The 60,948-nt window shown below is 36.9% G+C and overlaps 1 protein-coding gene across 1 annotated transcript; it reads right to left on the bottom strand.

Annotated features, from left to right (window-relative positions):
• Positions 1–15,033: 15,033 nt before the first annotated feature.
• Positions 15,034–29,740, bottom strand: TMEM106B (transmembrane protein 106B). The gene is made up of 8 exons (XM_037167358.2): positions 29,539–29,740; positions 26,077–26,298; positions 24,038–24,101; positions 22,599–22,758; positions 21,561–21,701; positions 21,248–21,297; positions 20,220–20,273; positions 15,034–18,901 (listed from the first exon to the last, which is right to left on the bottom strand). Exons 2-8 carry the CDS (start codon positions 26,294–26,296, stop codon positions 18,763–18,765), a joined length of 828 nt encoding a protein of 275 aa, XP_037023253.1. The 5' UTR covers positions 26,297–26,298; positions 29,539–29,740; the 3' UTR covers positions 15,034–18,762.
• Positions 29,741–60,948: the final 31,208 nt, after the last annotated feature.

Genomic DNA, 60,948 nt, shown 5'->3' with positions numbered 1-60,948 from the left:
GATATAAGGTCACCCACCTCTTTGCTACTAAACCTCCAGCTGTGGTTGCCACCTGGGCATCTTGGATTCCTGCTACCAAAAGACAAATGGGTAAAAAAAGAGTTACTATGCAGGGAGGGATAATGGAATCTGATTTTCATGAAGAGATAAGGTCGCTGCTAGTAACAGAGGCAGGAAAGAATATGTCTGCAATTTAGATGGTTCCATTAGCTGTCTCTTGATGCTTTGTTACCCCCAGTGATAACCTTGAATAGACAATAAACTATACATAATCAGTTATCACACTGATAAGGGAAAAACTCAGCGTTGTAATGCTAGATTGATGTAAAGGATTTTTAAGAAACAGAAAAAAGAAGTTTCTAAATGTGCTCAAAATTTAAAGAAATTTAACTATTATCCTTATTATTTTTCAGCATCCTTTGTCATCATGAAATATGATTTTTAAATTAGGAAATGCATAGGGGATAATGTACAATTAAAAAGATAAAAGTTGCATATATGAATCCACTTTTCTTTAACACCAAAATGCATTGGGAAAGCTGCTGTGTAATAAAACCTCAGTGAAAATTGAGACGATTACTCTTTTTGTCAGAGAACATCTATTTCTTATTTCAAAGATTATTAAAATCAATTGAGAAACTCTCTTTTGCCATATCTTTCCATTCCAATTCGAGCACTTCTGTTGAACCCCACAGGGCTAGAACAATCGTGCCAATCTGGTTATCATTTTAAAGTCTGTTGGCATATAATGCAGTCATTTAGAAGATTGATTTTTTTCTAAATTTTGTTTTTCTGATTAAACCTTTCCATAGATTTATCTCTAAAGTTATGGGACACATTCAGACATGCATGACAAAGTAAATTAAGCCCAAGTTGAAACCTCATTTAAACCACTACTGTATATGTTAACACATTTAACTAATTCGCTCCTGTGAGGGAGTGATCTTTTCTGAGATACTCGTTTATGTTTTGTTTCCATTGCCATGCTGTCTACCCTCTGCATGCAAATACCTTCTCCCTGTTCTACCCCCAACCTCATCCGTGCCCCGATTCTGCATCAAGGAGGCATCAGTGATTCCCTGGCCCCCAGGCTTTGGCCAATGGGACACAACCAGGAGTTCAGAGACAGTGAGGAGATTCATCCTCTCATATTGTCCATGTGACATCACCTCTGGTGGTCTCTGGTCTGCTGACAGACCACCTTCTCTAGAGGTTTCTTCTCCTGGGAGAACACTCTCCCGATTCAGAAATTTCCTCTTAATGCTATGCCAAGAATGGTACCCAGGAAAGCCGTGACTGCCGTTACATAGTCTGGTCAAGCCTGGTCAAGACAAGTGTGGACATAAGGACATCCAAACCTGTAGAAAAACCATATAAGAGTTTGAGAGAGCCAAACAGAGGGTACAGCCAGAGGCAAGATCTCACTGTGAAAAATGCTTCTGAAGACGACAGTTTTCCATTTATTTTAAAGCACTTGGAATTAAGATAAGATTGTAAGGAATATTCCAAGAAGGTGGGAAGAAGTAAGGTGAAGACTGGGTTACAGGCCAGTGAACAAGATCATGTGCTCTAATGAGGGCCTCTTTTGGGGGGTCGGAAAGGGAGGCATTTCAAAGGTGTCAGCCTAGATGCACGGAAACAATGGACAGGGCTGGCTTAAGGCAGAAATAAACCTTTTACTAAAAATGGTATGTGCCTGGGCTGTTACTGCTCATCCTGATCTGTCCGGCTAGGAATTTGTGATGGGGTCACTTTGGGAAGTTACTCTTGGTTATATTTACCACGGCACCCCTTTCTCATTTACAAAAGACACACGGTGAGGGTAGGTAGAGGAGGGCAAAGGAGGGCACAATGCAGTGTGCAGATGATGTTTTATTGAGTTGGGTCCTTGAAACCTGCATGGTTTTATTAACTAACATCTCCCCAATAAATTCCACTTAAAAACACACAATAAATAAGACAGCAAATTGCTAAATAAAACATTTTCTACATTGTAAAAACAAATACAGCTTTAAAACGATATTTTTTCAAAATGTAGGTAAGGGAACAATGAGATGGATGGCACAATTTCAAAATTAATTTTGTTTTTTTGCCAAAAACATGAGGCAAGGCAGCCTTGGCAGGGAAGCAGAATGTGTCTTGAGGCTTCAAGGTTTCTCTTTACTCAACCTGGTCCGTACCTGGAATCCTCTGTCCACATGGTAATCCAGGACTCCACCTTGATAGAGACTTGAGGCTGGAAGGCCAGGCTGTAACAGAACGTCTCAGAATTTTCTTTGTTCTACAACTGTATGTGGGGGTAGCAGGATTTTGTCCCTACCTCCTGCTCTCTTCACATCACCTGCCATACCTCCTCCCTGTTCCTTCCTACTCCAACATCACTTTGCCTCGAGGGTCTCCAGCACCCACAAGACATCCTTATGGCCAATATCCATGGGTCTAGGGGTGTTGATGCCCACTGCAAGCAGGCCTGTGGGAAGAACGACTCTAGAAAAGAACCCCACAGACTGAAAAGTGGCCTTGGGCTTATGGAACAGACAATCCAGAGCCTCAGCTACCCATGGCCTGGTCTAAAATGTGGAACACAGTCTATAGGTGGCCACATGCCCTTGGCCTTGTGGAGAGTGACCTGGTGAAGGGCAGCTCCAGCACCTGCTGAGGTGGTGGCTCCTGCTGTCCAAGTCTGAGTTACATTGATCATGATGCTACTGGAATGACAAAATTTGCGATGTTCAACCTATAAAATATGATTAACTGTGTTCAAAACAATGCTGTAAATAAAAAGCAGAATGCTGGCAATCAGTCAGTGAATGGAAAATACGAGCAGGGGCCTCTGACTCGGATGCTTATTAGCAATCCCTTCTGGCTCTCACAGACCACAAAGCATGTGGGGTGTGTACCAATGTCCTCACCTCACACTTCCCTATGACTCCGCTGCCCTCTCTCAGGAAGAGGAACCTGCTCAAAGCTGGGTATGGAGTTGTCCCACCCAGAATTTCTCTCCTCATGAAGAAGAGGTGACCTTATTATTTTTCCTTTTCTTCTCACCTTGAGAAACTCTCCTTGTCTTGAGGAAGGTAATGTCAGCTAGATAGAAGGAAAAAAGCAAAGAACAGGAGAAGCCATTTCCTCAGCAGAATTCTCTCAGGAGATTTTTTTCATTTTAAAGGACAATACTCACCGGCAGAAATGTGTCTTCCATTGGTGGGACTCAGGTATTACAACCAAGTTTGTCGAGATTGTTTGGGCCAGTGGATCCATCTTTAGCCACCTCAGCTGAAATGAGGGATAATATTATAATCGCAGTTTTGCAGTTTGGAAAAATAAAATGAAGGTATAAATGGGTGTAAAATTTTTTATGAAGAAAGAGAATCTTTATTTTATTATTTTACATAGACTTCTAGTACATCAATAAAACTATTATATTTGGTACATTTTTATATGTGGTTATATTACTAAACTCTCTTATTCATTCTAAAAGTATTTAATTTGATTCTCTCCATTTGCATCTAGGCCACAGACAGGTTAGAGTAGATTCTAGAAGTGAAAATGTGAAGATTTTGTTTTAACCTGGGACCATTAGAAGTACTGCCCTATCACACATATAATGTCAGTATTGGAGGGAAGGATGAGAAGGCAGGATCAAAGATATATAAAAATAATGTACCTAGTTTCCATTAAGCAATAAACAGAGCAAATGTTGTTTTAATTTCTTCAGTGTGAAAAAAGAAACTCTACCATAAAAAATTTTAGCAAGTGTTTTCTCAAACTCTTTAGAGACAGTTATTTATATCTTAAGTGTCTATTCCAGATTTTTATTGTTTTTTTACTTTACAATCCAAGAATGACATTATAGGGGTACGACTAATGACTCCCCTCTCTTTCACTGACATGAAAGTGTAATTAGTTCATGGGGAATTGCTACTACATTTTATACTTTATTCCTTCTATAACTTCAGTCTCCTGCAGTGCTTACCTTAGAAGACATTATAAGAAATTATCAGAAGAAATTTAATACAGAATAACAATGGTATAAGGGTGTCCCTACTTATTCATTTATGCTTACAAAATTTTAGAGGTTCCACTAATATTGAGTCATCAAATCTTAGTACCCCTGTGAGGTGGACTTGGCTATTATCATTATAGCTTATTTTAACTCAGACAGATCAAGTTTTCCCTGGAGCTCTGAATGGCTCTTGCAGAAAGTGTTGGCTTTTTAATATCCTGCATCTGAGAATCACTTTTCACATTTATAAAATCAGCTCATTTTTCCTAAGATTGTCTCTTGTGAGTTACTAGCCGTAATCTGCTCTGCACAGCAGAATCAGGGCTCACTCAGCTTTTAGAAAGCTTCAAATTGAAAGACCATTTTGTTTCCTTCGAGAGATATGGAGAAGAGGCAAAATAGTTGAGGGACAGAAAATAGTCCGTGGGTGGTTTGCTTTCCAATACCACCAAACAATGCTCCAGTTCTGAACAGCACTGACTGGGTATCCTATAAATTTAACTCACTTCTGACACTGTCTACCTGGGGATAGCATCGGATCCCACAGTTTGAGACCTTAGTCCCACAAGACTGTCCCCAGTCAAGTCCCCAATTGCAAGTTCATGTTTTCACCTGCGCTTCTGGGCCACTGGCTAAAACTACGATCCCCACGGCCTCTTCTGTGGATTCAATAATGGCCCACAGAGCTCATTTACTTGGATTTATCAGCTTGTTACAGAGGATATTACAAAGGATACAGATGAACGGCCTGTTAAGTTGGTACATTGGGTGAGGTCCAGAGGGTGCTAAGCGCAGGTACTTCTGTGCCCACAGAACTGAGGTTTACCGCCCTCCCAGCCTGTGGAGACACTCATCCACCCGAACGCTGTCCAAACCGTATATTCCTGGGTTTTTAGAGAGGCTTCCTTACGTAGGCATGATTGATTGGATCAGCAGCCACTGGTGGCTGAACTCAATCTCTAGTCCCTCCCCTCTCTGCAGTGGTTTTAGGGATGGAGTTGAAATCCTTGGTCACTACTGGTGACCCTACAGTGTCCCAGTGGAAATTCCGGTCTCTTCCTTTTGCTGAATGGCAGCACTGTTACAGCGATCCTGTACGTCCCTTGTGTGGGGAGAAAACTTCAGTTCATTTTAGCATATAGGTCACAAAAAATGAGAAGCTACTGAAGGAAAAGACTCCTTATCCCCTGAAGATTCCCGATTCACAGCTGTAGGCCGGAGCTTAATGAGGCTCAGGAGCTGCCTGCAGTTTATTTGGTTTTATTCTCCTTTCTTCTTTGAGTAACTGCATAATATTCGTAATCCTTTATATACTTTTTGTCACACAGGATTTCTTGTGATTCTAAGTGATTTTTGGCCTCCAGTGCTTTTTTTTTCACCACCCTAACCATGTATTTAAAAATATTTGTGCAGTGTTTTTAGGGTTTCTGTACAGGGAAGGTCTCTCTGGATACCTAACTCACCCAGGCCTGGAAAGAGAAGGCCTGGTTTTTGAAAACCATTTTCAATAATTTCTGATTTATGATTGTGGCCTTTGCTGTGTCATCATAGATTTTTTTTCTCCTTCTGTTTTCTTTGGGGTATTTTGTTACTTTTGTGAGTTGGAGATACACTTATTTTTGGTCTATTTTATTTTCTGATACATGCCCTTTAAGATATACTTTTTCCTGTCATTTTGTATGTATCCAAAAGATGCAGTAGTCTCCATTCCGTTCTAGGTGTCTTCCATTTTATTTTCTGTGTCTTGTGTTTTATACTTTTTAACTTTCCAGCTTTAGGCATTTTTATTTTTCATTTTATTGATTCCTAGTTGTACTGCATTTCAAGTAAGAGAAAGTTACCTATGGTCTACCCATATGGCAATGTTCTGACAAAACTGTATGTGTTCAAAAAGAATATACTTTCTGATTTAGAGTACTTATCTCCATTATTTACCTAAATCTTTAATATCCTTAACTTTCGGTTTCAAGGAGAGAAATGTTAACTTACATATCCCTTTAATGTTGTCTTCTTACCAGTTTCTCCGTGTCCAGTGTCACTTTTGGCTTTCTGTGTGTTGGAGTTGTTTGGTTTGGTACGACTCCCATGTCGGGAGAAGATGACACGTGAGGTTCCCCTGGGCCTTTCTGCTCCCCTTTCTGCCCTTTCTGGGACTGTCTTGTACAACGGTGTCATCACATGGACTGTATTCTCCCTTTAATATAATCCTCTTTTTCTTGAACTTTTTGTTTCTTCTCACAGAGCTTTCTTCAGTTACTAGTCAATTGTAAGTTCCTGTTCTTGAGTAGAGCTATTCCTTTTCTTAAAAATATAACTTGGATTAGGAAGAGCATACTATAGTATTTATGTCTAAACTGCCAACTTAAAATTTGAAGTCCGTACTTTTATTTTTTAAATATATTTTATTGCTTATACTATTACAGTTGTTCCATTTTTCCCCTTCATTCCCCTCCACCCTGCACACCCCCTTCCCCCACATTCTCCACCATTACTTAATGTCCGTGTGTCATAAGTTCTTTGGCTTCTACATTTCCCATACTATTCTTGCCCTCCCCCTATTTTCTACCTACCATCTGTGCTACTTATTCTCTGTACCTTTTCCCCCCTTCTGCTCCTCCCACTCCCCTGTTGCTAACCCTCCATGTGATCTGCATTTCTGTGGTTCTGTTCCTGTTCTACTTGTTTGTTAGCTTGTTTCTGTTTTTGCTTTAGGTGTGGTTGTTAGTAATTGTGAGTTTGCTGTCTTTTTAATATACATGTTTTTATCTTCTTTTTCTTAGGTAAGTCCCTTTAACATTCCATGTAATAAGGGCTTGGTGATGATGAACTCCTTGAATTTGACCTTATCTGAGAAGCACTTTATCTGTCCTTCCATTCTAAATGAAAGCTTTGCTGGATAGAGCAATCTTGGTTGTAGGTCTTTGGATTTCATGACTTGGAATACTTCTTTCCAGCCCCTTCTTGCCTGCAAGGTCTTTTTTGAGAAATCAGCTGACAGTCTTATGGGAACTCCTTTGTAGGTCACTGTCTTTTTATCTCTTGCTGCTTCTAGAATTCTCTCCTTTGTTTTCATCTTGGCTAATGTAATGATGATGTGCCTTGGTGTGTTACTCCTTGGGTCCAACTTATTTGGGACTCTCTGAGCTTACTGGACTTCCTGGAAGTCTATTTCCTTTACCAGATTGGGGAAGTTCTCCTTCATTATTTGTTCAAATAAGTGTTCCACTTATTGCTCTTCCTCTTCCCCTTCTGGTGCTCCTATAATTTGGATGTTTGGAACGTTTAAAGATGTCCTGGAGGTTTCTAAGCCTTTCCTCATTTTTTAATTTTTATTTCTTCATTCTTTTCTGTTTGGTTGTTTCTTCCTTCTGGTCCACTTCCTTGATTTGAATCCTAGTTTTCTTTCCATCACTATTGGTTCCCTGTGTGTTTTCCTTCATTTCACTTAGCATAGCCTTCATTTTTTAAAATCTAATTTGCAACCAAATTCCACCTATTCTGTAAGCATCCTGATCACCAGTGCTTTGAACTGTGTATCTGATAGGTTGGCTATCTCTTTGTCGCTTAGTCGTATTTGCTGTGGAGCTTTGATCTGTTCTTCCATTTGGGCCATTTTTTGTCTTGTTGTGCTTGTTACATATGAGTGGCAGAGCCTTAGGTGTTCACCAGGGTGGGGCAACCCAGTAGCTGTGTTGTGATGCTGTGTGTGAAGGCAGGGGTCAGAGAGGGAACCATGGCACTTGCTCTGCTCTCTGTTGGATCTCAGTCCCTTCTGCTGCTTCCCACAGGCAAACTGGGCCCTTCCAGTGCTGGTTCCCAGGTGGGTGGGCTTGTCTGCATTCTAGGACCCTGTGGGTCTGTCCAGAAAACTCTTTTGTGAGGCTGGGAGTCTCTCCCCGTGCCTCAACACCAACAGGTGTTTTCAATCAGTGTTTTGAGGCTTTATTTCCCAGCACCGGAGCCCTGAATTGCAAGGTCTGTCTTGCTTCCCAACTTCTCCTGGTTTATTTGTGCGCAAATGTGGGATCTCCTGGTCAGCGGCCTTGCAGACAGTGCCTCGCTTCACAGTCACCGCCTCGCTGGGTCTGCCCATGGGTTCTGCCTGCTGCTGTCTTGTGCAGCTGAGGTGCCTTTTGTGCCCAGAGCCACTGCTTTTTGTGCCTCGACCCCTCTCTGCCTGGCTGCCCAACTCTGCCCCACTTATGGGTCTGGATGAATATGTCTATTTTATCTCCTTGGTTGTCCAACTTTCATACAATTCAATTTCTGTCAATTCTGGTTGTTACTTTGTTTCTAAATTGTTGTTGTCCTTATTTTAGTTGTGCAAGAAGGCATGGTGTATCTACCTACACCTCCATCTTGGCCGGAAGTCCTGAAATCCATACTTTTATATATACTTGCATAAATATTCGAGAGAGAGAAAAATTTCTGAAAGCAGAATTGTTGAATCCAGACAACTGTACATTTTAATTGAGAGATAATGACAAATTGCTCTCTATTAAAGCTACATAACATCCAGCCTTCTGCCAAGAGTGCACAATAAAGATCATTTCCATACTTTTCCCACCAGTGGTTAATATAAGTTTTTACACTTTTTCAGTCTGAAAGGAACAAAATGACATTTTATTTGCATTTCTTTATTTGTGAGTTCAAATGTAAATTTCAGCCTAGTCACTTTGGTTAGCATTGATTCCTGAAATAAATGAATTTGAATTACAGAGGATGGGCTTGCATTAGCCTCATCTTTCCTTTTCAAATTTATCAAGAGACATAACAATTTATCAGTGGGCTGAAAATCAGTCCCAAATAATGTCATCGAATTACCTATGACATGAAATAGGCAACAATGCCCATAGAGTCAGACAAGCATGGTGACTAGGCTGCTGTGATGTCCCAACTTTTCAGCCACAAAATAACATCCTTGAAAAATAACACAGGTGACTGCATCTAGAATTCCAATTAATTCTGGATACAGCCAAGTGGTCAGGCTAAATACCTGCAGCTCAACTGGAATCCTATTAGAGTGAACTCGCCAAAACTTTAAATAGGGAGATTGTAAAGCAATTTACAGTGACCACTTGCTGCTAGGATTTGGTCTACAGCTCTAGATAAACTAAATAAAAATGCTTACCACTGAGAGCAAGTGTTCTTGAATACTGTATTTCTATAATTGGAAAGCGAAGAGGATTTGAATAAAGCTACTAGTGTTTAAAATCATGTTTCCAAAAGAATGTTGTGACTCATTTCATGTAGCATTTTGACCCAGAATTGGTATAGAATACAATTGTCCTCAGAATTAAGAATATATATGCAGTCATGCGCTGCTTAATAACAGGGATACCTTCTGAGAAATGTGCCATTAGGTGATTTCTTTACTGTGTGAACATCATGGGGTGTACTTAACACAAGTCTAGAGGTACGCACTCTACTACACACCGAGGCTTTGCGGTGAACCACCTCGTGTGTGGTCCCTCACTGGCTGAAACATTGTTATGTGCACAATACAGGGTCTGGCAGAAGTAACGCCTGCTTCGGTGGGGTTGGTAGGTTGCTAAATAATATGGGGGTAATAATTTATAGTTTTAATTGGAACATTTCACCAAAATGTCATATGGCATGCTTGAGTGTTACATTGTTAATTGACAGAATTACATAGTTATAATTTTATAATAAAAGGTTTTCTAATAAAAAAGTGGTGTAATTTATGCTGGACCCAGTAATATGCTTCTCTGCCTTCAATAAATAAAAAAATGATAAAAGCAAATCTAAGTTAAAACCCAGAGTTGACTTAAGGGAAGACATTAATAAATACTACAGTTTATTCTTTTTTAAGATTCTTTATTTTTAGAGAGGGGAAGGAAGAGAAGGAAACATCAATGTATGGTTGCTCCTCCCACACCCCTTACTGGGGACCTGGCCCACAACCCAGGCCTGTGTCCTAGACTGGGAATCAAACTGGCAACACTTTGTTTCCCAGGCTGGTGCTCAATCCACTGAGCCACACCAGCCAGGGCACTACAGTGTATTCTAATGCAAGTTGGGAAATATGTAACATATTTCCTTATGTGACAGTGTTATTAACAAATAGAAATTATTTTGTTCATCATCTCCTTAAAGTAAAGGGTTTCTGAACCCTTCCCCTCTATAGCATTCATAGAAAATATTTGTTCAGCCAATTAGGACAAACCAACAAGGGTGCTTACTGCTTGAGAGGACCCTGTATCCTTCTCCTTGCCCCCCCAAAACTACATTGTGCACCAGCTTTTCCCCACCATTGCGCTGAGATGAACACTGATGGAGGGTAAAGTGCCCAAGAGATAGTGGTGGGAGCCCATTTGAGTCATAGCCACTAACCTGTCTTTTCTGAGGTTGGGACTGTATTATTTTCCTCTTTGTATCCCCCACAGGGTCAAATACAGTGCCCTATATTTACTGATATAACTTGTAATATTGTGGGTTTTAGATCACCGCAAAAAAGTAAATATCACAATAAAGTTGCACAAATTACTTGGTTTCCCACTGTATATAAAAGTCATGTTTACACTATACTGCAGTCTATTAAGTGTGCATTATGTCTTAAAGTACAATGTACATCACACACCTCAATTTTTAAATATTACTAAAAATTTCTGAACAATGTTTTTATATTGACTATGACAAATAAAAGATCTCGAATATAGTAAAGCATTTAAAAATTCTATATAAATCTAAATGTTATTGAATGTTTTCTTTCATTGAGACATGTACATAAGTAATTGAGTGCTGAAGCAGTAAATAGACAAGAATCTCTGTTCTCATGTTTATTATATTCTAGTATAGTCATACAGACAGTAAATAAATGGGTATCTATAATATTTTACATGGTAATAGGTGCTATGGAAAAAAATAAAAGGCATGAAAAGAAAAATGAAAATTCCATGGTGTTTGTAGGGGTGTTGAAAGCATTCTTGCTTTTTTCCTTGTTTTTTGTTTTTTAATCAGGCACAGACTTATAAAATAGTCAGCTAGTATTACAGGAAGAAAAGATACTGGTTGGAGAAGATGATGTTTTTAAAGTAAGTATAATTTACTAATAATATTTTAGGAAATTATATATTGCTTAACTTAAAAAACACAAAAGTTATGTGGTAAGGATACAATTGAAAATAGTATATAATTAAGTAAGGGTTTAATTAAAAAATAATTTATATGTGAACAAATAACTTTTGGGATAAAAGGCATTTTACTCAAATTACACAATTTCAGGTACGAACTTGAGATTTGAGAAAATACCAGGAAAAAGTCTGCCTTTAACCTTATTCTTAAATTTACATGATACCACTGATGTATCCATTTGTGTTTATTCACAGTAGAAATAATTGTTCAAAATTACCAAGAAGGCAGAAAATTCAGTTTTGCTTGGGAAGTATATTCTTTCAAATTTAAGAATTAAATATCTGACACATATTAGGGATCAGTATTCTTTGTAGTTTAAGTAATTTTTAAAAAATCAGTACATTCATGAATCTAGAATTAATGAAGATAACTGTTGGAATCTTCTTCATAAACTCATTTTAAGATGCCACACATTGATCAAAATCTCAAAACCTTAAAATGATTACTTTGAATACTCACCATTTGAAACATGTAAAAACCAGGAGTAATCAGAAAATTCCAAGTCACGTTTTTCCTTGTCATTTTCAAAGCTATTTATAACATACAGGTAAATATAAATTGAAGCTTGTTTCCTTCTGCATAGGATCTATGTTTCACTTATAAACCAAAGGGGTTTTGCTGAATCGCTCTAAGGTGTCACTAAAGCGGTGGCTCACATCACACTCCAGGCCAATGGCTTCGAGGGCCTTGGGAAGATGCGAAGTCAGAACTACAGGTCTTCTGCTTCCAATTAAATCCAACCAGCTATGTTTTGTCATATATCGGGGTTCTATGGAAGTTTTAAAAAGTAGCTTTTATAACTTAAAGATAATCTGAAAACCACTGATCAGAGGAACCAAAATCTACCAGAAAAAAACAAACCCTTGTGAATTTGCTCTTGATCCTTCTTCCTCCCTTGATTAATTGACTAGGGAGAGTACACCCAGGTAATCTTATTTTTCCCATTATCCTACCAGGATTTGTTTCTTTTTTGTCACAACTTCAGATCATGCTACTTGATGTAAGATGTTTAAAACTGCAATTAAAACACTAACTCAAGATGGAAAAAAGTGTTTCCATTTAAAACAAAAACTTTTTTGATTTTAAATACCAAAGCAAGCCCTGGCCAGTGTTTCTCGGTGTATTGAGCACCTGCCTGTGTGCAATCTGAAAGGTTGTGGATTCTAATCCCAGACAGGGTACATGCCTGGGTTGCTGGCCAAGTCCCCAGTTGGGGGCACAGGAAAGGCAACCGATGGATGTCTCTCGCACATCGATGTTTCTCTCCCTCTCTGTCTCCCTCCCTTCCCCTTTCTCTAGAGGTACATAAATAAAATGTTTTTTTTAAAAAAGAAAATCTTTGTGATTGGGCAATTCTTTTAAAAGTATACATTCTGGGGCAAAGGTCACCAATTGTTTTGCTAAATTTGGAGGGAGAGGGGATGGGAAACTCAAGCTGGGCATTCAAAGAGGTAAAATCTGAGGATTAATAATATGGCCAAATAATTTTCTAGGGAAAAAAATTTCAAGTGTGAGACAGATTCCAGAGAAATTAGAGAGGCTGAACGGATAGAATTCAGCAGTGGATCAGAAGCAAAGTGAATGAAATAGAAAGAAATCGAAGATGACGCTAACATGGAGTTTGGCCGAAGACTGTAAGGATCGAAGAGCCTTCAGTGAAAGGATTTTCAATATCTACACTGATTTGTTTCTATAAAGAGAATCTCAAAAGCATAACCAAGACACTTTACTGTTACAAATTTTATTTTTCCATGCTAAAATTTTTACAAATTTTATTGTGTCATACAGAATTACAAGAATAACAGTTACAAGTGAATTAAAAATAGCATTTTGGGGCACTTCTATTCATTTAACTATCATAAGCATATTTTGTTACATGATTAGCAACAATAGTTATAATTACAGAACTGGACACAGAAACTCAGTGTTATGATGAGGTTAATACATAACATAAACAAAGATAAGTGCCCAAACATAGTCTCACATTCTATATTATTCTTTATTCCACAATTAGAATCATGGATTAGAATCTACCCAATAATGCCATAATCAAATATCTGACCAAGCAAGTCAGCAAGGATTTCATTTTCTAAAATCTTATTTTAGTTCTACATGGAAATATAAGACAAAATACACAAGGCATGTCTTGCTGATATTATATGCCTAAAACAAACCATCACATAATGAAATTATGCATGTTTTGCAAGTTGGCATATGTTCCATGTCACACGATAGTTAAAAGATGACGAGTACCTAAACAGTACTTAGAATCACCCAATACAGCTGATACAGTGTCTCCCAGACTTCGGAAAGTGAAACACTTTGAATTTGAACAGTCTACATGGTAGTAATATTAACTCTTGGCCATTGGCCTGATACTACTAATCCTTTTTGTTTTTTAGTATACAAAATATGCTGAAAACATTTCTCTTAAATCCATTTCATTTAATGTAATTAAGCAGAAGGCAGCAACTTCCTTTTGGAAGAGCTACATTTAGCTATGAAAAACTTGACAGATGTATGTTAAATTAATTTGTGAAATACTTTAGGGTCAATACAGACCACAATATATATTTTTTAATTTAGAGCCTGTGCTAAACACATGTAAAAAGAACTACAAACATAACCAATCATATTAGTAGTTTTGAAAAAATGAAATAACCATTTTCCCCAATAATAACTTTACAAATATATATATATATATCACTTGCTTTCATCCAAATTAAGAATAAATTTCAAAAATCCATTGTGGAATTTACATTCTAAGCACAAAAATACATAAATATTAGTACTTCTAATCAGAAATTTCAGCTGAGAAGTGAAAATTTTTACTTTGAAATAAGTCAATCTGGGACAGAGAAGTGAAATATTTGATTATAGCACATTTAAATATATTTTGTTTTCATGTAAAAATAAACTTTTTAAAGAAATAATGGTTAGCAGTCTTTTTACTCTATCTTCACAAACACATTTTTCCTTAAAAGTTTAAGATAAACATCTAATTTAAAATGGTTTTACAAAATAAGTCAAATTAATTACTCTTAGAGATAGTTAAGCCCAGTATTTGCTGCTTCCACATATTGAGTTAAATGTCATGACATTATGGTAAGCAACTTTTGGCTTACAACCTAATGATTTGAAATTCAATTTATACTGCTTGTCAAAGATTGGCATGTATTTGTAAATTTAAAATGTTTCATCTTTTAAAAGAAAAAACCCTAACATATGAATATTTTAAAAACCAATGGTAAACATTTTAATATACCAAAGATCTACAAAATAGTAGAATATCCTAATAGTATTTTTGAAAATAGTTGATCCTTCAACAACATGGGTTTGAACTGCAGGGGCCAATTTGCACACGAACGGCCCAGTGCCATTCAAACCAACATCGCTCATCAACTCTGTGGCTGGAAGCCCCACATGCAGATGACCCACTGTATTCACACGCTAACTCTCCACTGGGTGGGACGTTGGTTTCCCTAACTTCCCCTCCTTGTTCAAGGATCAGGGTTCTCTCAAACCCCTCAAAGTCTTATATGTACTAAGTGCAACAACCAATGTATTTTTATAAATAAGACATTTTCAGAGATTAGAAAGAAAATATGCTACCTGTAAGAGCAGTAATGCTTGAGTCAAACAGCGTTTGTTGTGAACCTGAATCTGCCACTTACCCATATTTCTTAATTTCCCCAAAACTCAGTTTTCTCAGGTATGAAATGGGAAGCAACCACAGGATCTACCTTAGAGTGCTCTTCTAAGGAGTTACATAAAGCACATACAAGATTTAAATAGTATGTGACACAGTAAGGAACCATTAATATTAGCTACACTAAGCAGTGACTTATTTTGGGGATCAAGTACCTAAAAAATTATTTTCTTAAATAAGATGTAATCATCATATAAAGGATTATTTAAGAACTTAAAAAAAAGACAAATAGCATGGGAGAGTTGGAAACATGCCCTCCAATGAAATATCCAGAATTTTACTGCATAACAATAAGGCTAAGAACCACAAAGTCTTCATTAGACTAACATTTGAAGCCTTCTGGGTTACTTTTATTGTGTTTTGGTAGTCACTTCCTATACATTTCAGCAATGCACTGCGTCATTTCCAAACTACAATTCAGAGGATCTAAAGTGAGTTTTATTTTCTTGTCATGAATTTTTAGAGAATCACTTCATTGGTCTAAAAAAACAAAGAAGGCATAGAAAAACCGTACACAAACAAAACCAGTCATTTACATGTTATGTACAATAAAGTGACCATTTTAGCAATTTCACACAATTTATCTGGTATCTAATTTTCATACTGTTCGTATTTCAAATCTCAAAAATCTGTATTATTTGTAAATAGTTTCTGATGATGTATCAGTCATATTTTTATTGGAATGACCAAGTACTAAATTTTACAGAAATATTAAGCTATAGATTATGTTCCAAAATATTTTACTTGTGTTCACTTCCCATTTGAAATATTTCAGGTACCAACTTAAAGTTACCCACCAACATGATTTTGATTGTTACTATTAAGCATGTGAACAGTTTTTCTAGTTTGTGATCATACTAAGCTGAATCAACAGACTTTCCGATGGATATTTTGAATAGAGCACAAATGTGGGAGAGAAAAAGACTAGGTTTGGCCTGTCAAACTACTTAATAACTTCAGCAAGTCCCTCAACTTCTCCACACCTCTCCCTCCCTCTCTAAAAGACGAGAATCCCACCACCCTACCTCCCCTGACTCATAGGGCTATAAGAAATCACATGAGAAAAACACATAAAAGAGCTCTGAGAAGGACACAGTGCTATATATACATGTAATATCAACACACGAGGCTTGTTGCAGTATGATGCTTGGTTAGAATGATCAGTCTATTAAAAGTGTAATTTGAGAGGAAGTTATTCTTGGAAGTATCGGAAAAAATTTGTAACATCTGTACCATGTCCTTCAGATAAAGTCTGAGAGCAGTTTTAAAAAATGCATTGATAGCTATCCTATTACCATGTAAGAAACTAAATAGGACAATGACCTAAGAAAAGATGAACTTCACTCATTCTTTCCAGATTTTTTAAAAAGTGGTTGTAAGTCGAATTTACCTGAATGTGTTTCTATAGTTTCATTACTTCACAGCCTACTGTTTTAAGCTAATTGTGGTACTTAGTTAATGCTCTCTGAAAGTAGTCATAGATGATCTTTATTTCTCTACCACTGGTTTTTTACTTATTTTAAATTCTAGTTTTTTTCTGACTTAAAACTCACAGAAAATAGGTGTAAGTTTTTAATTTAGAGGATGAAGGAAAAAAACCACTCAAACCAAGTCATGGAAAGAAAAGGTTCCCTCACTTTCCTGCCTCTTCAGTAGATACTATGAATTTATTCTAAAAGAATATTAGAAGCACAAACAGAAAAATCCATTTAATTTATCCTATATAATTTTCTAAGATTAAAAGATAATAAAGCAAGAAAATAAATCAGGACTGATTTTTGTAAAAGACCTGTCTGAAGGATCATTCTGAAGAAATAAATGTTATTTTCAAGTAAATAAGCATGAGAAGAAATTGTGAACAAAACCAAAAAATGATAAAAACATTTTTTGGTTTTACACTTACTCACTGAATTACTATTGTCTCTAAGTCACTAGCTAAATGAAAAACTAGATGAGGGATCAGTCCAGTATGTAGAAACAGATTTGGAAGCCCTAATATAGATGATTGTTGAAGACATGGCAGTAGAAATTCTGAGGCAAAAGAGGGTCTACATAATACTGGTTAAAAGACATCAAAAGATAGTGAAGGAAAATGAAATGAGAATGACAAAACACAAATAGAGTCAATACACTAGAGAAGTGTGCAGTTTCAAGAATGACAGTGGTCCAAATAAAGGAAAAATTAAAAGAAAGAGTGGGTTTGACTATGAAGTCCATAATATATGTAAAGGGGTGACATTTAGTTAACAACAAGAATGAGTGAATTAGGAATGAATTAAGGGAAGACAGAGTAGTTTAAAAAAAAGGCAGAGCATTCTACCTATGTATTTAAATGTTTTTCTGGGAAAACTTGGGAGAAAATAATATGGAAACAAAAGGGAGACCAGAGTGTGTCTAAAGGCAGAAGGAGGGCTTCATAATAAATAATTACTAAATAACTATCAACTACTGGTAATTACTAATTATTAAATAATTGACTATTAATAATTAAATAATTAAATACAGTATATGTTTAAAGTTGAGCGTCAGACTGATGAAGAGTAAGTTTTGGACCTAAGTTAGGCACTTATGAGGAGAAGGTTAGGGGGAACCTGATTTCTGTTACTGGGGAACATAAAGAAACTAATCTGAAATCACCCCCCTTTTTTGGTATCACACTCAGCCCCTACACTCAGCAGTATGCCTTTAAAAGGTACTTAGACCTTAGTAAGTGAAAAGGCAAAAAGCCCAACTGGTAAATGGTACTGAAAGTATAAAACAACACAGTGAATAAGTCAATAATTTACACTTGAAAAAACTTTTTAAATAAAATTTAAACCTAAAGTAAAAACTTTAAAAATGTAACTGCTAGGCACATGATATCCATATGATGTACAAAGCAACTGAATTTTTAAAATCATAATACAGGTTTTATTTTCATATAGCCACCATCATTTAATAATATGATTTCTTGAATAATTTCAACCAAAGAAATAATTTCCACCCCTAAAGCATTCATAAAATTGGTAACTTGGGTACCGAATAGTTGTGAAGTATCTTCACAATTTCTAGTATGAAAAGCAACATTAAAAAGAAGTGGAGCATCAAAATAATTTATTCCAAAAAGTCTACCTTATGCCTGATCTAGTATGTAAATGGAAACATTCACATTCCATAGGTTTCTGAATTCCATTTCCTGTTTTATATTTATGAGCTACTTACTTTACTTTGAATCTGTGTCACTTTATTTGATATTTATTAAAGTTGTATAAAAGCCATGCAGTTTATCTACAATATTGTACATTAACTGTGTTTGAAGACTACACAAAATTTTCACAAAACTATAAAATGGAAAGACATGTGAAACATTATTTAGAGACTTTAGGACAAAAAAAACGCAATTGAGTAGAATTTCAACAAATGAAAAACTAAAAACATTTAGCTAAAAGGTAAAATACCATATAGTTGAAATACTGCCTTGCAGCAATGGAAATTTATAAGAGGGAAAAAAAGGTTATTCCTTAAAAGTCTTTCATAAAGAACAGGCTACCAGGTAATAGTCTATAAAATCTTTCAGAAATAAAGTTCCTCAAATTATGTGCATCACCAAACTTATGTTTTCAGTAGTGACTGGAGCTGTGAATTTTAAATACTTAGGTGTCCTGTAGCGAAAGTCTCAGTTTCCCCCTTGGAGGAGTGGGGGCAGAGAGAAGAAAACCAATCAGTAAAGTTAGATTTGGGATCCTGTTACAAATGTCATGAACACAGAGTGAAGAGCTGCAGGAACCTGCAAGTCCACAGACTTTTAGCTCTATTTTAGGTTTGTTCAATTTAAGATCAATCAGGGAGTAAGTACCTCAGCGTTTAAAAAATATCAATAGGGATTTCTCCTGTAGCTGCATCTCTTTCGATTCTACTGCTGTGGCTGGAGCACGTTCAGATACTCAGACTGCCCCAGCTGGTAGGTTGTGTTCCTCCCGCAGTCCACATACTGGTACCTCTCCTTGGATATCTGTTCAGGGTGTCCAAAGTAGGATGTTGTCACAGTGACTCTAAAAGTTAAAGAAAATGGAGAGAAGTACTGAATAGTTACATATAAAAAGTTTTCTAAAATGAGAATATTCTTATCCATCAAAATTCTCTCCAGACAGAGACTATTTGATTAATGACAGTTTCACATTCTGGTCATGGGTCTCTCAGGTTATTTCCCCAACTGGTGACAGAAATGCAGGCTGAGCCAGCCCCATCCAAGTAACATACAACAAATGTAATATTTTGTTTTAAAAAGTAAGTCGAGAGGAGGTTTACAGTTGTGAGTACGTGAAACAGTTTATTCTTGTATTAGTATTTACTATTTAATTACTTTCCATGTGAACTGTAAACCTACTTTTGCCCACCCCCTGTAAGTTCATTACTCGATTAAAAACCACATAGGTCTCCCATCATAAGAAAAGGGTTAATCAAATGTCAGCTCATGGCCCAAATATTAAACCTATAACCTACTGTGTTTTAACAGCTTAGGATAACACCCAACTTACAAACCAGTAACAGCACTTCTCCTCACTAATGCTAATGATCATTTATCACAGGCAGCAAGGAACTGCACACTGAGTTCATTCCTCCTCACTGCCCCAGACACTGCCATCTTCCTGAGTTCTTACCAGGTCCGGGTTCACTATTCAGCAGCCATATGATCCTGAACTACTTCTTGAACTCCCATGTCCTCATTTGTAAAGTAGGGTAATATTTATTGGATGTCACAGCACACTTGTAATAATACTTGAAAACCAATTGAGATGGCATTTTAAAAATGTTGTATATGCTAGAAGCCAGCGATTTTCAACCTTTTTCATCTCATGACACACAGAAAGTAATTACTAAAATTCTGCAGCACACCAAAAAATATAGTTTTGGCCAATCTGACAAAAAATAGGTATAATTTTGATTGATTTATAAAAATAATTGCAGTAATTACTTACTCTTTATGCTCCAAATTGACTTTATAAAATCAGGTGCTGCTCTTGTTGGTGTGGCTAAGTGGACTGATTGCCAGTATGCGGACTGAAAGTTGCTAGTTCGATTCCCAGTCAGGGCACATGCCTGGATTGCAGGCCAGATCCCCAGTTGGTGGCAAGCGAGAGGCAACAGATGTTTCTCTCACACATCAGTGTTTCTCTCCCTCTCTTTCTCCCTCCCCCCCTTCTAAATAAATAAATAAATAAATGGACAAATAAAAGAGGTCAGTGCCCCTGACAAAAGTCAGGTAGTACATGTTTTAAAAATTTAAAAATTCTTGTGGCACACTGGTTGAAAATCACTGCTCTAAGCCAACATTATAAATCTTAGATTTAGACAAAAACTCATACTCACTGCATCATGAGTACTATGTTATGCACTTTGATGTAATTCAGTGTACAGAAATCACTGTTAAAGAGGAAAGAATGTGAGTAAATGAGATTTATAATATCATAAATTTAAAAGTTTAATTACAATTCTTCCTATGCTAAAGTTGATACTATTAAGATGTATATAAGCATTTTAGTTGAGCATTTTTAGTATCTCAAATAAAGATTAATATTTTCATGAATTCTTACTCTAAAGGCAAATATGCTTTTCTGCTATTGCGGTCGTAAAGTTGTTTTAACATGCCACAATTTACTTCTACTTTTTGTTCACCTTTTGAAATTTACTAACTAGTTTGTTACTCTGAAATTCTATATCAGATCAATATCAAAAGATGATGAACATTTATCACTGTTTTACTTAATAGGAGTTAATCATTTAGAACCAATTTAAAAGCTTTAGAACTTCAATAGAGTATTATTATACACTATTAATCCTCCTACAATAAAACATCAATAAATAATAGGGTATAAAAGAATATGGTTCTCTTAACACAGTAAACAAAAAGTGACAAGGTGCCCTGGCTGGTGTAGCTCAGTGGATTGAGCGCGGGCCTGTGAACCACACGATTGTGGTTTGATTCCCAGACAGGGCACACACCTGAGTTGCAGGCCAGTTCCCAGCAGGGGACTCATGAGAGGCAACCATACATTGATATTTCTCTCCTTCCCTTCCCCTCTAAAGATAAGTAAATAAAATCTTTTAAAAAAGCATTAAAAAAAGTGACAAGGTATACATGATCTAAATTCTAAAAACTAAAAATAATTTTTTGTGTACAGATGTTGTATATAAATGTTAGGTATGTTGAAAAGAGAGAACAGAGATCAGCAAAAGCCAGAAGGAATATTTAAAAATGTGGTCTTGTGACTAAGATTATGGAATATTAAATCTATATACATATTTAATTCTTTATAGACTTTATAATTTATAATTATAGTTATAAATGACAGAGTTTATAATTTAATGACAGAAAATTATTAAAACTCAGAACTTACTACATATAACTCATTTCCTCTGCTATGATAGTAGGTACTGTGTAATCAATCTGAAAGGCAAAAAATGAAAATAAACAAATACAGAATAGGGATCAATCAAGTAAAATCAACTATTACAGATACACTTCACAACTTCAGAGTTCAGAAATCTCCCCCTTTACAAGTCTGATGCTAAGACTTTCTCATGTACACACTCATGAGATCCATTTCAAAGGCAAGCTTTTGAGGACACCCTCACCTCTTTTATGTGAGTATGATAAACAAAGCTGAGGCTCATTTGACTTCTCCAAAATATTTCATGAATGAAGCTTACCTGTTTCATATCCAGGGGACCAATATTTGTTATGTTGTTTAAGCGTGCCTTTCCAATAACTGTTTTTGAAAACTGAACTTGTGCAGTGATGTTTTCAACTTCCACAGAGTAATAGTTATTGTTCGTTATATTCAATGTGTTCTGCAAAAGAAAGCAGGCCAAAAATGTACAAGTTTTCTGAAAATAAGCAAAACAAATATGCATTCAACTAATTAAAAAAATGACTTCAGTTAGGGCAATGCTTCATTATTAGAAGAAATAAAAGTTTTAACGAAAAAGTTAGTGAACATTAAATTAACCAATTATTTGCTTTTACACATGAATATTATGTACAGAATATGCTACAATAAACACACAATGAAAAAAATAAGGCCCAGAAATGATACAGGAATACAGAAAAATGAATGTTAGAAAATGTATTTGTGACCTTAGCAAAAATAAAATAAAATTTTTAAGTTTTATCTTTTACTCAATGTTAGTATAGTAAGCGATTACTTATTCTAACAAATACAAAGGCCATATAAAATGTTAAACAGTACCTTAAGTAAGTTTGTTTAAAAGAAATTGGTATTTTAACTTATACACAAATAGAAATTTCCACCAGGTCACTGTGGAGAAGAAATGGAATGGAATCAAGTCTGTCTGACTGGAAAGAAATGCAGGTGCATCACTTCTACACTCAGGTAACAGGTGGACCCAACTTCTGTGATTCCAATTCACAATGGTCTCAAATTTGGGATCAAATGTTGAAAAGTAAACGGACTGTAAATATATTTTTTGCTAGGTATTGTTTAATTCATTTACCCTCCTAAATGCATCTTCACATGCTAAATGATTCTGTATCCACAACTGTCAATATTTATTATTCACCGCTTTCAGCAGAACCAGAAATAACAGAGAAGGGCAATATCCAATAGTAGACATACAGTAAGCCAACCAACCAGTGTCACATTCCATATTCTCTCAACAGGGACAAAGGTGCTGCTTATCATCATAAAGGAATGGAGTTAAGTATTTTTAATGTAAACTTTTACTTACTGTAATATTTAAATATATTGTACGCTTTTCAGTATCATAACTGACGTATGCTGATTTTACACCAATGTATTTCACGTCGATAGAGCGAGGGAAAAGGAAAAACACAGCCAACCCAGAAATCAGCAGACAGACAAACACAGAAGCCATCACGTACAGTTTTCTGGGGGAAGAATGGAGAATTTAAATATACATATGTGCATCACAAATTACATAATGAAATATTTAGAATATTTTCAACTTGAATTTCCCCCCTACTATGCTAGCACTATATTTTACCAACTTTTTACATTATATAAGTATTGAGTAGGGCTGGGTTTGAGTCTATTAAGTGTTAAAATGTTCTCCTTAAAAGATGTATTCACCTTAGTGAAGACTGGGATTTCAGACTTATTATAGATAAAACATAAGTGCAGTGATTCCCAAACCAGGCTGCATGTTAAATATTAAGATAGGGAGTTTTCAAAATATATTGATTTCGAGACTCCCTCCTGAATTCACTGCAGAGGAATTTTCACCGGTCAATTTTGCCATCATGATTCCGTGAAGTGACTGCTCATCAGAACCACTTCTGAAGCTTTTGAAAATGACATATCTACTTGCCTCATCAATTTCACCACAAGTTTATAGCCATCCTGTTGTTATGAAAGGTATTTAAAAAGATGGCTACTATGTATACCTGCTTCTATACTCCTGAGATTTCTCCAGTTTCTGAACCTTTTCTTTCCTTTATCTATATTCTTGCAAACTGGATTCTACTCACTAATGTTCTTCCTTAGGACGTGCCTGTCCTTTTCTTAAGTTTTTTACTGAGTTTCCCTCAGGTCTCTGAGGGCTTAGGATGCTCCAGTTCCTGCTGATCTTCTTGTGGCCCTTCAGTTGACCTCTGTGGCCTCCTCTGCACCCTCTCCAAGCTCGAGCATGAGGAGTCCTCCCATTTTAACAGGTTATTCTTCGAAGTATCTGCTGAAAGTCTTCTGGGATCCTCTTCTGAGGCACGGTATCTGCTTTGGTATCAGGGGCCTTAGGACTCTGAGGAACTCTCCATCTGCTTCTCTTCGCAACTTCCACACAGCTGCTCTGCATGTTAGGTCCTTGCTATCATCATGGTTTGAAGAGCTGTGTTTAAGGCTTGGGAAACACCTTAACACCTGTTTTTAAAATAAACATGTTTTCTCCATGTGTGTTTTCTACTCCTATTCTAGGTCAGTCTGTTTTCATTAAATGAATTTGAGAAGATTCAGATACTATGCTGCTTTCATGACCTTACTCCAACTGGGATTCTCTTTTTTTTTTTAATGACACAAAGCATATGAGAGCATAACTTAATAATCTGATGGCATTTTTTCTTTTAATAGTGTTAACTAGAGTAATTATTATGCATACTTTGAAAAATACAAAAAGAGAACATAAAAATTTGCTACTTTCTGAGAATCACTTACGTTCTTCTTGGCCTTAATCTCTGATCACTATATGGAATTAATGCCACCAACTGGTTTTCTTGCCCTAAAAGTGAAAGAAGTTTAAAAATTTATTAACATGATTAAGTAGAAATATAGTAGCTCTGCAATGAAGTCTGATTTGCAATGATCAAAATACCATGTAACTGCTCTCAAAATCTTCAAATATTATCCAGTAGAAGTTACATTCCAGGGCCAATAACTGTGTCTTTCATACCTAGAGATCTAGCTGATTGGAATAGTATACAGAATGAGAAAGAGTAATTCTTTGCTAAAATAAAATACTTTTCACCAAACTTTTCTTCAAGTCAACAGTGTTCCTTTAAGACTCTGACTTGGTTATCTGGATGAGAGCAGAAGAAACATAACTTTCTCTGTATCCTAACACCCCTGTAACTACAGAGGTTCCTCTGCCACCCCCTTGAAAACCACAACTGACACACACTCAGTCTCAGGCTCCAAGAGCCCCTGTATGAGGCTTACAGGACTCTCTTAGGCCACACCCCCCTCTACATTCAGTCACTTCAAAATACATCATTTATTTCTTGGGCTGATCTAAATCCACATACTTTAATAGATAAAACAAATCTTTAAATACCAACTTTCCAATCTATCTGTATTAACTATTGAAGCACCATGGTCGAATTCTTTTTTAAAACTTTCCATAAAACTTCAATCATTCCTCCCAGACCCTTCTGCAATGCTCCCCTCATTTACACTACCCCCAACACACCCACATATAAATATATACATTATGTATATATGTCTCTCTCTGTGTATATAAATATTGCACCTTGCCTGGTAGCATTCATTTGGCTAAACTACAATCCTGGTTAAAACCAACCCTTTAACTACTATGCATATATCCACACAGTTACATGTGGACAGACAAAAACATACAACTATGCTCACTAGTTTCATTTTAGATCACTAATTTCAAGTGGCCCTTAATATGCCAACAATCATACTACATTTCCTTAGTTCACACTCACAACCTGACATTCCAAGACCACGATTTCCTAACTTCAACTCTCTTTTGAAACCTCCAATTCCTTCTTCCCCAGACTCTGAGCTCATGATGTGGCAGAAAGAACTTCTGGACACACCTAATACCATATCCACCCACCTTTCTACTTCTGTGCCCACACACTCTATCTTCTCTTCTGTCACACAGAGTAGCCCTATGCACTTGTACACTAGATCTAATAATTCTCCCGTCTCCTGATTACCAGTGTTTTCTCCGTGATCATTCTCATTAGCATATAAATATATTCACTTCATCTTAAAAAATCCCTCTTGACTTCAAAGGCCTTTCTAGTTATACCACTTCTCTTTTCTACACAGTATCCCCAAACCCCTGAAAAACTATCTTCCCACTATGTAACTTTGTTTCTCCTATGCTCTCTTGATCCCATTCTTTACATGATATCCATACTTATGCAGGGTACCAAACCTGCTTTTCAAAGGTCCCCAGTAGTCCTACATCACCAAGTCCAAAGGTCTGTTTTCAGTCCTCATGTTAATTCATCTGTCAGTAGCATCTAAGATAGCTGATCACTCCTTCCTCCTTCTCAGTATATGTTCTACAGTTGTCTTCCAGGATACCACAGGCACAGATTTCCTCCTCCTAGTCTAGCTGCTCTTTTCAGGGTCTTTGCTATTTCATTCTCAGGTAACTGACCTCAAATGTAATGCCCCAGGGTTCCCCAGCCCAAGGCATCTATCAGAGACTCTGCTAGACTTTACACTGCCACTTTGCCCTTCCACCAGGGCCTCTCCAGGTCACATATCAACTCTGACCAAGCAGGAAATGAGAAGAGCACAAAGGTACTCCTACCATTTCTATTGCTGCCACTGCTCCTAAAGTAGCCTACAAACGTGGGAATTATTCCCTCTGACTTCCTTAATGATATGCAATCAACTGTTTTTCCCCCTATTTGACTCATTATTATATAACATCCCTCTTCGTGTAGCTCCTCTATGCCTGGAATCATTCTTTAAAGGGAAAACAATGCGCATACCCCTAGGAATTCTTCCTGTTCCTTGACAAGTGGGGCAAGTGACACTGTCTCTTCCTGTAAACTCCACATACGGAAACTGAGAGACATCTCCACTTCTTCCATCTTCATTATGGACTTCGCTACTAACGAGTCCATTCCTCATGTTTTCTGTCGATGCAACTCCACCATAAGCATCTTCTTTAGTTGAATGCAAAGGCAAATGAGAAAAAGACTTCCCCATGTCTAAAGAAAGAGAATAATCTTAAGAGTAAAATTCAGGAAAAAAAATGTATACTCAAGAACATTATGGGATATTTATACCAATCTACTGTATTCTGCCATGTATAATGTATACATTTTGCCCAAATTCTCGACGGAAAAACAAGAATGTGTATTATATGTGTACTAATTCTATTATCTATGTAAATGTTTGTAATTTTTATTTATGCTTATGCATTAAAAGTGTAACTCTAGCAAGCCATAATGATATCTGTATGCAAAATAATGCCCTTTATAATACAGAAAACAAGTACCTAAATATAAATGAATAAAAAATAAATTAAAAAATTAAAATGAAAGATTTTTTTCCCCCTGAAAGTCTGGGCCAAAACCATGGGTGTGCATTATACATAGGAGCACATTATACATGGCAAAATATGGGTAATTCATTTTAAAAAAAAGCTACAAGGAATGTTCATTCAAACATTCAAATTACTTTGGGGACTAGATCCTAGCTGGTGTGGCTCTGTGGATTGAGTGTCAGCCTGTGAACCAAAGGGGCGTCAGTTTCATTGCCAGTCAGGGCACATGTGTGGGTTGTGGGCCAGCTCCCAGTCAGGGATGCATAAGAAGCAATCACATGTTGATGTTTTTCTCTCTTTCTCCCTCCTTACCCCTCTCTCTAGTAAATAAACTTTCAAAAAATTACTTTGGGGATCAGAATTATATTCGATTAAAGTAATGTGTGAAACAAGGGAGCCATTTACTGGAGTCCAAAACTGTTTTTTCTAAAAAAATATTGCAAAAGCTATCACACCAGACTTGTGGTGAGAATGGGCTTTCCAACAACTTGTACAGGCTTACGATTTGACAAGCCTATACTTCCTTTAGTTTCTCTAAAAAGTAACATGCAGGCTTCACATTTCTTAGAGTAAAACAAAACCACGTTCTACCTTTAAAACACTTGGCACTGAAGGCGAAAGTTGGTTTGGGCAGATAACAGCTGGATATTATATGTACTGCCAAGTAAATTCAAAGTAGTATTTTCTTCATCATTTAAAATTCATGCTTTTTTGTGATAAGTAAAATTTACAATCCCCCTTGACCTTGAATTTCTTGCTTTAAACATTTACACACTTGCAACAAAAAATACTCAAAAACCACATCCTACATTTTTTTTCTCTTATTCAGCAGTTGGCAGAGTTAAAAAATGAAATTAACATTCAAAATATTGAATATAACCTACACATACAAAACAGAAATATATAGAACAGTAACTTCAAACATTTAGGAAGATAGTATCAAAAACAACAGAAAATATTAAATACAAATTTAAAGCCTATTTCTAAATCTATATGTAATTAGTATTACTACCTACATAAAAATAGCCTCTGCAGGTAGATAATGCAATAACATTGCAGGAAGGTCATGCAATTTTGAGAATGAAAAGAACTGAAGTGATACTGAAACCAGAAAAAAACTGGCATTCATGCTTCCTGTCACACACCAAACCCAATAAGCAGAGACAGGGATTGAATTTTTATGGGCACTTAGTTCAGATGGCTGGTGATCTGAGAAGAGGGGGCCCCTTACATTTCCCTTCCAAGCTAGCCTTTTTATAACAGAAAACAAAGTGCAGTGAGGGGTTTTGAAATTCAGGGAAAATTCGATTTTAAAAAAATCAAAAAAACTGCAGCATTCTTGCCCTGGGCAGTTAGCTAGCTGTTGGGGGCGTGGGGGTGGGTGGTGGTCTGTCTCTCCCTGGAACACAATGGTCCAGATGCTTCCACTAGTTCCCCAGGCAGTAATCTTTAGCTGTGCCCTAGGAGGTGGGCTCTCTCTCCTGGGAGTGGTGGGCCTTACCTGCAGTTCCTTGAAACAACAGCTTTAACACATGCATTACCTATTAGGCTTATTAACTATTTCCCTTAAACTAAAATTTTCCAACCCTTTGACTCCCCTATCAATATGATCTCATCTGCTGATATTGAGGAAAAAAATTAATAAAGATAAAGCAAAATTTAAAAATTTCTTTTCTAAATTTGACTATATGCCTTTTATTAGTTCCTAAAACTAGATTATAGACATTTATAGAGAGAAATTATATTTCTTTTAAAATTTTTCATTGATTTGAAAAAAGAAATCTGACCCTCAAAATAATTTCAATGTACAAATTTGCTTTTTAAAAATGGACTGGCATCCATGTGTAAGCAGCAGGGTAAAAAAAAATACTATTCAACTAGTAGACAAACTTAAAATTAGAGAATGATGAGTAAAGATGCTTATTTTCACTATTTAAAAACTATGTACACATTATCCGTGTTAAGTTCAAAAATATGAATAATTTATGACTTCTACAAATGCATTATTTTGTCTTGATTTGTTTCAATGACACTGAAGCTCAGCCAAACCAGTACTTGCCAGGCACAAGTGGTTCCGCAATGAAAACATCACAGTACCCACACGGGAATGCCTTAGGGAGGAAAAACACGGAAGGCAGAACCAGTGGCTGTCAAACAGTTGCCTTGATTCTGCCTATGACAGGTGTTTGTTTAAACGCTAAGGACAAGCGCAACTTTATTAGGTACTGGATATTCCTGCCCTTCCTACCAGATTTTCCTCAGAGCACTGATGAATTTAACCACTTTTATTCCTGGAGGCTGGTTGGCGTACAGAGAGGTTCTAGGCCCCCCTTCTCTTTCCCGTGCTCAGTGTTTTTGTTTGATTGTTTTTTAATCTTTTATGGAAGTCTTTAATTTACTAAAACCCAACATGGATCTCAGACTCAGCATGAAGTGGGAAAAAATAAGTACAGCACTCCATCCAATTTAAAAGGGTCATGATTTTCTGTGACAAAGAAGGAAGCCAGTCACTCTCGTCGGCTACACAAACAAAACAAAACCCAGCATACAGACTACTCTGGAAAGGTTAAAAATAAGATCCAGACAATGGTGCAGGAAAACACGAGAAGGGCAGAAAGAGGGGCCACCGGGCTGCACTAGGTATGGCGGCCTGGAATCAACCCGGGGCGTCAGGCTTGAGCCGGAGCCGAAGCCGAAGCCAGAGCCCCTTGACAGAAGGCTGGCTCTGACTAGGAGGAGGTGGCACAACACCTCCATCAACACAGCCCCGAGCTCCTAACCAGTCGCTTGGCAGGGTCAGCTCCCCCGCGGCCTCCCCTCCTGCCCCTCGGCTCTTCCCACCGTGCCTCAACTGGCCTGGCTCCGGAAAGGGGCCTGGGGCTGCACGTCCAGGGTCGCTCACCTGCTCGCTTATTGCTGTGCAATCCCGAGCTGCTACGGCGCGAACAGGCCCGAGGACAGCGTCACGAAGTACGCAGTCCAGGCGCTGGCACTGAAGGGACGACCCCGCTGCAGGGTCGCCCGGGAGTCGGGGGGTAGGCTAGACGCAGGGATAAAGTCAGCTGATGCCCGACCCTCCTTTAACCTGCCCCCGCGCCTGCGCAAAGCGTTTTTGTAGGAGGTGTGGCCCAGAACGTGCTCGACGCATGCGTCTTTCCTCCACCGCCTAGACCCGGAAGCGCAGGTGCTATGAGTGTGGTTATCTTGGTTTCTCAGGACTTAAAGTGAAAATTAGCCGCCCTCGCTCTGGAAAATTTAGAAATAACTATATATCCCTCTCAGTTAGACAATTTCCTTTTGCAAAGAGGTTGTCCTGAACATTTGCAACGGTGAGAGGGGGAGGAACTGGATAATAGAGACTTACGGCTTTTAATTATATTAAGTTGTATTTATTTTAATTTAGAACTTGTTCAGAAGTTCTAAAGAAGAAAACTGTATGCTGGAAGGAATTCTGGTTTTGGTGGTTTTGTTTTTTGGTTTGTGTGGGGTTAGGTTTTCATTCCTGTTTTTGCACATGGTGTTTCCCCTCCTGCTTCCGCTTAACTCTGGTTAGTTAACAGGAGTATGAGATCCTGGCTCAAATCGCAACTCTTCAACTCGTCGCTGTCACTTGGGCTACTCTCCCCAACATCTCAAAGTCCATCTCAAAGTAACCTGGACTGAGAATAATAACACTGACTTATTTTGAGGATTAAATGAAATACGGGAACAACTGTCCAGCGCAGAGTAGACTCATGGCTTACAGAAAGCTTAACATTTCATGAGTTGTATATATGGCATAACATATGTAATAATAGTAGTCTAAGAAGATATTGACTGTTTTCTCTCTATTCTGACAGGATCAATGTATTTGACCAATGGAATGTGAAGATACGTGACAGTAAGGAATGCAAGTCAAAACAATATACATGTAATGTTTAAAATTATATAGTCATGTGTAAGTGTGAGATAATGAGCCTTCTCACACAGTTTTGGAAAAGATGTAAACTCAAATTTTCTGGCTGGCAGTTAGGCAGTATGTATCAAGAGTATTAAAATTTTTAATTTTCACTTAATTTACCCTGCAGTCCCATCCTATGTAATTTATCTTAAACCTAAGGAGAACTCTGAAAATATTTTTGTGTTCATTTAACCTAAATGTCTAACAATGGGACATTTAGTCCATGTCTTCCAAAGGTGAAGACCAGGTGGGCATCCTCCGTTAACATTGTTTAAAATTTCAAAATACATAGCTTATCTTCAACAAGTCAGAATCATCAGAACCTCAGTTTCCCAAGAGTTTGCAAGGGGTGAGGGGAGAGACATACAACAGAGTTCATGTACATCTTCAAAGGGTTCACAGATTTGCTTGAAGCCTGTCCGTGAAGACCATATTAAAAGCCTTGGCTGTAAGAGCTAGGAAATATGGCAGGAAGATGGATTTTAAAACCCAGTTAGATAAACATGGCTATCTGTAGACCTCAATCATTACAACAACGCTGTTAGATTTGTTAGTCATTGTTTCTCCTTGCTTTGAAAATTGCCTTTGGGAAACAATAACTATAAATCAGAGAAACAGAGGCATGATTTAGTTGGTTTATCAGTACTAGAAGACCAGAAAACTGAACAAGCTCATTCTTTTTTTTATTTACAGCTTTTCTATTTTCTCTTTAAAAAGTATTATTACAATATTTGAATTACAGTTTAACATTTGAAGGAGTGAATTTTAATTGTTATTTATGAGCTGGGACATACTTCGGAGGCCCTTAATTCTAGCTACAGAGGTTCTTTAAAATTGCTTCATTGTCCGCCAAAGTGAGGAGAGGTGGGAAGAGATCTACTCAGTGTTTTATGGATTGTCTTTTTAAAAATGCTACTACCCTAATCACATAAGTAATCTTATAAATATAAGGTAAGGAATATAGCATCAATTATTAAAAATCAAGTTAATTAAAATGTTAAGGTTCAAGTCTTAAAGGAGCACCTATATACACATAATGTCCCCTAATCTTAAAATAGTGTTTTAAAAAGTGTGGTTAGAGCCTGTAATTAAATTAATTCATTCTTTCTCATTACATATTAAATCCAAAATAGGAGTTTTAAATACATGAGAAACTGAATATGTCTGAGTAGAGATCCCATGTGCATTATTACCCAGTGTGTCTCCCTAGTTCTCTAGTCTTTCAGAGTCACCCTTTCTGTTACTGGTGGAAGATGGGTTCTTGCTGTATCATAAGGAAAAGAATTTCTTGAGACTCACATGGGAGACTGGGGCTTTGGGGTATGGTTTATTGATGATGTACAATTAAGGGCGGTTCCCCTCCTGACTTCCTCATATCCCATCTCCATTCATCTCGCCATGGAAAAAAGTCCAGTCTTGTCTTTAGTAGGGCCAGGGTGAGGGTCACTGCCCAGAGTTTATGCTCTATATTAAAGTCCAGTACAGTCCAGCATCCATCTAGCTTAGCATGTGTTTCCAGCTGTAGTCCATTGTTGTGCTTCAGTATTCAGACTCCTTCCTGGATGCTATGGAGAGAACAGGTGCATGTACTATGTGAATGTGGGGCACAAGCAAGAGAGAATGAGAGAAATTCTTTGTTCCCTGGGGGTTATAACCAGAACCTTGGGTTTGGGATGGACCAGGTGCTTTCTCAAAATGAGCAATTAACTTCTCATGTTTTTGTGGGCTTTGGATAGGGTCCCTCTCCCAGTTAGACTGACAGGCCTCCGTGGCCTAGCCTCACTCCCTGGCCCCCCAACAGTCTGGTACCAGAGAAGGAAAGGGAGAACTTTTAATCACCATGGCGGAGCAGTGCTATGATGCTCTGGACTGTGAAAAGCTGTAGCTTCCTGGTGAGGCATGCAGGCTCCTGCTTCTAAGTTTATTAAGCTCAGTGTCTAGGGTTTTGGTCCTTTTCTCAAAATTTAGCTAAACACCGATGGTAACATCTCCATTCTAGGGATGCAAAAAGTAATTTTCCTTCCACCTTGTAAGTTCTTCTAGCTAGACCAATGATCACATTAACATGAGACAGATGAACAGGATTAAATGTCCAAAACATACTACAGATGTACATTCAGAGAAGTCCACAGATCAAGACTCATGTTGTATTGGGCAGTTCAAGTTTATACAGCATTTTGGACAAAGCAGAAGGTAAAAGGGGTCTGGGATTTCTAAGGAAAAGTAGGCAATTCACAGATAGATAATACAGAGCAAACAAGTTCTTCCTGGCTCATCCAGAAGCTAGAGGATGCAGAGGGAAATCCGGCAATAAGCTTTGCTAGATTTCTCCCTGCCAGGCCATGTTTAGTTTGTATTATGATGCTGGGGTGACGCTCCCTTCCTTTAAGCAGGTTTTTCTGTTTGAATTCCTTTAGGCAGGTAAGAGGGATGGTCAAAGTTTCTTTCCGCATCTTTTGTTTCTTAGCCAATATAAATCAAATATTGCAAAAGGCATATTTTGGGGTGACAAAATTTTGTTCCCCCATCATGAATAGGGAAACCAAATAAGCTAAAACCTCTTCTCTTAGGGAGTGGACTCCCCCATTTTTTCTATAGATTTCTGGGGAGAAAGGCTTATAATTTTTAATAATTGACTGTAATTTTTTAATGTACTCTTCTCCTGGCTCAACTCTCAGGCACTTTGTGCTATTTTATCACTGCTTTGGAATGCTTCTTCACTTTCTCTATATCTCTTCACCACAGGGTTAAACATGGTTCTTTTCCATCATACCACAAGTCACTATGAACTGAAAGTTGTATGTGTGTCAGATTATTACCAAAGATTTATAGAATTAAAAAAGTGGTTTAAGCACACATGAAAAAGGAAATAAAACTGACTATCAGACACTGATTTTTACTAAAGTTTAAAGTTCAGTTTCTTCCAAGGGTCATTGTAGAAATCCCCCTTCCTCCTGAGCCCAGTCTGCCATCAGTTTTCAGGGACCCCCTTTGACTCTCCAATGAACTTTTTTCTAGATGCTTTTTTAAATGTTAGCCCTGGGGCCCAGACTTCCTTTCTTCAAGTTGCTACAGATGAAAATAGAAAACTTCTCCTACACAGATGTTTGGCTCTACCTTTAAATGAACCCCTCTCTCGTAAGGCTAGATTAGAGACTTATTTCTGATTTATAATCAAAATGCCACTGAATACTTGTTCCCCAGTAGTAGTTTCCTATGTGGGAGCAAACATTAGAATACAGTGACATCTGCTTTTAAAATTTTGAAATCTTCTATGTACCTCTATTCAAAATACAATGATAAAACATAAAAAGACTAACTATAAATATGGAAGTTGTTCCTCTGAAATGCTAATTATGAGGTCAGGCATTGGATGAAAGTGTGTATGCTATATCCCAGCATTGTCAATCAAAACAGTTCATGAGCAACAAAAGCAAGCCATATGTGTAGTTTAAATTTTCTGGTATTAAGAGTAAAAAAATGGGTGAAATTAATTTTAATAACTCAATATGCCTAAGACTTTATTTCAACATATAGTCAAGATGAAATTTAATAAAATATTTTACATTCTGTTTTTCATATGAAGTCATAAATTTGCACAGTTCAGTTCAGGGTGGCTACATTTCAAGTGCTCAGTTGCCACATGTGTGGAGGATGACTTCTTTTAGACAGCACAGTTCCGTATACTAACATGAAATACCAATAGAGTTCCTACGAGTTGGTTACGTATAGCTAAACGTTTCTTCAAAGGAGAGAAGAATACCATTCACATCTCATCTTATCGTCTATTGGATTGTTGTTCTAACTCCAAACTTGAATTTTCATGATGCCTCTTTTATCTTCCTAAAACACTGCATTGTAAAGTTTTGCCACATTATGACTCCTGAATTATGACAGTTGGGTCCAGCCTGGCCTATTAGCATGATTATTTCTTAAATTCTCCAGTATTGGACCCTCCCTTTATGAAGTTTCTTGAACTACAGAAGTGCAGAAATTTTCATGAGCCATATGAGTGCATATCATGACCAGGTTAGTTGTGGACTGAAGACAAAGGTGTCATGTGGAAGCTGGCATTCCCACAAGAAGTGTGTCCAAATATATGTATTTATGTGCTGACTCCAACTTTTCAAAGTTCTTCACTATCACTGTGAAGATGTTCAATTCTACTAATCTCCCAGGTTAATCTTAAATTTCAAATACTAGCAGCTAACAATGATGGTGTTAATACAACAAATATTAGTATGAGAAGTGGACATTGTATAAACAGGACAATGTCCATTCAAGACAGTATTCTACTTTGAACAGAACCAATGTGTGTTTCCTGAAAGGGTATGTTTTTTTCTCTAATAAATCAATCACAAAAATAAAATTTTATCCTTCATATGGCTTAAAATCTCATGAGGTAAGTAAAAAAAAACAATGAAATATGATAAAGTATGTGATAGAAGTATTCATAGAATAATATTATCTAACTAGGGCTAAAAGATTGATGAAGATTCCCTGGAAAAGGTGAGAGGTTTACATATTTGTAAGAGATGTCCATTTCTTTAAAAAATTTTATTGTGGTTAATAATAATAGTTTGGCTAATAAAATAGTAACGACATACTTACTATTAACTGTAGATGTTTGAAGTATACACTTTGAGAAGTTTGAACATATGAATATTCTTGCAAAACTAAAGCCATGATAAAAAATAATAAACATAATTATACCCACAAATATGTCCTTGTGCCCCTTGGTAATCCTACTCTTGCTGATCCTCTGTGGATATACTTTCTGTCATTACAGATTAGTTTATATCACTTCTTGGCCTTTTGGCTAAAATCAAGTGTATAGATTAGCTTAACTCTTCTAGAATTTTACGTTACTAGAATCAAACATATACTTTCTTTGTCTGGATTTTTTCATTCATTCTACTCATTCTGAGATTGATCCAACTTGTTACAAATATTAACAGTCCATTCCTTTTTACTGCCAAAAAGTATTCATTTATATAGATACCACGATGTGAATATTCACCTGTTGGTGGATATTTATCACTGAATAAAGTGTCAAATTTCTAGCTATTACAAGCAAAGCTACTGTTAACATTCATGTACAAGTATTTCCAAGGCATGTTGCTGTGATAGGTGCATGTTCACAGTTTTAAGAAACAGCCAAACTACTGTCCAAAGTGCTTTTTAATTTTAGCCATTTTTATAGATAAGTATGGTTTCTTACAGTTTTATTTTGTGTGTCTAACATCTTTTTAAGGGCTTATTTGTCATCCTGATAGCATCTTTAATGAAGTGTCTGTTCAAAATTTTGCCCATTTTTATTTTTATTTTCATTTTACTGAGTTACAAGAATTTTATTTTATTTTATTTTTAGATTTAATTTAGTTTTTAGAGAGGGGAGGAAGAGAGAGAGAGAGAGAGAAACATCAGCATGCGGTTGCCTTTTGTGTGGCCATTACCAGGGACCTGGCCTGCAAGCCCGGCATGTTCCCTAGACTGGGAATCGAACTAGTGACCCTTTGATTTGCAGGCTGACCCTCAACCACTGAGCTACACCAGCCAGGAATGAGTTATGAAAATATTAAATATGTTCTAGATGCAAACATGGATTCTAGATACAGGTGTGGATTCTGGATCAGACATCATGTGCAAGAATTTTCTCCCAGTCTGAGGGCTATTCTTTCATTCTCTTAACTGTGCCTTTCAAAGAGCAGAAGTTCTTAATTTTGATGGAATCAAATTTGTCAACATTACTTAAAGCTTACTGGGGAAGAGAGTTAAGTAAATCAACAATTGCAATATAATGTGATAAGTACTATAATAAGGATTTGCACAGAAGGTATGGAGAAATGGCACTTGATTCAACTTAGTGGTTAGTAGAGACTTTCTAGACTAGGAGATAACTTGAGAAGGCGCTGGCTGACTAAAGCTGGAAATAGAGTTGCAGACAAGAAAACGTGTGCAAGTTTTGTGCTGTAAAGAGTACAGTGTAACTATGAACATCTCTATGACAGAGGTATAGTCTATAAGTGAGGACAAAATAGAAAAAATTAGGCTGAAAACTGAGAAAGCAAATTAAGTGTGAAGGCTGCTGTTCATTAAGTTAAGGAATTATGAGTTAATGCTAATCATTAGAGTAATGTCAGCATTTTAAAAAGATCATTCTGAAATTGTTGCTGAAAATGAATGGGGAATGGATGGGAGGGATTTTGGAGGCCGAGAGACCAGGTAAGAGGTATGAGAATAATCCAGTACTGAAGTAATGGTTTCTTTGGAACAGAGAAGGTGAGTAGGTGGGAATAAATGGGAAAGAGAATTGGCACCATTATTTATATATTTTTTATTTGATTATTTTTTAAAGATTTTATTTATTTTTTAGGAAGAGGAATAGGGAGAGAGAAAGGGAGAGAAACATGGGTGTGTGCGAGAAACATTGATTGGTTGCCTCTTGCCCCCAACCAGGGAGGGACCAGGCCCACAATCCAGACATGTGCCCTGCCCGAGAATCAAATCTGATCTTTCCATTTGCAGGCCAGCACTCAATCCACTGAGTGCACCAGCAAGGGCAGAATATTTGGTTATTATCAAATATTTCCAGAGAGACTGGAAGTAGTTAAATAATGCTGTTTAGACAAACGAGTTTTTAAGCCTGAACAGCATCAGGCTACTAAGGAGTAGTGCTGTCTAATTTGACATTTTATCATTTTGTCATATATATTATATTTTTCAACAAACTAGTGTAGTGGTATCAATGAGATGGCTTGTAGACCAAGACAATCATTAGATAGTAATAACCACTGGTAGTCACAGACTAGATGAAGCCTACTGTATTAAATATATCCCAGTATGTTTTGCAAATTATAGATATTTAGGATTTTGATAATGTCTCCTAATATTTATATCTTAATTCATATCTCTTGTATTTGTATTTTAAGGTTATATATTAAAGGAATCAGCGCAGCAATCTCAGGTGAGCCAATAAGTGATGGGAGACAATGGGACTATTAAACTATTTAAGTTGGAGTTGTGGTAGTTGGAAGGAAGGGGAAATGACGGGGTTTTTTTTCTTCAGAGGCCATAACTATAGCAGAGGTTAGAGAATTATAGGTAAGTTTTATTTGTTCAGCTGGGCAATAAGTAAGCCTAAAAAGTCAGCCCAGATGGGAAGTAGTATTTTCATTCATTTGTGTTTTTTTTTTTAGAGAGAGGGAAAGGGAAGGAGAAAGAGAAAGAGATATCAATGTGTGGTTGTCTCTCATGTGCCCCCAACTGGGGACCTGGCCTGCAATCCAGGCATGTGCCCTGACTGGGGACTGAACTGGCAACCCTTTGGTTTGTAGCCTGTGCTCATTCCATTGAGCTATACCAGCCAGGGCATAAGTAGTATTTTCATATTCCACGGTTAACAAGTTGGTTAATATAAAACAAAAGGTTTCAGGAAGAGGCCATTCTTAAAACAGTTTGAAAAACCCTGAACAAACAGCCAACATAATAACAAGTTAAGGATCTAGGCAAAATGCTTGAGCAATACAACTGTGGTAGGTAGTAATCCAAGAATGGAGCTTAATAATAAAACGAGGACCTTTAAGATAAATTCTACCTACATATTCACTACCAAAGATCAAAACTGTTCTCAAAATACTGGGAGGCCCAACTATGCATAGGTGGAGAAAAAGGAAGGCATGACTGGAGTGAGAGACTTGGGGAATAAGAAAAATGCTAGATACAAAAGTCACAAGGGGATCGAGTAGCTTTTTACTACTCTCATGTAAAGGAGAACATTAAGTAATGTTAAGCAGATAGGGGAGAAAAAGGAGTATTTTTTGTCCCTTAGTAAGTGATTATCACTACTACTGAGTAGAAGAGAATTAGGTCCAGAAACCCTGGAGGAGGGTTCCAGTCAGGATTTATAGTTACAAGACTTGTTCTATTTAGCAACAAGCATTTTTAAAAAATCAGCTAAAACACTTATCACAGACCTGAGAGCACAAATAAACTTTAATAAGCTTAAATCCAAAAAGTAATGAGAGCTTCCTAAGAGAGAAGAAAACGACTGTTTCTTTCATTTCCTACAGACCAGTTTGTGGCACATCAAGTTAACTTTTACCATGTGAATGCACCACAAATGGGTAATGGGAGACCAGCCGAGCGTCTAAGGGCTGTGTGTGGGCTGGAATGATAGATTACAAGCTCGTGGAGCTCTGGTAGAGAATGAATCTGCACCCACCCTGTAATTCTGTCCCAGAGACCTTAAGTGCTCAAAAGTAGTATTCCTTTGAGGGCAGGATTCCTGGGGGCAATCCCGCTGAGAATTCCGAGCCTTCATCAAATGTCCTGTAGCAGCTCTCTGAAGGCTGCGGGGCAGGGGAACAGGATGGAGAGATTTCCTCTGAGGCACGGAAATACAAGCAAAACTGAAAAAACAGTATCAATCAGCAGTGTAAACCAAATGATGTATGTAATTCATATGGAATACTAGTCAGCAATAAATAATAACAAATTACTGATAAAAAGCAACATGGATAAATTGCAATATTTTGTGTAAAATAATCTAGATGCAAAATATTGTATACTATTATGTGACTCCATTTACATGAATTCTAAGAAAAGGCAAAATTATTGTAATAATATGGTTATAGAAATCAAAGTGGTTGCCCTAGGTGGAGGTAGAAATGGACAGGAAAAGGGGCATAAAGGAACTCTCTGGGTTATATAAATGTTCACTATCTTGTTTTTGGCAATAGGTAAAAGGATTCGTATAACCACCCATATTCATTGAACTGATTGCTTAGGATTTTCATTTTATTATATGTAGATTATACTTCAATAAAAAACAAAAAAATCACACATAAGAAAAAGTATTAGATGAACTTTTCTTTCTTGTCACATTACTTCATCTTTCTTCCTGGGGGCTCCTGTCTTAATTACTTCCTTTTCTAAATTACTGACATTTAATAATTCATACTTTTCCCTCCAACAGTAGGTCATAAACTCAGTTCATTAGTTTGAGGCCTTATTTGATGATGATACCCTATAATTCCCATTAATATCCAGTGTTGAGCTCAAATTCCTATTACATAAAAGGTTCACCTTTATCTGGCCTGTATTGCCCATTCTCTGCTTAATTTTATTATCTCTTTTGCCCAAACTGTTCTCCTGAACTTTGAACCTGTTACCACTTCTGACCTTCAGTACCTACATGAACTTTAAAGCCTCTTCTTGTGTCTATCTATCTTTATTATTCATTGTGCTCCAGGGGAATCTGGTCAGATCACTGGGCAGAGGGCAGGGACCCCTGAGGACTCCTGAGGTAGGTCAGGAAGTGCCAGAGGCAGCAGAATAGAATCCACAGTTGGCACACGATAGACTGCCATGCCCTTGGGTAAGGGTAAACAAACTAGCGCGGCTCCAGGCACACAGGAGGAAGCTTGGACAGAGTATGCATGGGCTGAAAGGTCACAGCACACATGCACCATGGAGGTTATCACAGCAGCAAGCAGAGGGGCAGAGACGCTAGCCTGGACTGGCTGGGAATTTGGCCTAGAAGTTTAAATAGAGGCCATGGAAACCCACCCCTTCTGCTGCCTCTTGTTTGCCCAGTCAGAGCCAGCTTAGCTGAAGGGTTATTTTTGCTCTGGGCTGCACCCTGCTGGTGGTGGCCAGTGGGACACTGTGGTTCCACATTGCACAGGTCCTGTACTGCACCCTGTCTTTTGTTCTGATATCAGTGCACAGATCCAGGGGCTAGAGTGCTTGCTGACGCTGGGGCATGAGCAGCCTCAGGCCCCGAGGGCTCCAGGAATGGAGCCCCCTCCCCCTGTGCGACTGTAGAGTGGTTTGGCAGCAGACTCTGGCCCCAAGAGATTTGGAGAGAAGCCACAGTGAGGCAATGGCAACATTGGCCCCACAATTGTGCACTCCAGTGATAGAGAGCTTGAAGCCAGAGATGTGTTTGCGAAAGAGCCTTGGGCCCCAGATGGAAGATAAGAATGGAGCAGGGTGTTGGACACTGACTCTGGTTCTGGGGGTGGCTGCATTCTTTCTGTGTTTTGTGGAAGAGGTTGACCTTGAGCCAGGTAGTACTTAGCTTCCCCACATTGGGCAACCTTTTAATAAAGACCTTTTTCATTCCCCAACAATCTTTGTGTTATGCCTATGTTTGGGGGAAGGCAGCCAAATCCCACCATTTTTGGTAAAAATTGTACCATCTCTGCAGTGCAGCTCAGTGAAACGGGAACATATTGGGTTTGAAATAAATGTTAACATTGCATTCTATTGATACAAATGTGGAAGAAATTACTTTCATGAAAAGTAATAAAAATAATGAGTGTAAATAATAAATAGGATTTGATACATTGACTCTATTTGAATAGGTACATTTTCTCTTGTACACCTGGTCTGATCTGATCATAAATAATTTGGATGAAACTTGTAAATTTAATACAAAATCATCATATGTTTCTTAAATTCTCTTTCATATTTACTCTTACAAGTTTTCTGATTTAATTTTAAGATCTTATTGGACAGAGACTAAGAAGAAGAAGAAAACAGGCATATATGATATCTGGAATTCTGAAATAGACTATAGATATTGAATTCTATAAACCAAGAGTTGATAGTGGCCTTATTTTTATTTTCTTCTTTAATTTTTTTGTTTTAGTTTATTGATTTTAGATAGAGAGAGAAATATTGCTGTGTAATTCTAAGTGTTTTATGCATTTATTGGTTGCTTCTTGTATATTGGTTGAACCCACAACCATGGCATACGAAGACGATGCTCTAACCAACTGAGCTAGCTGGCCAGGACAACAGTGGCTTTAAAGAGCTGGTATAAGATAATGGTAGCATCATGCCATTTGCATGTTATTCTGGAGAAGGAGTAAGGAAATACTGTCAGTTACTAGGGAAAATATGAGAACTATGTCCTGCAGAGATGGCTGATTCATTCCACACAAGTGTGCCCTTTTGTTCATCTGGTCACATTTGTGGTAGCTTTTAGCCTCTTAGTGCTTGACATAGTCATATGGGCTTGAGTGTTTGCTAGGATCATTAATTTACCCGGATACTGATGCCTTCAAAGGGAATTGATGTGCAAACACTCTGACAAGATACTACAGTCCTTGCTCTTCTGCATTTTCTGTCTTGTTCTTCCTGCTACTGTGGTTTCATTCCAACTTGGCTTTCAGTTTGGGATGTGCTCATCACCTTCCAACCTCAGTTTAATATGTTTTTACAACTTAATCATTATTTCCCTGCTAATTGTAGATATGCATTATATCATCAGTACCTTACTTTTCTTATCCTTATTATTGAGAGTTAATGTTCTACATGGATGGTCTTGCCACCCTGACTTTCTTATAGATTTACTTGAACTTTTTTCTGACTATAATCATTCCTATGATATCTGCCAATTTCTTTTCATTGAAATATTTTGGAAAGCTTATAAAATACTTGGAAGCAGTACTTTGAGTCACCAATACAAAAGTAAACAACACAGGGCACATTTGAACAGGTTTTGGCACCAGCCAAATAAAAAACACTGAAAGATAATCTGATGCGTGAATGTAGCACCTGGTGACAAATGGAAAATTACAGAGCTTCACTTCTAGCCTTGATATTCCTATAAAGTTTTAGTTTCACAAGAGATCAGGCATGCTTAAATAACAACTATAACACCCAAACAAAAATAAGCCTTGTTAAAAACAATAATCTGTGAGAAGTTTTTACATATTTTGTTTTTCTACCCTGGGAGTAGAATGGGGGAGAGTAATTACATAACAGTCATGGTTGCAGATGTGCCTGGGAGAATTTTATTAGGACTCTAAGAAGACCTTATGTTTACGTTGAGAATCACTGAGCTCACAATGGAATGAGAGCTACATAAATTGTACTGTGCAATCAACTGGGAACATAATTATGTGTGACAGGTTCTGGGTTTGGTAATAGCCTTTTCACTAAAAATTGCCATAACATTTACTCTGTGTATGTAAGGGCATCACTTTTTAAATATCAAATCTAGATTCATTTCTTGTGATTTCCAAATATGGGAAGTGTGTTGTGTCTCAATGCTTATGTCCCCTGTTGGTTTTATAAATGTTTCTAATTCTTACTCTAGGTCTTCACAGTTTGTTTCAAGTATTGTCTTCACTAGTTGTTTTTTTAAAAGTTACACATCTTTTTTATATTTTATAAAATGTGCACTGTCAGTTTCATAGTTCTAGATACAGCTTATTTTTCTTTTTAAAGAAAATGTGTTACACCTATCTTTTTTCTTTTATGATGCTTGTGCTCCCTGGATAGCTGCCTAAGTGGTTTACTCATAGAGGGGTATCAGATTCTACTGATTCTGAAGGAAAGAATCCAAGTTGAAAAGAGGAGAAATATACTCACCACACCTTTTATGTAATCCCACAAAATAGCCCCTGGAATGTTAATGGTAAACTTTTTATACTGATGTTATGTAGATTTTCTGCAAATAATTTTGAACATTGTTATACAGATTATTGAGCATCAACATATAGTCTACAATATGAGAAAATAGACGGCTTAAATTAGTATTAAATAACAAAAGATACTGAAGGATTTCTTGTTAAATATTAAGACCCAGATGCCAACAGATGATAAGGTTTATAATAATTGTCTGCATACTTAATCATATAATGTGCACAGTGACGATGACTTTTTCCACTCATGGCACAATCATTCTACAGTTCCTTTAATCTGTTTTCCATATTGGAACCTCACATAGAACCTAGGTGAGAAATTATAACACAACACTTTCAACTATTCCTCCAATTAATATTTTTACATATAATAGTAAAATTTAATTTCATTTTGACAATTCACCTTAGGAAAATTTTTCATCACTGTGTTGTTTCTAGACCTATGAAATTGTTAGCAAGATCTGTAAGTAGCCTAGACATCTCTCAGGTGTGGCACATGGGCAGAACATGTGTTCTTCCAAAGCAAAAATATATTTCTCTGCCTCTTTTCCAAATTAAAATGTTTCACTTCAAATTTTCTCCCCATGTTTTTTTAAGTTATATGGATGTTCTTTTGTTACATTGTTTTATTCACTTCTTAAAAGTTTTTCACAGGTTGAAGTTGGAAAGTGTAATTGCAAAAAGCAAGGGACCTAAAATTCTTGTTTATCAGAAAGTTTAAAAAAGTAATTTTAGTCCATACCACATTTCCAGAAATATCATTGGTGAATAATAAATATTTGTTGAATGAATATCAAAGAAAAAATATTTTACTGTCATTTCAACCATATATATTTTTATCCAGTTAAATGGTTCTAAAGACTGAGAGGGAGAAAACTAACCAACTAGCTCCACTCATCACTATTATTTTGTCTTTCATTATTGCTAATTATTCCCATTTGTAAGGCTCATTTATTGTCTGCGCCCTCCCCACCAGTGTCAATACTCTGCTCCCACAAAAAATTTTTTTATTGCACTGTGCTTTTATAAGCATTTGAACTTCATTATAAAACTCATGAAAGATGCTCTCTAAAAATGAAGGAAATAAGGAACCGATTACATACAAACTATGGAATGATAATAAGATTATTACATAATAAGTTGTCCAGTTAGGAATTGTTGTGAAAGGTAGTCCAGGCAGGGAGGGGTTCTGGAGGTAGAAACACTTCAATTTTTTGCACAACCAAAGAAGGATAAAAACCAATTTAAAAGCAAAAAACAACCAGAATTGCCAGTAAATTAAACTACATGGATCTATGACAACCAAGGAATTAAGGAAACATCCATCTAGACTGGTAGGAGGGGCAGAGACGAGCAGCTGGGAGGATGCACAGCAAGGTGGCAGCTGGAGGACAGGGAAAGTCGAAACTTCTGGCTGTAAAATTCTGTGAAGGTAGGAGAAACTCCCAGTCTCACAGGAGAGACTACTGGAGAGGCCTACGAGATCTTAGAAGACACACAGACCCACCCACCTGGGAATTAGCACCTGAGAAAGCACAGTCTGCTTGTGGGAAGCAAGGGAAGTGAAGGAACAAGAGGCACGAGTGGAGTGAGTGGCATTGTTCCTTCTCTGACCCTCCCACGGACAGTGCCACAGTGCAGAGCTGGCCCACTCTGGTGAATACCTAAGGCTCTGCTGCTAGGTACAAGGTAACAGGTGCACTGAAACAAAGAAATGTGGCCCAAATGAATGAAAAGATCAAAACTCCAGAAAAAGAGCTAAGTGATGAGATAAGGCAACCTGTCAGATGCAGAGTTCAGAACACTGGTAATCAGGATACTCACAGAACTGATTGAGTTTGGTCACAAAATGAAGGAAGAAGTGAAGGCTATACAAAGTGAAATAAAGGAAAATATACAGGGAACCATCAGTGAAGAGAAGAAAACCAGGACTCAAATCAATGACTTGGAACAAGTATTGGGATTATTCCTGCCCTGTGTTTGGAGCCCTCTCTCTGAAGACACTGGAGCAGAGAACATCTGTTCCTGCCATGCTCTGTCTGAGTTCCTGACCCACAGAGTCAATGAAGATAATAAATGGTTGTTTGGAATAATATATTCATAGCTGTAACTAGAACTGAAGGTGCATCTTCTCTCTTCAGGTTATAGAAGACAATAAATAGAAGTTGGGTTCCCCTTATTCATTATTTTTATTGACATATAACATCAGGAAAACACACCAAAAGTAAATATACAGATCAGTGAATTATCACAAGTGAATACTTTAGTAACCAACATCCAGAAAAAAAAAGCAATGTTCAAAATTGACTTATGTATGATTTTCCTCCATTCATCCTTCTATCGGTTGAGATATAGGATGCTCCTACCATCTGCCCACGGACGTCCTCCCTTATTAAAAGTAAATCATTTTTGGTTTTGTGTCTCAGAATGAGACACATTGGAAGAATGTGTTCTACAAGCAGTGTTGGCCATGTACAGCTGGGGGCATCCTTTGTCCACATTTTCCTACATCCTGTTTGACCCAAGCTTCTTCTGCTGGTCCTTTAATCTGTTATTTTGCTGACAGCGAGTTCCACGTCCCTCTTCTCTTCTAGCATCTTTTGAGGGTGATTGTGGTTTCTGAGAGAGAAATAGACAAACATTGGAGTGATTTACTTAAATAAGAAACTTCATTAAAACTTTAAGACACTTTTATTTAAACTTTTAAAAACTGCTGTTCCTATGTATTATATGTAATTTGGCCTTGATAACGGGATAGGATTTTGAGAGTGGAGAGCGACAGTGAAAATGGCTTTGGTCTTGAGGACTCTCTGTGTCTGCTTTCACTCTGGGGCAAATCAGCAGGCCTCAGCCAATTCAGGGGTTTTCATTTTAATGGGATTGCTTGAGTTATTACAGAATTTTAAGCGTTCTCTGTACATTCTGCAAAACAGTCATTTATCATATTTATATTTTTCTATTAGTGCCCTTTTCCCATTAGTGGATCCAACCCAGACTATTACAATGTATTTAGGCCTCATATCTCTTAGTTTCCTATGGTTTATGGCATTTTTTCACACCTTTTTTGTTTTTTAAGGCCTTATGACTTTTGAAGATTACTGGTTAGGTGTTGCATAATTTGCACATAACTGATGTTTTCTCAGATTGCATTGAGATTGTGGATCTTGGGGAGGAGTACCACGTAGATGGAATGCTCTTGGCATGGCGTCCTACCAGAGGCACGTGACACCAACATGAAGTTGTCACAGTGAGTGTAATCCTGATCATTTGTTTGAGATGGAATCTGCCAGTTTTCTTTATTGGAAAGCCACTGTTTTTCCCTTTGCATAGTCTGTTCTTTACATATGAGTCATTTAATCTAGCCCACACTAAACAGTAAGATAACTGAGCTTAATTTTCTGAAGGGAGAAGTATGGCAAGTTCTGTGTACATGTTAGAATAAGAGTTAATATATATTTGAGGGGAATACTTTGAAGCTATCCAACTATCCTGTATCTCCTTAGAGTTTGGTCCACTAATATTACCAGTCATTTGTGAATCTTGTCTGCAGCAGTTATTACTGTTCTGTTCTAATGGTGGTTTTTCTATTGTATTTCTCATATTTCTTCTCTGTTTAATTTTTGGAATTCTTCTGTAAGGAAAATCTGTCCTTTCTGCTCCATTTTTAGATTTAATTCCAGGGGGTGGAAAACTTTTTTTTTGATAAGGAGTAGATAGTAAATATTTTAGGCTTTGAAGGCTGGATTTGGGAGGAAAAATCAAAAGTATCTATTACTCTAGCAACTTACTGCAAGGTCACATTCCAAACTTCATAACAATGATTCTGGTATCTGTTGGTTTACTGTTAATTGTGTATATATAAAAGAACATTTCATTATAAGATGTCTTTTTAAAAACTGAGAATTTTGGACATTACTTTCTGAATACATTTTAGTGAATGGAAGGTAAAATGTACTCTTGAGTGACCTCATTGGTGTTTAAAGATTTGGCAACTGGGAGATCATTCTTCTTTCTGGAAACATAGAATCTAGACTCTGAGTTGTTTCTTCCATTACCCTTTGCTGCCACATACAGGAAAAAGATGAATATATCAGATTTAAAATGTAGGGTTAAACTATTCTTCAAAAAGTTTTGCAATGAAAATGATTTAAAACTGGCCATTGTATGTAATATTGGTAAGAGAAATTCTGGTTTATTTGGTCTTTATGACTGCTCACTGCTGTGAAAGATGGCAAGCCATAAAATAAGTTCGCAGAAATAAAACAAGTACTCTGGCTGCCATTTATTTAGCAATTGTCAGGAAAGATGAATTAGTCGGTACACACTCCCCGGAGGTGTCATGATATGTAAGACTAATAAAATGACACCTGATGATTCCCTTGGAGGTGAAATAGTAACCTCAAAGAAGAATCAGAATTAACAAGAAATGAGACCAATCTTTCACAGCCCGACGAAGGTTAGAAAGATAAAGCTATGGTACTCCAAAAGCCATCAAATTACTTCTAAAGGCAAGAATCGATTTAGCGGGAGACATTAGAAAAGTACAAGTCAAAAACAACATCAACAAGAATGGTAAGCCCTGGAGGTCACAACCATCAGAAAAAGTGCCAGGTAAACCCTGATTCGCTCCCCAAGATCCTCAGCTGAGATTGATTCTTGGCTGAGCCTGAAACAATTGCTTCCTGAGAAGAAACCTCTTTGCTTACTAATAATTACCTTTTCTTCACTGTTTACAGAAAAGGGAGGGAGGTGGGAGGGAAGAAGAAAGTGGAGAGGGAGGGAAAAAAAAGAAGAGGAAACAGTCTCGTATTGTCTGTTTCCTTCTTTGATTATTTACTTGATTGATCAAAAAATCTTCAACAAAATACATTAGATGAGGATTCTCATGTTTCTTACAATAATATAATTGTGTAATACATCACAAGTAATTATTTTCTTGATTATTTCAAGCCTTTTCTGAATAGTATACATTGCTCTGTGTGCTGAAAATCTGCATTGACTGTCTTCTCAAATTCAGTTGTCAGTGGGAAGTTTTCAATCCATATTACTTATTAAGCTGGCATTTTTGTTGTATCCTGTGAACACTGAGATGGCAGATAGTCTCACTATTCCAGTCAACCACCGATGTCTAGTTAAGCAGTTTCTCATTTCATCTGAGATCATCACTTCCTGTGTGAGGAGAGAACAACTCTCGTCATTGGCTGGAGAAGTGTAGTCAAGTTAGAAGGATAATTTTTGATATTTTCTAGTTTTCTTGTAAAATAAGCACACATTTTCTTTGATAGTCACAATAATATTGAACTTTTTTTTTGAAAATTAAAGACACCAAGACAGAAATTTAAGTGATGGTAAATGAGACCATGGGAATATATTTTTGTTTCTTTAATTTTACTTACATGTTAATTTATATCGAATAAATAACAACATACTTTTTTGGAAGATTGATTGATTTTTTACACACTTCTCAGTCCTCCTCCCTCCAAAGTTCTATTACCCAGAGATTAGCACTTTCAACTCGTTCAATGGCTTATTCTAGTGCTTTAGTCCACATTTCTAAATAAGATGCATACTGCTATTTCCTGATTTTCAATTACAGATAGCTATTGAATTCCTTGGATGATATTTTATTTCTCCTCTTTGCCTCCTCTCCCAACACACCTTCCATCTTCTAATAGTTCCTATACACATATTTACAATTGGTTGAATCAATATTTAGCACTTGCAGTGTTTATGAATACCTGAGTATTAATCACAACAAATGGCTATTATAGATTGTCTAGCCACATAAACCTTTGATTTACCTTCTGGGAAATAACTGTGTTGATTGCCTCGCACTGGTAGCTTCTGGTTTCCTATTGTGGTAACATTGAAACTTCTTTTTTTCAGTATCCTAAAGTACACTCCACAGAGGAGCAGTAGGCAAAAAAAAAAAAAAAAAAAAATCTTTACCCAAGACCCAGTACGGGAAAAGGCTTTAAAGGGGGCATGTGTCATATACTATATACTGCGTAGCATTCTGGTTTCTCTAAAAATCTCCCTGAGGAGTCAGTTTGCATGTCTTTTCTTGTCAGTTGTCTGACAGCGAAGATATCTCTACTTGTCCTCCTAATAATTTATGTCATTCCCTGTGCTTAGATTTCCCTTTAATCCTCCCCTTTTTTGTTTTGCCTCTATCTTTTCTGATGCTATATATTTTCTGCCCTCCTCAGGCTTGCCTCCTTTTACATCCTCAGACACAGAATTTGATATCATAGTTATATTTGTGAAATAGCTTTGTGTCAGTTGGGATAAGCTAGGCTATTTCCTAGTAATGAATAGCTCTTAAATCTCAAGGGCTTAATGGTAAAAAGAAAATAATGTTAATGGTTTACACTAATGCAAATCAGTATGAGGGGTATGCACCAGGTTGATTATGCTTCCATGAATGCAACAATGGCATTAAAGGTTGCAATTTTCCTCTCACATTTTACTAGAAAAAGCAGTTACATATGAACACCTAACTTCAGTAGAGGCAGGGAGTTTAATATTTACCCTACTGTGTGCCAGGAAGGACAATAGAATGTTATTAAATAGCTCTAGGGACATTCTTAATCATTATAATGAGCATAGAGACTCTACACCAAACAAAGGATACTCTTACAACAGTCATATATATTAATTACTTGTAAAAATAACTCTTTCTTCCATTACATATATTTTGAAAGGTTCTTAGATAAATGAGGGCCCAATTAAGCAGACTCACTTCTGATGAACTCACCCATTAGATCACATGCTAGTCTAATAGAGGAAAGTAAAATTTCCCTTATCTTGAATTAACCTCAAAAAATCCTTTTATGGAGTTTTCTTTTAAATTCATTAATTACTAAATTAATAAATAATTATAAAAGATGTTTAAATTGTCCAAAAGTTGAGTCTCAGCTTCTGAGAAATGAAGATAAATCTAAGGCAAAACCATAATTATTACATGCATATTTGGTTTGCTACTATACTATATTTAAGTTTTAATTATTATTAAAAGTCTAAAATGGTAATTATCTCATGTTGAGAACATTAAAAATGTCAACTATAAATTGTCTCAGCCAGTACAAATGCTAGTTAGACAACTGAATACTAAACAATATCATATGTTTACCTGAGGATTTTTGAAGAAGAGTATTAGTATGATTATAATCTAGCCTTTCCTCACAGCATACTATATTTCTCACTGCACAGTAACTCTCATTTCAGGTCCAGTAAGCAAATCAACACCACCCATTCATTTCATGCAAACCACTCATGTGTTTCCTGTGGAAACAAATGTCTCTTGCTGCTCAACCAGTTTTGGTTCAAACTGGTGACTTGGAGGTGAGAGGTTGTGGATTCTGTTATTAATCACCTGTGCTACCCATCGCTCCATCAGCAAAGCACTGGCTGAACAAGACAGGGGAGAAATATTCGGGTATTTATTGACACAGTATACAACACTGTTAGCAAGTATCATCTTGTGTAAATTATGAACATCATAAAAAGCAGCTTTCTTTTAGTTAACATATGGAACACATATGAAGAAAATGTGCAGAATACAAGGTTCTACAAATTGCTATGAACTGTTAGTGAGAAAATTCATTTGCAGTGCCTAGGTATCTCTTCTCATTTGTAACTGTGGAACGATGCTAATAGATGGATTGAGTCGCCCTGTGCAGAGCTCTGTGAGCACAGGGTCTGGCTTCTGTCAGACGCCATTCCAGTCCTGACTTCAGCACTCACTGTTAACATGCGTGCGGGAGTTAAGTTATTTTACTTTTCTGCTATTTTTTATTTCTTTGCAATAAATGCCCAATAGAGAGTGTAAAATAATTGCTGAGATGTAGCTGGCAGAGAAGTCATGAGCTGCATTTTGGGATATTCATTACTTTCTGAAAGTAATTCATCTAAATAATTTATCAAAGCAGAATAAAAAAAGACAAAGAATTTAGTCTCATGACTAGTTAGCATTAAATATGCAATAAAAGTTTGAAATATACTATTGTGCTTTCCTCTGAGATAATGTGGACTTCTAAAAGCACTGAGGCAGAATATTTTTTCTGGAAGGATTCCAGAATGGTTTCAGCTGCAATTTTATGCCAAATTGATCAACTTCTTACTTTGTGCCATTAGTGTTCTGGCACATAGAGCTGAACAAAATCAACAAGTTACTTAGCATTATGTAATTTATTTTTCTACTCAGAAGAAGGAATATAAATGGCTAAGGAAATGGTAATAAGGATAGTTTTAAAATAAAACTATAAAAATAAAACCTAAGGCAAGTGAAATGGGAATTGTTCAGTTTCCTACTTTCGATTGGTCATTTATAAAAGGCCTGGACAAGGAATTAACTAACATGTGAGCATATGTTTGAATTTAAAAAATATATAAGTTTGAAAATATTTACAGGAAAAATCATTTCAGACAGTCAAAAGAACCACAAATTAACAAATTAAAGGTCCACAGTAGAGAGTTTTCTTGGCGTGTTCAGGAACTGGCAAGAAGATCCATGTGTCCTGAGGAGAACAAATGAGGGGAGGAGACAGAGCGTGAGGTAAGAGAGTTGTTTGTGGGCCAGAGTGTTTGGAGGCCCAAGTCATGTAAAGTGCTTTGGATTTTGTTCCAAGTGTCATGGGGGTATTTGGAAAGCTTGAGAGTAGGGAATCGATAAATGATTGACCTATTAAATAGTATTTCTGGCTATTGCTTTTTGTATTTCTAGAGGGAATAGACTCTAGTACAGCGGTGTCCGACTCCTTTTCACTGGGAGCCACATCAGCCTTGTGGTTGCCTTCAAAGGGCCAAATGTAATTATATAGTTAGGACTATATAAATGGTAGCTACTCCTTAACTAGGGGCAAGGGGTAGAAACAAAGTGTGGGGTGAGATAAAACAAGGTGGAGGGCTGGATTTGGCCCTCAGGCTTGTGTTTGCCACCTGTGCTCTAAAAGGTCAACAGTTGAAGTGAAGAGGCTATTACAGTAATCCATGTAAGAACTTATGGTGTATGGACCCAAATGGCTATAAGTATTCTTATTTTGGATGTAAGAATGACAGGATTTTTGAGTCCGAGAAGAAAGAGACAATCAGGGTATTCCATCTGATCAGCTGGATGAATGGTAGGGTAATTCACTTGGGGACATTAAAAGAAATATAGATCTGAATGACAGAAGGACAGACTATTTTGAGCAGAATTAATTTGTGAGAAGATACTAGATTCTTACATTTGTTTTCTATGCTGTATAACAGACTACCACAAGCTTAGTGATTTAAAACAACAAAAATTTATTATTTCACAGTTTCTGTGGGGCTGGATTCTGGGCCTAGCTCAGCTGGGTTTTCTGCTAGCCTGCAAACAAGGTATCCGCCAGCTGGGTTCGCATCTGGTGTCTTGATTGGGTAAGGGTACGCAGTTTCGCTTACTCAGGTTGTATGCAGACTTCTCCTCCTAGCAGTTTCAGGACTTATGGAAGCTTACTTCTTTAAAATCTGCAAAGAGAGCAAGACTAGAGCAAGCTAGCTAGCAAGTTGAAATCATATATAAAATCACATGAGTGACATCCCATCATCCTTGTCATATTCAAGTCCCACCTCCTATTCACATTCAATGGGAGGTAATTCTACAAGGACATGAGACTTAGGATGTGAGGATGATGAGAGACCAAAAGTCTGTAGACACCCAAGTGGATAATATGAGCAGGCAATTGAATATATATTTCATAAGAAATGTCAGGTATGGAGATAGAAATTTTAGAGGTATCAAGGTACTGATAGTTTAAAACTTTGGGTCTGGATGAAAATATAATTAATAAACATAAAATGATATATATTTTATTTTAATGGACACATACAGAGAAAATCCTAGTCAGCTAGATTTTTTTTAATTGCAGAAAATAATTCTAGGGTCTAATTTGCTATTTAATGGGTCATTTCCTGGGTGCTTTAACATGGCTGCTGCTCTTTACTAATTGTGGGCTGTTATCAGATGTGTAGAAAGTGCCACACAAATACTCTGCTAAGAGCTTTATAACGGTCATTTTAGTTTATTCCTATACTAAACTAATGAGACAGGTAGTAGTATTCTTTTTAAAAGGATGAGAAAACTGATATTCAAGGCCACACAGCTACTAAGAATACAGGCAATGAGTGTAGTGTGATTCCACCCACAGTCTACCCACAGAACTGCATCCTTAATTGGGCCTCCCTTTGTGGACAACTTGCTTAGATCTTTGATTCCCAGTTTCCATTTTTGATAACAATTGGTATTCTCTATGACTGTGGAGGGTTTTCCCCTCCTCCTCCTCCTCCTCTTCTTTTTGTTTTACATGCAGGAGTGTCTAACCATTTGGCATCTCTGGGCCACATTGGAAGAAGAAGATGTCTTGGGCCACACATTAAAGACATTGATTGCAACACATAATCACAAAAAAATCTCATAATGTTTTAAGCAAAATTATGATTTTACATTGGCTCACATTTAAGCCATCCTGGGATTCATGCCACCTATGGGCCACAGGTTGGACACCCCTGTTAGTTTTGAAATAATTTTAGTCTTACAAAAAAGTTGAAAAATAGTACAGTTCCATTCTTCTTGATTTGTTTTCACTTTTCCCCACCCAGATCATATCAACTTCTTCCTGCCCTTGGGCGTTCTCAGTGTTCTCCTTGGCCTTTTCAGGCCACAGTGGCTTTAACATTGTATAATAAACAGTCTTTTAAAAAGCGTTAGTTTTTTCACTAAAGACTAAAATATCTGCAAAATTAAAAAGTGAATTAAATTAGTGCCCAGGATGAAATCAGGAAAAAAATCTATTACTTTGAACCTAAAGCAAGAGGAAAGAAGAAATATATTTTTGTATAGCAGAAAAAAAGTAAATGTATTAATCATTTCTACAATTATTGTTCTGTAGGTTTTATGAATTATATATAAGAATAATAATCTAGGAACTATGGCTCGAAAAATGAAGCCATAACTTACATTTACTTTCTGAAATATTAAAAAAGGATGATACAAAATATGTTTCTCATAATGGAATGCTTTATAGTAGAAATTTTAGTTGATTTCTTTTTGTTATTTTGTACTCAGCTTATGATGAATGGTTATAACTAATACATATTGTACAATGCATGTATCTGCTGTGGTACAAAATACATGTGGGATTTGGTTTACATCTCTTTCACTCTAGGGGTTGTTAGCCTTGACCCAATGTTAGCATTAACCTGTGTTTCTATTGCGTATTCAAATCAAGATGTACAAGAACACAGAAAATGATAATTCTTCTTGAAAAACAGTTTAAGATAAAGCATTCTAACTTAAAAACTCTGAAATTTACACTAGCTTTTTCTATGGAAATCTTTAATCCAACTTTTCTGCATATTTTACAAAACATAAGAGAATACTGTATAATCTACTGATAAAAAAATGACATGCATGTGTTGTCACTTTCAGATTTAGTATTATTTCTATGAGGATGTGACAAAGCACCACAAGCTGGATGGCTTAAAATAATAAGCAATTTCTCTCACAGTTCTGGAGGCCAGAAGTCTGAAGTCAGAGTCTAGGGAGGGAAATTTTCCTGCCTTTCTTTTGGAGCTTCAGTTATTGTAGTCCCAGGCATTATTTGGCTTGTAGTGGATACATCACTCAAATCTTCACATGACATTCCCCTGTGTGTGTTTGCATGACCTTCCCTATTTGTGCCTGTCTCTTTGTGCAAATTTTCCCTTTATACAAGGACATCATTCATACTGGATTAAGCCAGTATAATGACCTCACTTAAACTTATTACCTCATAAAGACCATATTTCAAAATAAACTTACATCTGGAAGTACTGAGGATTAGGGTGTCAACTTATCTTCCTTGGGGATACACAGTGCAACTCATAGCATATAAAGTCACACATTTAAAATCAGATTTTAAAACATTTGTGCTGAAATATTTGAATTCAGATTACATAATTGAAATTGATGCCCTTGTGTTTACTATTTTGTGCAGACTAACCAAATTGTTACTTAACTTACTTTTAAATAAACTTGTTCAGATTCCTATCCTTTATTGAACTACATTTATTTTTTTCTTTTATATGATTCAACATGACAGAACGTAGATAGACTCAAGGTGAAATCGATAGTATTATCACAACAATAATCTATAGAAGAAACACTATAAGCAGTGAGAAACAAATATTTATCACAAAACTGTAACATAAAGGTTAAGATACATAATTATGAGCAATATTAGACATTGGTTTATATTGTACTTAAATACATATTAAATAAATCACCTGTGTTTAGGATAGTGCACATGTGCTAAAAGCAGGAGGCATGAGCTTAAAAAGGTATTTCCTAGACTCTAAGTCATTTTATGTTCTTTATACGTCTGCACAGTACTGTTTAGAGACAAATTATTAATATTTATAACTATAAAACCATTAGAAATTCAGTGAGTTACTATTATGTATACACTTCACTGTATAGCAACATTCTTTCTTTGTATATTTATGGACACCTTCACTAGAGGTGCCCATAAATAAAGACATTTAATAACTCAGTACCCTTGTTAAAATACATTGATGCTGCTGCTACTGGTCCTACTACTACTCGTTAACACTTCCATAGCAGTCTTTACTTCTCATTTAATTGTCATAAGCACAATACGAGGTGGATACTATTTGTCCTCATCTGCAAAATACAGATGAAGACAAGAAGGCACAGAAAGGTCACACAGAAAGTTATCAGATCTGGGATTAGAACCCAGATAGTCTGATTTAAGAAGTTATCTAATTATTACTGTTATGAAAGAGTGTTAAAAACAATCCATATGAAATTATAATACGTCATACTGTTTTATTGTCATTTTAATAAGAATCATTGTAAATATAATATGGTATGTCTTGACAGAAGAAGTAGAGGGGAAGCCTTGTTTAAAAGTTATCGAACTTGTCTTTGTCAATGCTTACATTATTAGATTTTCAGATTTGAGCCATGAAGTGGAGATTAAAGCATGCATTTTGTAGTTCTGTTTTGCGTCTTGGGGTACAGCAGTGAACAAAACAAATACGGATCTTTGACCAGGTAGTGGTCATATCCTAGTGAGGGAAGGGCACACCAGCCTCTTAACCCTGTACAACTCGTTTTTTTCATGGTGTGCATTTATCTCATCACATTGCACCTGCATTTTTGAGTCACTCAGATGCTTTGCCATTTTGACACAAAATTATATGTTGAAAATTTTAGAAAGTCATTTAGACTTGTGTCTAAGTAGAAATGAACTAAAATTTTAGACTAACTCTCTTAAGTAACAAATTACCCTTATATGAAAGCATGAGATAATAAATTACTTAAAATATTTTCATTTTAGTGACTTTCAGTTGTGAAGTATATGAAGAATACTAAAGGTTAGAGACACCAAAATAGTTTACACTGTAAATTCAAATTCATTGGTTTCAATTTTCTAATGTTTTAAAGAATGCAACTTTGAGTGATTCTAGATATATGCAAATCACTTCATATCAGAGTTATAGAGTATATGTCTATGTAAATTAATTCATGACTAATGCTTAACTTTTTTTACAGAATATGTCACATACAAGGTCATTGTTGACCCTTCTTGAACTTTTTAAAATATTTTATTTACTTATTTTTCAAGTACAGGTTTTTGTCTATTTCTCAGCACCCCCGCCCCTTGCTCCCCACCTCCCTCCCATTTCTACCCCCCTTAGTTCTCGTCCCTGATCTGTTCTTGAACTTATTCCTCATAATAACCTGATATAGGTGTAAGTGTGATCTGTAGGGTTGATTATTCCTAAGAAGGCTTCTAAGAATAGCAAGCATAGTATCAATCAAGGGTTATTGATTGAATGAATTCCACTAGGACAATGGTTTATTTTACTCATTTTTTATGTAGCAGAATCTGCTATAATTAAGGGAAGAAAAATTATAGTCTCTAAATACAAATGATCTCAATTTGCATAATATTTGCCTAATGTAATTAATTCTAATATTTTACTCTGGAGTTTCTTTTGCATTTCATTATGAAGAAATAAAGGGTTGGAAAGGGTTGCATCTTACTATGAAGAAAAAGGGTTGGAAAACTGAGTACTGTTTTTTTTTGAATAATAGTTTTTCTTTCCTCATTATTTCTATTCCTACTTCTGTTCCAGGATCTTAAAAATATATAAGTCAACTCAATAGTCAGAACTATGTATTTGAGAGCTAGTTCTTCAAGATAAACAGGAAACAATCTTCCGCAGATTTGCACTGTACGTGGGTAAGGATGTCACAGGTAATTTTGCTCACTTTCCAATCCCCTGAAAGAACAGAATGACACTAAATACTAGTGGTCCGCACTCTCAGGTTTTTTAACTTTTGAATCCAATTGCATGTACTTGCTAGTAATGTACTAAAGACACAGAAGCAGTAACAGGGTTGTCAACAGTGGCTGAACAATGAGCAGCCATCTCACATTTTTGTGTTTTGTAGGAAAACATCAGTGTAAGGAAATTGGGCTTGCTCTTCTGCACATGTGATTTTTTTTCTTGAAAGGACTTATAATCTCTGCTTACAAGAGAAAATATGCTAAGTGGCTTAAAGAAATTTCACATACATATACACACTCTTCACACACACATTTAGTGCTAGAAATTTTCCTCTTGGCAATGCTTTAGCTGTCTTCAAATTTTGATGTGATTTATTTTCATTTTTAGATTACTATTTAGATACATCTATATTGCTTATGAGTATATCTTTCTGTATAAGTTTTAGTAGTTGCTCTATTACATTAATATATGCATGTCTGTGTTTGTATTATATTTATATATTTATATTGTATATATCTCTGTGATATGTATCACTGTATAACCTCTTCAGTAGCTTGAGTGAAGTATAGACACCTTTTCTCCCCTTTTCTTCCTTTACCCCCTGATTGGTAACTTTTAAGAATATTTCTTATACATATATTTAAAACCACATCAGCTAGTGTAAGAATTTTCGCTTTAACCATTTATGGTAATTGAACAACTCAAGAGAAGGAAAAACTATTTTATTTACCTATAATTTTGCCTACTGTGTTCATGAGCAACACATTTTCTTAGTTTTCCTTCATCTGATGATATCTTTTTTCTTTTCTTTTATTGTTGTTCAAGTACGGTTGTCTCCATTTCCCCCCCACTACTGCCCTGCCTCACCCATCCCCCCCTCCCACTCTTTATTCTATCCCCTTTGGGCTTTGTCCAGGTGTCCTTTATACATGTTCCTTGACAACCCCTCTGCCTCTTCATCCCATTATCCCCCTCACTCCTCCCTTCTGGTTACTGTCAGTTTGTTATTTATTTCAGTGTCTCTGGTTACATTTTGCTTGCTTGTCTGTTTTGTTAATTAGGTTCTACTTATAAGTGAGATAAAATGGTATTTGTCTCTAATTGCCTATCTTATTTTAGTTAGCATAATACTCTCCAGATGCATCCATGCTATCATGAACGGTAGGAGCTCCTTCTTTCTTTCTGCTACATAGTATTCCATTGTGTAAATTTACCCCTGTTTTTTTATTCACTCATTTACTGATGGATATATAGGTTGCTTCCAACACCTGACTACTGTAAATTGTGCTGCTATCCTTTTATTGTGAAAGGATATTTTCATTGTGTTTAGGACTGCAGGTTGACCACTTTTTGTGTGTTTTTGCATTTGAAAATAATTATGCCACCCTAGCTGGTGTGGCTCAGTGGACTGAGTGCCAGCCTGGGAACCAAAGGGTCGGTCACTGGTTTGATTTCCAGTCAGGGCACATACCTGTGTGGGATGTGTGAGGGGCAACCACACACTGATGTTTATCTCCCTCTCTCTCTTTCCCTCCCCCCTCTCTACAAATAAATAAATAAAATAAAATAAAGAATTATGCCACTTGTTTTGGTATGTGGTAAGGTATTCATTTTTTCTAGCTGTTTCCAAGATCTTTTTGTTTTCTTTAGTTTTTAAACTTTTATTGTGATTATCCTGTCTCAGCATGGGTTTCTTTCATTGTCTCTGTTTGAATTCATTCAGCTCCTTGAATATGAAGTTTTTTATGTTCCTTGCCATATTTAGGAGGGATTGAGGCATGATCTCTTTCATTCTTTTCCAGCTTCATAATTTTTTACTTCTCCTGCGACTCTGATAGCAACAATGTTAAATCTTTAAAATCTTTTATAGTCCCGTAGGTCCCTATTTGTTTGTACATCTATCTGTCTATCTAGATACATATCCATTTATTCATTGTTATGTATATTCTTTTTCTTATCATCACTAGAGGACATGCTTATTGATTTTAGAGAGAGGCAAAGGGAGCAACAAAGAGAGGGAGAGAAACAATGATGTGGGAGAGAAACACTGATTGGTTGCCTTTTGTATATGCCCCAACTAGGACCGAAACCTCAGCTGAGGCTTGCGGCCTGACCAGGAGGAATTAAACCCAAGCCTTTTCTGTTTGCAGAATGATGCCCAACCAGCTAAGCCACACCAGCGAAGGTGGGCGTGTATATTCTCTTTGTTGTTCACATTGGTTAAAAGATAAGTGTTGCAGACTGCTCTGCCTGGTTTTAGGAATTGTATCTCTACCCCTTGTGGCTAAGGGTAAGGGACGACCTTTGGAATGCCAGCCACAGGAGACAAATCCTGTCTCTGGTAGCAAACACTGCCTCAGTTTCCTTTCCCTGCCCCTAAAACTTGGTCAAAGTCAACAATGGGTAAGACTCCTCACAGCAGGGGACAACCTAATCCAGACTTGATCACTTGGGAGGCCTTCATGGAAGGACTGGGGGGGCAGTTAACAAAGAGGGAGCGATCGACTCCCCACCACCCGCTTTGACATAGCCCAAGTGCCCATGTTCTCTGGGAGAAGTGCTTCCTGGCTCTAATACCCTTTAGCCTGAATACCTGTTGGGGAGAGGTGCAACTCCTGGCCTTGCTAGAGCTTGTCCAGGGGGAAAATCTGGCATCACAATGACTTCCTGATAAACCTGTGAAATCTGCTCTACTAAGAGTGCTCTCATTCATATGTTAAGGGTTTGAGCAGGAAACCCTAAAACTCTGTTCCTGACAGACTCTGAAGTCCTCAGATTTCTTTGTAATGTTATCTACTGTCTGATCCTTGCTGCCCTGTATTCCTGTGTATTACAACCCAATAAAAGCCCTGAAGGAGGGGGCTCGGGACCTTTTTCTCCTCAGAGAAACTGGCCATTGCCCACTTCTCCTCCCCAAGCAGATCACATCATGTATCAGTCATATGCACTTTCATCTGTGGCACCCGGGGGGACTTGCGAGGGAGTCACCCCCACAGATAAGGTAAGAAAATCTTTTAAACATTCTTGTGTGAAGTGCATATAGAACTGAAAAAGAATATAACAACAGAACATATGAGGCTCTGCAATGAACAAAATTTATAATGAGATAAATGTTGTTATGGACTGTACACTTTTATAATTGACCAATATTCAGCTATTCTATTATGATTAAATAGAATGTAAATTTACCAGCCTTGCAACAAGAACACAAAGGTAACACTGGCAGTAACTGTGTGGTAGAGGGATGAGAGGTGGGGGGGTCGTGGTGATACTGTTACCTTGCAAGTGCGGGGGAGTCAAAAGATCATGTATGTGGACAATGAGGAAAAATGCAAGTTTAAACAGTATTGCACAGTAACTGTACAAAATATGAGGTAGATGTTCATTTTTTTGGAACAGTAATCTTTCAGTTTTCCCTGCAGCTTGCCACAACCAACAGAGGAGTGATACACACCTTTGACTGGTTTCTCAAAAGCATATCATGTTTAATTTTCTGCATTTCCCCATACTTTTCTTATGAAGCTTTATTTTCCCTGGCATTTGTTTTATTTTTATTATTTGGAAGAAAAAGTGTTTCCCTTCTCCACCACATCTTTGTTATTGTCAACTT

The sequence above is a fragment of the Artibeus jamaicensis genome, unplaced genomic scaffold (genome assembly GCF_021234435.1).
Source record: "Artibeus jamaicensis isolate MK-2021 breed Jamaican fruit bat unplaced genomic scaffold, CSHL_Jam_final contig_923, whole genome shotgun sequence".
NCBI lineage: Eukaryota > Metazoa > Chordata > Mammalia > Chiroptera > Phyllostomidae > Artibeus > Artibeus jamaicensis.
This window is presented reverse-complemented; position numbering and strand designations above follow the sequence as displayed.

Excerpts from the sequence above, each read along its gene's own strand:
- TMEM106B (XM_037167358.2), bottom strand. The coding sequence starts at position 26,296 with ATGGGGAAGTCTTTTTCTCATTTGCCTTTGCATTCAACTAAAGAAGAT. Across the intron at positions 22,759-24,037 it reads AGATTAAGGCCAAGAAGAAC|AAAACTGTACGTGATGGCTT; the intron begins GTAAGTGATTCT and ends TTCTTCCCCCAG. Across the intron at positions 20,274-21,247 it reads GAGGAAATGAGTTATATGTA|TGATTTCTGTACACTGAATT; the intron begins GTAAGTTCTGAG and ends CCTCTTTAACAG.